The sequence below is a fragment of the Phyllostomus hastatus genome, unplaced genomic scaffold, assembly GCF_019186645.2.
Source record: "Phyllostomus hastatus isolate PE091 unplaced genomic scaffold, TTU_PhHast_1.1 phas_contig_210, whole genome shotgun sequence".
Classification (NCBI taxonomy): domain Eukaryota; kingdom Metazoa; phylum Chordata; class Mammalia; order Chiroptera; family Phyllostomidae; genus Phyllostomus; species Phyllostomus hastatus.
In genome coordinates, this window is record NW_025333737.1 from 11,912,127 (window position 1) to 11,973,074 (window position 60,948).

A 60,948-nucleotide genomic window follows, 5' to 3' on the forward strand; every position below is an offset into this window, starting at 1 on the left:
GTGGCTCCTGGCCTGGAGGGTGTAGTTGAATGGAAGCATGGGCCCGGGACTTCCTGACCTCCTTTGATGGTGGCTGTGAAACTGACATCCCCCAGCCCCCAGCTGCTCTTCCCCGAAGCTACTGAAGTTATTATCCTGCTAAGTAAACTTGCTTGTTTTGCAAACACAGCTTCAAAACCAACCCTGCAGACTTTCCTTCCCCCAGAAGGACGCCTGCCTCTGAGTTCTTCCCAAGGGAAAATCGGGAGCCACCCCATACATGGAAAAGTCTGCTTCCCTATAGAGAGAAAACAACCGCAAAATCACAATGACAAAAAACGTAGGCATTAAAAAAAATCAAATTAAAGCACCTTAATTATTAACAGAGGCTATCTTTGGTGGGTGAGGCAAAGGCTAATTATTCTTCTCTCTCCTTTTCTTCAACTTCTAACTGTGCTATGATGCCTACATGGCCGTTTTATGCTAAAAAATATGAACTAAAAATTTAAAGGCACAATAGCCCCAAGAAGAGAGCTAATTCTACTGTTTTCCATAAGGACCTAGTGGGCTCTCACGTTCGGACAGGGTTCTAGAGGCAAGTCTTGCCCTCAGGGAGGGTCGTGCCTGTATTATTTAGAGCCTTGGGTGGACACCTCAGCTGTGGGCCCCTCCACTGCTTCTTTAAAGAGCTTCTTGATCCCATAAGAGACAGGGTCATGTGGGAAAAGCCGAGACCCATTACCCTCCAGCTCAGCTAAATGATCAGAAAATACACACTGGTCTAGGCACCCCACGCTCTATTTCAAAGCCTGAACAAGCACTTCTGAGTTGTTTTCTGGCTCGCCAGCCCCCCAGCCTCCTTCTCCTTACCAGGTAGAAAGTATCCACAGCCTAAAAACAAACACCTCTCAGGACAGCACAGGTGCAGCAGAGAGTGTTAACCTCCAGTGCCCCGCACAACCTCCAACGTTCGTGTCTTTAACACACACAGAGCTACCATATGACCCAGCAATTCCACTCCTAGTTACATACAGGTTCCCCCCACTACCCGAGGTAGAGCCTTTTACTGAATTTATTGGGGTGACAATGGTTAGTAAAATTATATAGGTTTCAGGTGTACAGTTCTATAATACATCACTTATATATTGTATTGTGTTCACCACCCAAGTCAAGTCTCCTTCCATCACCATTTATCCCGCTTTCTCTCACCATTCTGTTGTCTGTCTACGAGGGTTTTTGTTTGTTTGTTTGTTTAATCCCTTCGACTTTTTTCTCCCAGCCCCCTACCTCCTCCCCTCTGACAGCTGTCGGTCTGTTCTCTGTGTCTGTGAGCCTGTTTCTATTTTGTTCGTTAGTTTATTTTGAAGTAGAGCCTTTCTGTGAAAACTTTCATGAGCTGCAATGGTGTGAAGTGAATAAACAATTACCACTGATTCGTGTGGAAAAATTCTCGTGTGTTCTCAGACCCAAAATTCAATGCATGCACAATGTCTTTATTTCCTTCACCGCAATCGAAATGCTTAATTACACCCAGTTTTACACTAAGTTTAACACCCTCACAAGCTCTCCTGGGCTTTTCTGACACCTTAGGACCCATTCTGCTGATGGGTGCACAGATAAATGAAGGTAAAGCACAGACGCTCACAGACACGGCTCAGAGCTATGGTGCTCGCTGCGGAGAAGCCGAGTGCGGTTCCCCGGGAAGGAGTGGGCGGGGCCTCCATCTCAGCGTGCGGTGCTCACTGCCTCTCTTAAGACTTGCTGCAAAATAAACGCTAAATGCTATGTTTAATTTTTGTAAAAGTGAAAATACTCTTTGGATTTCTTTCAGTTAGCAAAAAGCAGGAACTATTGTAGGTCTTTTGTGAATGTGAAGTGGCATAAGGCGAACTTTGAAAGGTGGGGGATACCTGTACCTGAGAGAATCGAAAACGGATGTCTGCACAAAAGTTTGTACATGAATGTGTATAGCACCGTTAGTCGCAAGAGTAAAAAGGTGAAAACAACCTAAATGCCCACCCGTTGATGAATGGCTAACCAAATGTGGTCTATCCATACAATGGAATATCATTCAGCCATAAAAAAGAGTAACGTTCTGATACATGCTGTGACACGGATGAAACTTGGAACCACGAAGCTACGTGAAAGAAGCCAGACACAAAAGGCCATGTGACACGAAATGTTCAGAATGGGGAAACCTGCGGAGCCGGAGAGCGGGCTAGGAGTTGCCAGAGGCTGGGGGTTAGGAAGAGGATAGCTCAAGGGCACATGGTTTCTTTCTGAGGTGATAAAAATGTTCTCGAATGAACTGCAGCGATATTTGCACTAGTGTGAATAAACTGAACATCATAAATTGCACACTTTAAACGACTGAATTGTATAGTATACGAATATCTCAAGAAAAGCTGTTTTTAAAGCATCAGTTTTCATTCATAAATAAATCAATGCATCACACTCGGACACACTCACACGCAGGCTGGGCAGCAGCTCTGAGCTGGGACAAAGGAGGATGTTGAGGGTGAAGCCGGCTGCCAGGCAGCTGGGCCCGCACTCCACGTGGAAAGCCAACATCCGGCTGAGGAGCGCAGGAGTCCCAAGGGGTGTGCCAAGAAGTGGGAGCTGGCAAGGCTCTGCTGACTTCAGCGACAACCACTCAGTCAGGTGCAGGAGGGAGGGGGTGGGAGAAGCAAACACTCAGAGCAGACCAGAGGTTGCCACGGGAGCTACGAGCTGGATTCCCTTCTCAGGAGAAAACAGACTTGCACCCTTGCATCCCCTGCCCTCTGCCCTGGCCAGGCTGGCCCACCGTTCCTCCCTGAACTCGCCTCACCCTGTGGCTGCCAACTCTGTGCCTTAGTTTCCTGGTGGCCCTGCTGGCTTCTCTTCCCCCTGGGCTGCTGACAGAGGAAGAAGGTGGAACCTTCTGGTCACCTGAACAGAGTTTTGTCAACTACATTTGCTTTATGGATGTTGAGTCCTATACTTCAAGACATTTTAGTCCGTGAACTAAATCATAAGCCAGGGACAGGAAGTCTTTTGTATCAGCAAGAAGCTGATCTTGACATGTCCTATATTCCATGAGAGAAAAGGAGGCAGAGAACACCTGGGTGGAGTCACTCCTGAAGAAAAACCCTACCTCTACACAGGTGGCTGCCACAGGCCAAACAATCCAAGAGTTAGAATAAAGGCAAAAACCACTAAGGTGTTCTTTATCAATATTAACCTGTTTGAGCATCCTAATCATCCCATGACCCTCAGTTTGCTCATCTGTATAGTGGAAACCAACCTCTAATTTTCAAATCGTTTGAAAAAGTTAGGCCAAGTAATACATGTATAAGTTTCCACAATGCTAATGCATCAGATACATCGGGTCTTACCATCATGACCCTTCTTTTGTTAGATATGTTAGATACTGTATGCATGTTCTCACTTGACCCTGGCCGGAAGGCATTATTGTGCCCATTTGAAAGATGAAAAAACTTAGGTCAAGTGGCTTTCCCACAACGGTACAGTAAATTACGAGATCGTGGGATTAGAACCTCCTCACCTAGTGTCTCCCCCATGACTAGGGGTGTCAGAGTCTGGTTGTAATGGAACCACCCAAGCACTTGTCAAAATCAGAGGCACAGGACCTACCCCAGGGCATGGGGTCACATCTCCCAGTGTGGGACCCAACCTTGTGCATCTTTAAGTCTCCTCCAGGTGGTTCAGGTGCACACCAGAGTGTGCCAGTATCTGCACTAAATCGAGAAGAACATGAAGGGGAAAAAAGTGCTTAAGGAAAAACAAAGAAGTAACTAGCAAAACTACAGGATTAAAAAAAAACCCTAGAAAATATGAAGTGCTTACTTTGTGCAGGGTACTGTGGTAAGTGCTTTTTTATACTTTATCCCTACTTATCTGAGTCTCAGAATCACCACATGGGAAGGGAGTATTATTTATATTCCCATTTTACAGGTGAGAGAATTGAGACGCAGAGTTTTAGTTGTCTGCCCGAGGCCATGCAGCTGGTAAAGAGAGCCAGGAGGGGGTCTGAACCGGGACAGTGGGAAAATAAAAAGGGCAAGAAAAGAGGCACTGTGGGAAATTAGCATGGAACAGGGCTGCACCGGGTCCCAGGTCCCACTCTGCATCCTGCCTGCGTGTGCTGGCCTCACAGACACCCATCTGGGGATTGGGCGAGTTTGAGAATGGGACCAGAGCACCTGCAGGGCAAGCTCGCAGCGTGTTTGTGGCAGAGCCAGCCCAAATGCTTCCCTGACACTTGAGAGGGCACCTAGCACTGGGTGCAATTGGTTCAATGGTGCACCTGCAAAAAACATATGCCCAAGCCCTAATCCCTGGAAACTTCAATATCACCTTATTTGGAAAAAGGGTCTTTGCAGGTGTAATTAAGTTAAGGATCTTTTTTTAACTATTTTTTAAGCTTATTTATTTATTTATTTATTTATTTATAGAGAGAGAAGGGAGGGAGATAGAGAGAGATAAACATTAATGTATGGTTGCTGGGGTTTATGGCCTGCAACCCAGGAATGTACCCTGACTGGGAATTGAACCTGTGACACTTCGGTTCACAGCCCACGCTCAATCCACTGAGCTACGCCAGCCAGGGCCCAAGTTAAGGATCTTGATTTGAGGTCATTCTGGGTCATCCAGGGAAACCCTATGTCCAGTAATGTGTCCTTATTGGAAGAGGAGGAGACACAGACAAGAGAAGAGAGCCATGTGGAGACAGAGGCAGAGACTGAAGTGAGCAGTCACAAGCCAAGGAACGCTGGCAGTCACCAAAAGCTGGATGAGGCAAGAAAAGGAATATCCCTTAGGAATTCGAAGGAAGTGTGGCCTTGCCGATACCTTATTTTGAACTTTTGCCCTCCAGAGTTGTGAGAGAATAAGTTTTGCCATTTTATACCACCTGGTTTGTGGTAATTTGTTATGGCTATGCTAGGAAATCATATACTGGGGAACTGGCAACCGATTTAACACGTGTTGCTGTTTAGGTCTGCACAGCACCCCTTTTCCCTTTATTCCAGTTACACCCCCTCCCTTCCTGCAGAGACCTGCTCCCCCAGCTTCCTCCTCTGTGCTTTCTGTGGCCCGTAGAAGGGCCTGCCACATGAGCTGGCTGGTCAAAGGCTACAGTGATGGTTCCAGGAGTGGCTCATGACACAAGCCTGCCCAATCAGAGTCCTTCCCTAGATTTTTGTATTACTGAGTAGGCAAGAGATATTCTTCTTCTTTCCTCTGGGACTATTAAATTTATGCGCAAAGAATCCAGGCCACTGGGGTAGGTGATCCTGCCCCGTGGAAGAAGCCCATGTGCGGGAGGTAGGAATGAGGCCAATGTAGGAAAGGAAATAGAATCGAGAGGCCAAGTGTGAGAGTGAGGGGCATCCCCACAGTGTTTAAATTTCTGGATCCAGGTGAACTTGGAGCCAGCTCCACCATTCCAATGTTCTGTTATGTGAAACGATGTTCCTGCTCAGGCTCGCTGAAGTTGGGTTGTGGCCCTTGCAACTGGTAGAGCTTGGACTAATACAATAGATCGAGAGCACCTGCCCTTCCCCGCAGGCAGAACATACGCTTGGCTTGCGTCACTTCCCTTTTGGGGAAAGCTTGAGGACAAAGTCAAGGACTAGTGGTATTACATGTTGAAGAAAAGAAGAAACATACTTGAGAAAATGGTCTCCTTGTTCTCCATGGCATCCACTGGAATGCCCAGAAGACTCAGTGGAGACCATTTCCAAGCAGGAGGACGTCCTTCCTGTTGCTCAAGGCCTGGAGAAAGGGAGAAGCAGAGCTTCAGGGCAGGGAGTGGCGTCAGAGCAGGCACAGAGGCCCTGACCCCCATTCACAAGCACACGAAGCCACCCATCCATCCAGCACTGGCTCTAGGATCACCATAACATCTGAAACTTCTTTCAAGCATTTCCTTCCCTTTCAGGTCTCTTTGGGTTCCTCAGCCCATATGTTGCTAATTTTTCATCCTTTCAAAGCTCGCCATTGCATTTAAAGTCAGAATGCATCCTATTCATCACTTCTGAATTCGAGGGGGAGGAAATCACAGAGGTCAGCAGGCCTTTTGCTACAGAAAGTAAATGAGCGAAGCTGTGCCCGAATGTGCGAGTGCGTGTGAGCCCACGCTTAGCCTGTTATTTCCTGCTTTAATCCACTTTTCAGCTCCACTGTGCAAGATCACAGGACAGACTTGGGCAGTACCTCTTAGAACAGGTTCCTCACATCTCCTTCAAGAAAGAAGTTCTTCCCCAAAGTCGCCTTTGTAGTTCACTGGGTCTGCTGCGCAGACCTGGGCCAAGCTAATTACTGGTCAGCAAGTGGCCACTTTGAACTGGTCACACACCAGAGGCCCTCTGAGGATTTTGTTTGCTAGGCAACTGTTCTTATATGTTGCCTATTATGTTTACTCGTGGCAAAGGGCTCCTTCCCTCTCACGTGAGACAGAGCAGAGCGGGACCCTTCTGATTAAAGCAGCGACAAAGACGCGGGGCACATGTTGTTCTGATGAGGTTCCACAGCAAGTGGGCTCATGTAGAAGCTAAATTTGGTTGCTTTTACTTACCCAAAGAACAAAGGGATTTAGAGAAAGAGCGAGCATGCGGAAGGAGGGTGAGCCACGGGTGTTCTTCCAGCGTAACCACTGAATCTCCTACCTGCTCACGGTCACCTGCAGCGTTCCCAGTGGAGGCTTGGGAATACACACGGGTCCCACCGAATAAAGGTAGCTTAGAATGGGTGTTAGGAGAACAGAAGGTAGCAAAGGGTATTTATTTCCCTAAGAGGGCTTCTTTTAAAAAGTAATAGAACGAAAAACAAAGAAAATAATAAAGACCAAGAGTTGGTGGTACTCGTCTCCAGGCTAACACATTCATCATAAATGATTTTCATTTCAGACCCAGAAGTGGGGCAAGTGGTGTTAAGACTAGGAGTCTCTGTAGAAGCTGTGCAGCAGAATGTCTTCAGTTTGACTGTCCCAGAAATTATCCTGCGGTAATTCCCAACTGGGGGCAATTTTGTGCCCCTAGGGGAAGTTGACAATGGAGATATTTTTTCTATTGCCATGACTCGTGGGGAGGGAGGGCGGGTGGAGGTGGGAGGGAGAGTGTGGTACTGACATCTATTGGTTGGAGGCCAGGGATACCGTTAAACAACTATTATATGAAGCACAGAGCAGACTCCACACACAAAGGATTATTCACTCTAAGTGTGAATAGGTCCACTGTTGAGGAACCCCGAATATAGGTTCTATAATTGGCACACCCGTCAGGACCATCCCAGGCTACTTTTGCCCATAGGCGGTATATTCCCCTTCCCTGAATTGTGATTATATTTCTCACTAATGACTGGGGGCACCTCCTCTCTTAATAGTCATAGGTCCCCCTACAGACTCTCCTCTCTGAAAGAACATTTCAATCATGATTCATCTCCACCCCAGCTACATCTTATCAGGCCAGAGGTAGACAACTGACCCAAGCCAGGCCACTCAGAATCTTCTCCTAATAATTAAATAGGAAACAGCCTATTAGTCAGGAAAGGATAGGATGTGCCGCAGTAATAAATAACTCTAACATCTTAGTGGATTAAAACAAAGTTTATTCTTTTGCTCATGGTTCATTCCTGGCATTACATGGCAGTGTGGGTTTTGGGGAGGGGGTGGGGCAGAGAGTTCTCTGCTCCACAGAATCATTCCTCAGGCCCCGGGTTGACAGAGGTTCACCGTCATCTTCCAAGGGAGGCTTCAGTGTTCACCAGGCAGAAGAGGAAACCCCAGGAGGGGCTTACGTGGCTTTCAAGTGCTTTGACTGGAAGGTGACACCTGCTCCCTTCCTCTCACAGCCCATTGGCCAGAACAGTCACATGGCCCTACCTGACTGCTGTAGTGTAGGGATGTGCCATCTTTCCGAGAGCCCAGAAGAAGAGGAGAACTGGAGATGTGTGTGCCCCTAGAAACATCACAGCCAATGAGCTGCTGGAAGTGGGGCTGCAAGACCATGGGTATCAGGGCTCCAGTGAGCTCTGGAAGGAGTCTGAACTGAAGTTATGGGTCAGCAGATCTCACGAGAAAACAAAGGAGGTCAGAAAAGGAGAATGAGCCAGAGGGGCGGAAAGAAGCCAAGGGCAGGAGGCTCCTGGAGGATGCAGAAAGTAGGCACCTAGGTCTTGGGTAGCTTCCTACTCCCAGGTGGCCTTGCTGTGTCCTGTTTTCATGAGAACTCTAGGTCAGTACCCCAAAGCCTTGCTATGGGCTGGAGTGAACAGATTTCTGTTCCCCACCATCCAAAAGAGCTGTGACTCATGCTTGCTGGTGGTACTTCTTGAATACGTAATTCCCATGAAGGCTGTGGAAGGAAGCTGGATTCTCAAACAAGTGGAGCTGCCCCAAAGATGACAAGTCTCCTAGGGTGAGCTTTTCAGAAGAGCCCAACTCTCTACCAGCCCTGACCTCACTCAGCTGATGACACAGGCTCAGACTGGACGGGCTGAGGCATTGACGTGACTTCGGAGGCTCAGAAGGACCATCCCTGTGTGTGCAGGTCACCCAGTGATGAGGACACAGGAGCTCGGAACTGCTTTTGTGCCATGGAGTCCTTCTCGGAGTTATGCTTTTAAAGGCTTTGAAGATTTTTAAGCACAGAAAGTAAAATTCATAGGGTTACAAAGGAAACCAATTACAGTGAAAAACAGTTACCAAAACACTTTTACATCAAGATGTAGGACTCTGTGTACTTATTAGTATTACATTAAAAATCTCTAGTCACAAGCTTAACACTTACCATAATTTTAGAGTAGTGATGAACATAAATTGCTCTGAAAGGTATTTGCAATGACTATAACATGATATAAAAATATCTACTCACTTTGTAGGTAACAAAGGAACAGACGCCCCTAATACTATCATGGTTTGTCGCCTCCACTGATAGCTGACGGATGTGCCAAATTTCCATTAGAAGTTTGTGAAAAGAAAAATACATCTTATTGCTTAGTCAAAATAAATACATGCTGTATTGTTAGTGGAAGTAAAAGCCTGTTTTTTCCCCAGCCATGTTCATGGACCGTTTGAATTCCATGACCTCTTGGTGGTTCGTGGACCACAGACTGAGAGCCTCCGACCACAAAGGCCCCAGACAGAACCCAAACAGGTTTTCCGAGCAGGAAAACAGCCAGTGAAGATGAAACAAAAATATTTTATTATTCTAAGGCTAACCAATGACCAATGATTAATACCCAAGGCAAACTGGCTTCCCAGCTGAGTTCTCCTTACCCAGCATCACCCTGCGCGTACACGTTTTGATGGAGGACTTTTAGTCTGAAGAGGATGCTGAGTCAGGAATCAGGAGGTTTGGCCCATTGAGTGGGAGAGCCAGTGTCTGAGAGAGGAAGGAGTTGGCCTCAGGAGCAGGGACACATGGCAAGTGCTGTCCAAAGTGGTGGGAAAGAATTAAACTGGGGACTGAGAAGAAAGGACATGGGGGTCAGGAAGTGGGGATGGAATTCAACTCATGGAACAACATTTGGGGGTTGGGCTGCAGTCAATACCTCTGTCACTGAAACCCAAGGCCCAGATCTTTCTCTGTGGCTGCATGTGCCTGAGAAAACAAAGGTTGTCCGTGTTTGGAGAAGAACCAACATGGTCTGAACACGCTACGGTGCTAAGAATGGGGAAGCCTGGGTTCTCATCTCCATTTTGCCTGTCTAATCAGCTGGGTCACCCAAGCTAAGTGGTTTGAGCTCTCTAGGCCTCAGTTTTCTTGTCTCATCATAAAAGAGAGGAATTGGACTTGATCAGCTAATAGGCAAACATTTTACAATGTCAAGATTAGCCATGAGTATGCCAACACTGTGATTCCCAATCCTGGCTGCCCAGAGAAATCTCCTGAGAAGCTTAAAAAAAACCGCTGATGCCTGGGTTCTACCGCAGAGTTCTGATTTAATTGGTCTGCTGTGGCCTGAGCAGTCCAATTTTTAAGAGCTCCCCAAATGATTCTAATAGGCAACCAAGATGGAGAACCATTCTTCTGACATAAATTAAGTTGCCTGATCGATAATCTGGGTAGAAGACAAAGGTTGGACACTTGGGAGAGAGAAAAGAATATCAGGTTCAATAGGACCCAAGGACGAAAATTAAAAGAGCCACATCAGGACATGGGAGGACCCAGGGAAGGCTGAGGACAGGGGGTAGGGGTGAGCAGGGAGCCAGGTAGTTCGGCTTGGAGCACAAGGACCAGTCTGTCCTATTAGCTGGGTGGACTCGGGCCAGTTACTTCCCCTGCCTGAACCTCAGCTTTCTCATCTGTAAAATGAGCCCCGTGTAAATGAAAGGGAAAGAAAACTGTGTGTATTGAATACTCCTTAGATGGCAGTCCTGCACTGGGATCCGTACACACCTTATCTAACTCCTCTTCCCACTGTACTTGGCAGTGGAGGACAGTGCCGTTAGAGAGGTTAACCAAGCTCTTTCTCTGCCTCATGGAGTTCCTGCAGGGCCAAAACGAGACCATGTGTCTGAGAGAGGGCTGGCTACCAGCTTTAGCAGATCTAAAATACAGAATGCCCAGTCAAATTCAAATTTTAGATGGTAAATACTTTTTTAGTGTAAATATTCCCCAAATATTGTTTAGACTGACAGTCCATGTTTCAAACAATCAACCAGGAGCTTGATACACATGCACCGTTTCATTGGGTTGTTTGGCTTCTTATTCATAAGTGTTCTTTATTAGGAATATTAATCCTCTGACATGTGTCCTAAATATTTTTCCTATTTGTGTTTTATTTTTTACTTTGTTTATGGTGTTTTTCATGCAGAAGTTTTTAATTTTTATGCTGTCACATGTTCCAATCTTTTTTTCTTATTGTTTATAGCATTTGTGCCATGCCTGGAAGTTTCCATCCAAAGATTATACAAATATTCATCCATGCTTTTTTCTAGGATTTTTATGTTTTATTTTTTACATTTAAGCATTTGGAATTTATTTGGGGGGGGGATGTTTTTTTTTCCAGTTGGCTAGCTAGTTGTCCCAAGAGCATTCAATAAATTCTTGTTTTTCCTCACTGATTTGAGAATACCCTTTATCATATACTGACTTCTGAGATGTATATGTATATCTTTCTGGAACCTCTAACCTGTTCCACTCATCTGTCTTTCCTTTTCCTAGTATGGCATGGTTTAAGTCACTAATTTTAGAACATGCTTCATTTTCTGTGTGGGCTGGTCCCCCTTGTTTTCCTTCTTTTTAAGGGTTTCCTAGTCATTCTCACTTTTATGTTCTTTCTAATGAATTTTGAAATTATTTTTATCAACTGCCTCTTATTAAAATTTTAGCATTGGATTAGGTTTTCAGAAAAATTGAGGGAGAAAGGGCACCTTTGTGTTGTATCTGCTCATCCGAGAACAAAGGACACGTCTCCATTTCGTTGTCCTCCTCCTGTTCTTCGGTAGAGGGTGCATGCTCCTTCACATATTTCTATGTGATCCTTATTACATCTATTCTTAGCATTTTATATTCCATTGATACTCATTACATGTTCCATTGGATTGTTGTTTGTACATGTATGAGGTGTTTTAGTAAAAGGGAAGAAGACAGGAGTAGCAGAGGAGGAAGGAGAGATAGAGATGCATTTGATCGATGTCATAGTTTTCCCTGAGTCTGTCTTCCAAAGAGATACCAGAAAAGCTTCAATTCTTTATAATGCTGCCCTTAAAGGAAATAGCGTATGTCCAGGGATGCCAATTTCAAGACTGGAGTCAGGAGAACCAGATACAATTCTCCCCACTACCATAACTGACTTGCAGGTAATGAGGCCTGAGGCAAAAGGACCCCTGCCCTGTCCTTCATCTTTGCCCTGGCACAACCGGGCATCCCATTGGCTCTCAGGTCAAGCCCCGCCCCTTCCAGCAGAGGCTCCCACTTCCATTGTGAGGAGCCCATGCAGCTGGGAAATTCTCCTTTTTCTTCTTTGGGTGTCTTTCATGATGATCTGATCCCTTGAAGAGAGTCTGCAGTCTCCTTGACACACACATTTGCTTAAAGATTTACATTTTCGATTTCCTTGCCCATTTTCTGACGGCATACATAAAAGAGAATTGTAAATGTTTAGGAAAATCAAAGTTCTTTGCAGACACCTGCAGTTCCACCAAGTTCGTGTTCACTAATTCAGGCAAAGAAGACGCTGACGAAAGGAGGTGGAAATACCTGGTCATTTTCTTGCTGAAGTCTTCCAAACTCTATTTCCTCTCACTTGGAGGAGCTTCAAGTTCTCAGGGCAATTTGGAAGCTTGTCAGGCCCTGCTTCCTGCTTTTCTTGGGCTGGGACAGTGAGGGAGCCCACTGCGGACTCGCATCCTAGAGGTAAGCGTTAGACAAGAAAGGGCGGGGACAGCAGCCACTGCTGAGGCTAAGGAGGGCATTGGTCCGGCCTCTTCCAGAGCCAGGTGCCGGGCAGTTAACTGGACACTGCATGCCTCCCAGCCCACCCCAGCACAGAAGAAGGCCCAGCACAGGCCCTCTGGTAAGACCCTACCTCTATTCTGCCATCATTTTCTGCTTTCTTTTGTCTGGAACCTACAGGTTCTAACCTGTTGCCCCGGGTTCCAGCCCACCGCTCTGCATAGTGCATTCAGGGCGGAGGAGGCTTCCAACTCTTGACAAATAGCAAACGTTTGAGAGTTAATTCACACTCAAAAAAGCATCAGCTGCATTCTCATTTCCAACTTTTTCAGATGGGAAAAAGCAAACGCAAGGAATCTCAGAACTACCCTTAAAATAAGATATGGAAGCTGAATGCACTTAATGATCACAAGTAGGGTCAGTCCTAGACTTATGCCCTTGGCTCTTTAGAAGGGGCGCTTGTTGAGTGGCACATGAAGTCTAAGACTTCTAAGCTGAGGGATGCTTGTCCATGGTCCTCTGGGGATTAAAAGCCATAGATTCACATTAGCTGACTGCACAATTTTCTACGAGTTCTTCAGCCACTGACTTTCAAAGTACGCCAAGACAAACTGCTAGGACAGTGGCATTATTAGGTTTCAAGTTCATATCACTAAACTGAAAGAGACCCATGCTGGTCCCATTACCACATCTACTAGTTGCCATTGAAAATGGAAAACTTCATTCCACAGAACAGATTTCTTCTTTCAAATGCTCTACCAGGACTTTTTCAGAGAAGCAAAAATGTAACAAATCCAATTTTTCCATGCCTCCCACCTTCCAATTACAACGGAGCGGGCCACATTGTAATTTCCTCAGAGCTTCTGACATACTTCTACTTATTTGCCTTCTATTTCAAACCCACTTTGGCCATCTGAATCCTGTGGGCAGGGACAGAAGTAAAGACCGTCCTCTCCAATTCTTTTCCTTGATGATGAAGCCTTGTTTGAATCTTACAAAGATCATGTGTACCAAAACACCTTTCCAAGGACTGAATTCAAACCCCGATCGCACACATTCTAAGAGACTGCTGGTATTCCCCACTGTGCTCTTCTCTCAACCATGCTCTGGGAGACAACTAGCAAGAGTTGAGGGCTGTTTTGATTGCATGAGAATTGGGTTGGTCAGTCTGGGATCCAGCAAGATCTCACGAGGACTGCAAGTTTGGAAACAGGAAGGTTAAAGAGAAGGAAATTCTGGACAAAGAGCCAGCTATCATCCCTGGGACAATTCACAATGCCCTTCCTTTTTTTGGCTCGCTTATACTCCATTCATGGATCTCAATTAAGTGCAAGCTTTTTACCCTTCGACAGAGCCTATAAAAACGAGAACATCTGGGAATTCCAAGGCAGGGTGGCAGGGGAAACGACTTCATGGGCCCTCTCCCTCTCCCAACCCCGTAACCTTTTATTGTTTTGCAGTTCATTGTCTCACTCTTCCTCCACCTCCCACCACCAGCTTTTTGCTCACACAGGTCCTGTGGGAAACATCATCTGGGGAAGGATCCATGTTCTCTTGGAATGGCTGCCGGACAAAGATGGTCTCAATGAAATGCCTGGCCCTGAGTATCATTGCCCCCTCCCCTGTCCCTGCCCCCTTTAACATTTCCTCCTCTGGCTCATATGGAGCAGTTTCAAGTCTCGCCACAGCGAGGGCTTGGGGGTCTTTCCTTGATTTCTGCTTCTCATCTATTGTAAATTCCCTGGAACAATCTGGGGATGGGAGCCAGGTAGCAACAACACAGCAAGACTCAAGACCAAAAGATAATTGAAAAACCCCAGGAAGTCCATTCCCTTTGGCCCCAAGTTCACATATGGTCAGCACATTAGAGACCTTGTCCAAAAGACCAGCTTGGGACATGAGGTGGAAGTGATTTCTGTCACTAAATGCAGACTACCTTCCCCAAATGATCAGGCAATCGGGACTCTGTGAACCTCAGGTCTGTTGCAGGTTTGACCATGTTACTGGTTTTAACCCAACCTGCTGTCCCTTCTAGAACGGTCCCCACTTTAGGAGATAAAGTAGCTGTCTTCATGAGTGATTGCTTCCAGACCCCACGAAAAGAAACTCATGTGTTTGAAATGCCTGCCATTCTTCTCCATTTCACCATAAAGTAGCCAATTTAATTTTGCACAATACTGTTTGATAACAACCATGTGTGTGTCTTCTGTATTTATATACTCAGGAAAGGACCTACTTGGTCATTGTGAGATAATTTCACAAGAAAAATGGAACCAGATGTGACTTCTTTTTATTTGGCTCTTCAAGCTCAAGCAATCTAATTCCCAGGGTCAGCCTTTCCTTGGGTTTTCAGTTACCTTCCAGAAGAGGATCCTTTTACACTACACTGTTTGCTTTTCCAAAGTACCTGACAAGCAGGAGTGGGCAAAAGATTTTAGGGAGTTGGTTCTCAGCTTAGCACTTTCCAACATTTCCACGCTGGAGATTCAGTGGAATAGAAGTTTCCTCTTTTGGAATGGAACATGTCTGTCCAGTAGTAGGCTTATCCACTTCAATTAAACCATTCTTCCAACTACCCAGAAAACACAAGCACTTTGGGCCTGAGACACAAGGTCAAATTGTGCTAAGATGAGGCATTCAAAACTCCAAAGCAAAGTAGTTGGGCAGGGCTGACATCAGAGAAGGGCAGACTTTTCTTTCTTTTTATCTTATTTCCTCTTTTGATTTCCATCCCAGCTTGGGCCGGTAAGCCTGCCATGAACAGTGGACCAGTTTGTGCACTTTACCAAAGAGCTCAGCCAAGGGAGCAAGTCGGGGCTGAAATCCAGTCCATGGCTTCTTATAAGCCAAGTACCTCAGCGTGGAGTACAGCTACCCAGAGGAAGAGACACCTTTTTTCCCCCACTAACTGCTCACCCAGCTGGCATCCCAGCTGGGACTGCATCTGCCCAAAAGAGGTGCCTTTTTCTAAGAAGCTGTATGTGCTACCGGCACCCTTGGCCCCCGATGATAGACTAAGCTATAAATATGAAAATACCATAGTATGTGACCTGCATACTTTTCAATAGGCCACATTCTATGTGCATTTGGTGGTTCTGTGGTAGAATTCTCAATAGACCACATTCCTATATAGTCTGCCCTGACTGGAAGGCCCCGAGGTAAGTCATGAGGAGAGGCTTTAGACCCAAGATAGTAGCTACATTGCGTTTGTACCATTGCTCTTCCTGTTACAGGCATCACTAATAGGTTTCAGAATTCTTCCACACTGAGTCCAAATTAACCTCATGATCCTTCTCCACCCAGTGGAGCACTCTTCTCACTCTCTACCAATTGAATAGAGTTGAAATACAAGAGGAAGCCCTGGCTGGAGTATCTCAGTGGATTGAGTGCGGGCTGCGAACCAAAGTGTCGCAGGTTCGATTCCCAGCCAGGGTACATGCCTGGGTTGCAGGCCATGACCCCCAGCAACCGCACATTGATGTTTCTCTCTCTCTCTCTTTCTCCCTCCCTTCCCTCTCTAAAAATAAATAAATAAAATATTTAAAAAGAAAAAAAAAGAAATACAAGAGGAAACCTATCTGCATCTGCCTCCGTTAATATTGCCACAATAATGCTATATAATAAACCATCCCAAAAGTCAATGGCTTAAACTAAGAATGTTCTATTCTATTGACCCATCCTGGAGGCAGCTGGGGCTTGGCTGACTAGGGTGGATCAGGTCAGGAATGCTCTGCTTCGAGCTGTGGTCCAGCTGGGCTCAGCTTCTCACTGTGGGTTGAGCTCAGGTCTGCTCAATGTGTGTCCATTCTAGGGCCCGTGATGAGGGTCAGTAGCTAGCCAGAGGTTAGATACTCTTCTCATGTCAAGAGCAGGGACACAAAAGGGCTTGTCTTGCCCTTTTGTATCTCTGCTTATGTGACATCCACTAACATTTCACTGGCCAAAGCAAGTGATGTGGCCAAACCCAAATCAAGGGGCAGGAAGTATGCCAATCCCACTTTAAGACCAAGGCAAAGGTGAAGACTTGTGAGAAAATACTGGGGCTACCACACCATCTCTGTCCTAAGAAAATGGGCAGGGATACTGTCAAACCACATTTGGTGTGATATCCCCTACTTGGCTGGCGCCCCTTTAAACCCACATTCCCTAGTGTGACAATCCAGCTCTCGGCCCAGGTGCGTGAATAACAGCGTGCTGAACTGCAGAGCCCAACATGCAGGGATAGGGTGGCTCCTTATGTAGCCCAGCTGGGGAACCTGGTGATTACTGATAATGAACCTGGATCTGAGACAGTGCTTGCTCTAGGAAATGGGTTCACATCCATGAGTGAGAGGGTCAGGTGGGTTGAGGGAGCCATGGATTCAAGGTGTGTGCCTTGGAAGAAATGAGAGTGAAGTAGGAAGAGCAGAGGGGGTGGCAGCTTAGAACAGAGGCACCCCGACTGGAAGTGAACACAGGCCGTGGAAACCCCTGCTGACCCTCTGAAGGCTTTTCATCTTCACTCATCAAAATCAAAGCATCCCTTTAGGCCATGCCATCTTATCACCATCATCAAAGGTTAACCCAGAAAATTATAGAGCCAAGGTGCTGTCCTCCAGGAGTTCACCATCCGAGACACACAGAAAAGCACTCTAGGGAGTAAAATATAAACAAAGGACCAAGACGTGTAATGCAGACAGGTGGAAAAGGAGGTTCCAATTATACATAAAAGAAAGGAGGAACCAACCCAGGCAGGCTTCCTGGAGGAATGAGCACTCAGATACTCTCTATGGAAGGGAGTGCTGTGATCCAAGGACAATCCATGACTCAATGGAGGCCATGGAAGGAGAACTTGGGTGTGGGGAGAGAGGGCATTGACTGTGTGTACACGGAGGGAGGGGATACATGGAAAGGTCTATGAGCAGTCTCACACACCTCAACTGAAGGGCTTGTAAGGGTTTCTCTTTAGAAAAGTCTAGCTTCTTTGTAACTTTCAAAGGTGAACATAAAAGGAAAAGGGTGAGGGAAAGACTTGTGACCTCCCAGTCAGATATCTCAGTAAATGGAATTAGGAAGAGGGGCCCTGGCTGGCATAGCTCAGTGGACTGAGCACGGGCTGCGAACCAAAGCATCTCAGGTTCGAAGGTTCGATTCCCAGTCAGGGCACATGCCTGAGTTGCAGGCATGGTCCTCAGCAACTGCACATTGATGTTTCTCTCTCTCTCTCTCTTTTTCTCCCTCCCTTCCCTCTTTAAAAATAAATAAATAAAATCTTTTTAAAAAATTAGGAAGAGGAGTGGCCACCAGGTCCATACACACCCCTCTCACACCGAACCAAATGTAAGTTGCCTAACCCTCCTGGGTCTGCAGTCGTAGGGATAGAGCCCCTATCAGGCTCTATGATAAGCACCTCACCTATGACAGCAAACCTGTGAAGCAAGGATCATTATTATCCCCTTTCACAGATGAGAACACTGAGTCCTCCTGAAGATAAATTCTTTGCTCAGTGTCACATGGTTAGGGAATGACAGTGCTAGGAATCAAACCCAGGCCCTCTGAATTAAGAACCCACACCCCTAACACTACAGGATACTATTTCTAAGAGGGGTCACCTGATTTAAAGACAATGAGGATGCCATGTTACTTTACTCAGGCCCTGCCGGCAACTCTAGGATTCATTGCCAGTCAGGCTGTGAAGGTTTCACCCACCCAGAAAATTGACGTGACCTCATTTCCACACTGTACCTGAGAGCGTGTGTCCTGAACCCAGGGGATCGCCAAGTGCCCTGCGTGCTGAGAAGTCCTGCTTGGTTTCCCTCGGAGTGTCAAGTGGGTAAGCCCTTTCAAGCCAGGTTAACCGAGTGTGGCTCGTAGGCAGGTCAGTCATTGATTTTCCTCTTTTCTCCTGACTCCTGAGAACAGCACTGCGGACATGGATAAAAGCTGAGGAAGAAAGACAGAATTGAATGGTCCAGGTTGAAAGGAAACTTTTGAAACAGGTGAGAAGACTCCAGTCGGGGGTTGGCTTGTAGGGCAAAGCATCTGCTGCCTGACAACATGGTCAGCATTGTTTAGATGTTGTTGGGAGGGAGGGGGAGGCTGTGTAATTATCATTCCTTCTGAAAGCTGAAAGGAAACCACTCGCTTTTGTATTCCCTTTCTTTGTTTCTTGCCGCCTGTACTTGCTGTTCTGCAAGTTTGACTTTGAGCTTGGATTTTTCTGAAAGCATTTATGGTTTTGCTTCTTTGACGTCAAGTTCAACACAACCCACACACTCAAGTTTTATTGATGCTAAGGCTCTATCTAGGCTTGCAAAGAACTGGCTCAAAATCACCACAGAGGGCCTGTCAATAGTAAGATAGGTTGATGGGGAAAAAAGGCTGTATTATCAGAACGTGTGGCCAAGCACACCTTGCTGGGCACTCCCAGTAGAGATCAGTCCAAAGCTTCATGGAGGGGAAGTCAATTTTTGGGAAAAAAAAAGAGGAAAATGGTAGAACTGCAAAATCAGAAACAACCATTCACATCCACAAACACTCTTAGAGTGCCAGGAAGCATGCTACATAATGCAAAGAACCGTATCCATTTTAGCTGCTTTCCATGAGGCTCTCAAGAACTAATCTCAGCAGAAAGACAAAAACAAATGGGCACATTGTGCTCTCTTTTCAGGCCAAAGGACTGAAAGGCTTTGAATGGGATCAGTCAGGAGCAAGAGAATTTTATGTGAACGCATCCGTGTAGCCCCCTGTGACTGCTGGAACAGACTTTCACTTAGCTGTAATAGTCAAGGTAAAGATCATCCTTGGACCCACCATCAACAGGGCAGAGAACAGAAGGTGATCTCCCAGTGTGGGAACAGAGTTTATTGAATCACTCACGCTACTCTGTCCAGTCTGTCTCGTGATGAACACCTACGGGCAAGGTGGGAGATCAGGGTTAAAGATTTGGTCAGAGCAAAACTATTTGGTCCCTCTGGGCCAAGACAACCCCTCTATTTTGGCTTCATTAACACTGTTCTCACTTGTTAACCAGCCCAGGTGCTAGTTAGCTCACTGTGGTTTTTTTCCTTCTTCTAGATTTCTTACCACACAAAAGGACTTTCACTTCCAGTTCTTTCTCACTAAGCTCTGCTGTGATCCTCTTGGAAAATAACCACTACTCTTCAGCCCTAACTTAGCTGGAGACACCCAGAGATCTGTAATAAGTCACAAAGGTCCCTTGAGCTCAGCTGTCAAGGCCAACTCACAGGTCAAGCCAAGTTTGGGGAGTAAGTGAAAATGAGGGCGACATGTGCAGCCAAATGTGTGGGGGTTAGGGCTCTGAGACACACAAGGGTACTCAGGGCCATCTGCCTGGTGTGGAAGGAAAGCCATCTGTGCTCTGCAGATGGTCTGTCCCCATCTCAAGAGCACGATATTGTTTTTGCACTTTTCACCTGTGGCAGAGGCTGCTAATAGCCCTTCTTGCCTGTATTTTGAGGAAGAGGGTCCTCTCTCCATTCCCTTTTTAAACTGAGCATGTGGCCGGAAACTACATTGACCATCCTCCCTTGCAGCCAGCTAAGCCCTAGTTAATAAAGTATAGAATGTGGTATGTGCTAATGCTGTGGACATTCTCAACGGAAGGAAGTATACTCGTATCCCTCCCCTTTCCTCCTTCCTACAGGCTGGAATGCAGACACAATGGCCAAGACTAGAGCAACATTTTTGGTCCATGAGGACAAAGGCTATAACCATAGGGTAGCGGTCCTTAAACTTTTTGGTTCCAGGACCTCCTGTATACTCTTAAACATTCTTGAAGATTACCAAGAATCTTTTACTTGTGTGAGTTGTATTTATTGATATTTCTAGTATCCAAAATTAAAATAGAAATATTTAAAACACAAGCATACACAAGCATATGTTCCATGAGAGCTCAGAGCCGCACCATCTCATATCACAGAACCTAGGACCCTGCACTGTATGCTCACCCTTCAGAGAGAGAGAGTAAAGAGGCAGCTAGCGTCTTCGCATTATATAAAAGCACTTTGGCTCTTACGGATCTCCTCAAAGGGTCTTGGGGACCCCAAGTTCCCTGAGGAATAGTGCAGCAGTGACCTAGATGGTGTCTAAGTCTTGGGGAAATTTGCAGAGCGACTAAACACTGTGTCCAAGTCAAACTCCAGGCATGTCACGTGAGAAAAATGAAACTAAGCTTCTCTGCTGCTGAAGATGCTGCTATTTGGGGTTTCTTGTCTGCAGTGGAGACATGTAGTCCTCAATGACACACTCTCCTTGGGGGTTTAGAGGGATGCACCCTGGGATGGTGGCCCCTATGCCTCTGGTTTTTCTCTCACAGGCACTAAAAATAGCACATGCATTCTCATGCAATTGGAGAAATTTTTTTAAAACACAAAAATTTTCAGAAAGACATTCCTCCTTTGTCAGTTCTTAAGCAAAAACATCATCTCGCTTTAACTTACACAGTGAGGCGGGGCATAAAGGAGAAGTCCGAACCATGATTCATCTTGGTTTGTAGTCGCCTTGCATGGTAAATGTTGCCCCTGAATATAAAAGCACAAACAGGCCAGAGTTAACCTTTACCTTCCCAACACCCGAGCGACACATGTGTCATTATCCCCATTGTGCAGATGACGAAACTGGAAAGTGAAGGAGCTGGCCAATTATTATATTGCAGTGTTTTCCGTTGTCAAAGCATCCCTACTCATTAATTGGCACATCCACTCAATAAGCCTGTAAGGTAGGTAAGTGCCCTTTGTACTCACATGCAAGTAACCCTGCATTCCTGATGGATCCTGAACTCATTAATATTCTCCCTACAGCCCCTGGAGCTTGTCACATATGTAGAAGAGAGAGGAGGAGGCATGTGGAGAAGGAAGACAGCTTCCTCAAATTAGAATGTCCAGCTGGGACCCTTTTCTCCACTCCTCCTGGGAACTCCCCTCTCTGAGTCTGATACCAATTATCCTCAGGGTGGAATCCACTGCAGCGCTGTCCTCCAGGATGTGACTTACACAAAGACCCTCGAAGCACAGCTGCCAGGCCCAGCAAGCTTCCAGCATTGTCCTGTGTCCCCGTGGAATCTCTTTTTGAAGAAGGACTAAGACCATTCAATGGCCCCTCAGCTCTCAGAAGGTATTTTCACTAGGTTTGAACTGGACTTAAGAGCAGGAAGAATTAGTAAACTATTTACACTTCCCTAATACTGTAGGTGGTTGGGAAAATGCTCTAGATGGTTGGGGATTGTGACAAAAGAGTGTCCAGAAATGTTCAGTGGCTGGCGATAGGGTGCCCACTGCCGTCCTCCACACCCCGTCCTCAGCTCCCTCTTTTGCCTCCGTCTTCTCTAATAGCCAAGTTGGAACCAAACATCCAAGAGAAAAATATTCTAAACCACACAGTTCAAGGACAATATGTCTGTAATTAAGAGAAGATTTTTGATCCTTAAACTGAAAACCCAACACATGTTAAATGCATGTAGAAACACAAAAGAAAGCTGAAAGCTTGAAACAGTTCATTTTGAAAAGTATGCAGATTTTGAAGAAAATGTCCCTGCTGTGGATATCTTAAATATTTGCTTAATATTCACTGACAGTCGTGCTAGAGTGAGAAAAATGGTCAGAGGGGCTTTTCTTTGGCCAGAACGTTCCATGCTGCTTTGTTCTTTAATACTTTTCAGTCATCATGAAAGAACAGTGGAGTGTCTCTTAGCATTGAATCCTAAAGAAAAGAATCAAAATTCACCAATTGTCTTACAGGCACCTGTTTGGATCCAGTTCTGCCTAGAGAAGGAGGTGACCCAGAAGATAGTGGTGCAGCTTCCTCCCAACCTTAAACTCCAAGAATAATGCACTTGAATTTAAGGATAAGTCCACTGATTCAGAGAGGTGTAATTAAATTGTTTTTCCTAAATGTCCTTAATCTTAAGCTTGAGTTAAGATTTGCCAAAGCCCTTCTCTTGAATAATTTACCAATATGCAGTCCGGGACTTTCTTTCCCTCCCCTCTCGTCCTTTCCCTTCTATCTTTTCTTTCTTCCTTTCCTTTTTACTACTTCCTTTCTTTTCTTTTTTTCCCTTCCCCCACTCCATTCCTTCCTTCCTTTCTTTCTCTCACTATTGTCTTTCTTCCTCCCACTCTTCCCTGTGTTTATCTTTCTTTCCTTTGTCTTTCTTTGCTTCCTGCTTTCCCATGGTTCCGCCTTTCCTCAGTTCTGTGCCTTTCTCCTTTCTTCTCTTTGCCTTCTTCTGTCCTTTTTCCTTTCTCTGTCTCTCTCCTTCCTGCCTTCCCATTTTTAAATCTTTCTCACTTTCCTTCGTTTTTCTCTTTGTTTCTATGACTTCTTTCTCCTTCTGCCTAATTTTCTCTTTCCTTCTCTTTTCTTACTTAGTTTTACTTTAAAAATTGCTAGGTATGTGGGCAAAATTCTTGTCACAAATTGGCTTAATGTAGTACTTATTCATTAACTCTAAGCTCAGAAAACAAAAAGCTTACCATCATTTCTTATTTCCAACACAATAAAATGTCTTGATAGAACATAACTTAAGTAAAAATGTTAAACTTACCCCCTACTAGTGCTTTCCTTGAAAAAAACTGTTCTATGCAAGTTTGCTTCAAAAATCTCAGAAGCGTAAAATCCTCATTAATAAAAGCTCAGTGTATTTATGGTGTCAAAATATGTTTTAAAAAAGCCAAAAGCAACTGTTACACAAGTTGCCTCATTATCATTAATCTAGCATCATGCCTTTTAGGTGTCATTTCTTTACACAATATACTATCATTGATGACTTTCAGCAAATACATTATGGCAAAGGACTCCTCTCATCAGAGGCAGGCTTTGAAAAGGATATGCTAATTTCCAGGGAGCAAGAAAACATCAAAACAGTGCCAGCAAATAGCCAAGGGACTTTAAGTTCTTAATATCCTTCAGAAGTGCTTTATCTCCTAGTGCAATGTGTATCATAGTATAAACAGGAAATAAACCAGCCAGAGCATCAAAGAAGCACCGGCCATGGCTGTAATTTCAGGTCGGGCTTAATAAAGGTTATCTACAGTAAGCTAGTCAAACAAAAGGGTGCATGTTTGAGACAGCCATTTGTTAATGCCCATTCACGGCACCCTATCAAAGAGATCCCAACAATGTCTCGGGACCCCGCCACAGCTCTGCCCCAGTGCAGCTCCCTTCCCCGTCTGTGGGGCTGTTTGGATGCCCTCATTTTGGGGGGATTCTAACTTTGAGGTGGTCTGCTTATCTGAAGTTGGCCTACTTTTATGCAAATATATATGTGTGACTATCAAAAATGGAAAAGAGTCTGGGAAAAAAAAAAACAAAAAACAGACCCAGGCATTCTACCCAGATCCATGGCCAAGCAAAGGCAAGTTTCCGTAAAAATGCTTGGTGCCTCCAATAGTGTAAAAGCCCCAGCTAAGTCCAGGGTGGTTCCATTCATGGCTTTGTACCAGAGCGTGAACTTGGGAGCAACCACAAGAAATAGTCTTTCCTCTGCTTATTAGTAAGTAGTACAGTCTTTTGAGGTTCTAGTTTAGGTGCCAAAATGGCTCTTGGTATTCCCGAGTCGGCAGATGAACAGGAGAAGGAATCCAATCTGCTCTCTGCTCCGTGCTAAACAGAAATGCTTTTTGACAGTCACAAGCCAGGAGGTGCACAGACAGGGAACAGAAGGCAGATGCTTCAGGGCAGACTCAGGCCTGTCCTGGGAGCCATTCTGCCAACTCAGGTGACACCCTGGCCCAACTGACCACTCGCCACACCTCCACCCAGCCCTGACTCCTCCTCACACCCCTCACTTCCCATCTGGGAGGGGAACGCTCAGTGTTTGCAAGTCAAATATGCCATTTCAGCTCCTCCCAGTGGTGACCACGCAGGTGCCAGAGGACAGATGGGCACCTGCAAGCAGTCCCTGCCGCTTCTCGCCAGGGCAGGGCGGGTCAGGGAGGTAAAGGGTCACACGCTCCTCTGGAGCCCAAGTGAGTCACTGTGATTATTCCTCCCTTCCAGGCATTTCCAACAAAATTTGATATTCTGTGGGCAGTTTCTCAGTTTAGTCAGCTCCATGAGGGAGTGGGGAAGGCGGGGAGAGGAGTAGGAGAGACTATGCCTGGGGACACCCAGAGCTTTGGCTGGTTCTCCCCACCCCGAAATGTCCCATTTTCCCAGCTCTCATCCCCTCCGGTGAGGAATTCCTGCTTTTCCCCAGGCCTGACCCCAGCTCCTGTGCAGACCCCAGGGAGGAGGGAGGGGCCCCTCTGGCCCACCGCCTGCAACCCATCCATCTCAGCCCGTCAGGCAAGGCCAGGGCTGCATCTCCCCCCCTACACCCCCCCCTGGCCCCCAGCTGTTGCCATGACAGGCCTCCGTGCAGTGGGGGTGCAGGCAAGCCAGACGCTGCTGGCCAGGGCACGGAGGGTCAGCGCCATGGCTGGGGCGATGCCATATGCCAAGGCCCACAGCTCAGGGCTGAATCAGCCAACAGTTGCCCATCGAGACCCCGCCAGCTCATTGTTGGAGCAGCTGGGGGGCGGAGGGCGTTTCGTGCTTTGTTGAGAGATATTCTGTCTTTTTCATCTCTTCTCTAGTCCTCCGGCCCCCAACAGAGGCCTAACTATGCCCAGCCCTAGCACACCACATGGCTGGGAGCCGGGACTACGTGAGAGCCATGTCGATGGGCTGGAGTCGCAGAGCTGAGTCTCCGGCTCCCACGACGGTTCACACCTGCCCCCCTCCTAGACTCAGAATCTAGCCCCCACTGGCAAAACTCAAACTTGACAAATTCCCACAACACAAGCAACCCAACCCATCCGAATTCCACACCCGCCCTGTAATCTCTCCACCCTTATATTCTGCCTGTAGGAATCTGATAAAACAAAAAAGCAATCACTCCCACAAACAATGAGGGCTGCACCATCCATTCAGGGTAACAGATCAAAGCACCAAGGACAGACAGAGCCATAAACATCAATCTCAAACCCCCAAGACATTTATCCCTCGATCTTAGCCCCACCCATTACCAGCCAGTTCGTACAGAAGTGTGGAGGCGCTGGGATGCCTTTGAGGACAAGTGTAATTCCTATCTGTGAAAGCCAGCCATGGGAAAAGTTCAAGGCAAAACAACCTTGTCAAAGTCAATTTTTAAAGGCTTGCTTGTAACTGGAGTCAAGCTTTTAGGTTTTTTTTTTTCCTTTCTTGTAACTTAACTTTCAGCCAGTAGGGAGGCTTCCCTGGCCAACAGGCAAGTTTGTGAGGGTTGAAGCCACAGGCAAACGCCTAATACCATTATTTTAAATTTCACTCACTCAGCGAGTGTTTATGGACAGATTTCTTTCTGCATGTGTGCAAACCCCACCCTGGTTTACATTCAGGGAATATTCTACCCCTCAAAGGGTTTTAATGGCAATTGGTCATTCTCTATGCTTATATCACAATGTTGTTCTCTTGGGGGACAAAAAATGACCCTTGAGAACTTGGATAGACCAGGGTTTTGGTCCAGCTCTGCCATTTATTAGCTGTGGGAGGCTGGATTTCCTGTTCTCTAAACCTCATAGGATTGCTCTGATGATGAAGTTGTCAAGGATTATAATGGGAAGTTCCTTCACTCCTTAGTACGGACCAGGCATGGTGGTAGGCACAAACTTTTCTTGTTTTATCCTCTCAACTACACTATAAGGTAAGTGCTGTCATTATTTACATTTTATAATACAAATGATGAAACTAAGGCACAGAGAGGCCAAGTAGCTGCCCAAGGCCACACAGCTACCTAATGGTGCAATTGAGATTTGAACCCAGACAAACAGGCATACTGTAATCTGCTGTGTATAATGCACACCCACATTTTAGTACTAATTCCCGTGCATAATTTGTATTATGCACGGGAATTAGGGCTACCCATGTATAATGTGCACCCTTCCTTTTCCCTCAAAAATTTGGGTAAAAAAGCATGCGTTATATGCAGTGAAATATGGTAAAGATCAAATCACATGAAAGGGAAAGTTAAAAAACTCTGAACTTGTGCTGTCCGGTGCAGCGGCCACAAGCCACACAGAGACAGAATATTCCCACCATTGCAGAAACTTCTCCTGGACAGTGCAGAGCAAACAGCAGTTGTCAAACATTTGTAACGGCGGAACTTTTTTTTCCTAATAAATCTGATATGAAAGCTTGGTGTGTGAAATAAACAAAAATGCCATTTTATTGAAATTAGTATCAATATATTTAATATAGTCAAATTCATAACATTTGCTGGTTACACAGTGAGAACCATAATGTTTTATATGTCATTTACTTTCAAACATTTTCACTGTGAAATATTGCATATGCACACACAAAATGCACAGGACAGAAATGTACAGTTTAACAAATAACGATTAAGTTAGACGCCCATGTAACCACCAACCACCCAGGTCAAGAAATTGAACTTGCCAGGAGTTGAGACACCCCCGCCCTGGCCACATCTTGCCACTGACATCCACTGCCACCTCCCAGAGCTCACCAACCACCATGAGGCTGTCTCTGCTGCTGGAAACAATGCTAGGTTGAGGGTTCTAGAGGTGAGATAAGCTCAAGAAGAACAGTATTTCATAGTACGTGAAAACGTATGAAATTCAAATGTCAGGGGCCACAAATAAAGCTTTATTAAAACAAAGCCATGTTCCTTCTTTTACACATTTTCTGCTGCTGCTTCTGTGCTACAAGGCGAAGTCAAGTAACCTTGAGACTGAGACTGTATGCCCCACAAACCCAGAAAGATTTACTATCCGGCCTCTACAGAAGAAACGTTTGCTCAGCCCTGTTCTCGGTGACGATCCATTCTTAAACCAGCCTCGACGCCCAGTGCGTACATTCTTCCCATATTTTCATTTTGGTGGTAAAGCCGCGTGAAACTTCTGATTCACACAACGAAGAGGATTCACACAGCGAAGAGGTGGACAGTGGTTTGGTTTTTACTGGACTCTCGCTGCCATTTTGAAACACCCTGTAATGAAACTGATCTGAAGACTCAAGAGTCCAGTCTCAACTTTATTTTCAAGTTGAAACACAGTATCTAACCTTGGTTTCCGTTCATTTTTATTTTATTTTATTTGTTGATTACAGTTTGCACTCAACACCATTTTGTATCAGCTCCAGGGGTGCAGCCCAGAGGACAGACATTCGTGGAGGTGACGCAGCGTTCCCTCCGATTACCCCAGGGCCCACCCGCACCTGTCACACCTACCGCAGATTTGGCTCACGTGGTTTATCGCAGGCACAGAAGTGAGAGGAGAAACACTCCCGAACTGGAACGAGTGCAGAAAAAAAACCCACACTGTAATACAATAGTATTAGGATGACATGTAAGTTCACGTGTTACCGTGCCACCGGAAGCGAGGCCACGCCGAGAGCAAGGCCCGCCTGCGTGAGCCGCGGCAGTGCGCAGTTCCCTGCGAGCGCCTTGCCCAGCCTGGTTTGGGAAAAGACCGCTCGTCCCCTCCAGTCAATGAACACATTGCCACGAGGTTCCAGTGTAAGCCCAGAGACGACGAGTTAAGACACGGGTGCTTTCTGCTACACTACAGTTCAGGGGGTAACACCCTCAAGTAAAGCTGTTGGTTTTAAGCACGGTTGTTTAAACGGTCTTAATTGTTTTTTAACTGAAGTTGAATTAAATGATTGGGGGATCCCTAGCCACTGAAGTGTTTCTATGATTAGGGAAGGAACTGGAATTTTTTGTTTATGATTCTTAGGTAGTACTTCTCAAAAAGTACGAAGGTGGAGGTGGGCTTGCGTATCAGAACTGGGGCGAGAGACAATTAAATACACTCTTAGCATGCCCGGCACAGAGTCGGGTCCGACAAGGGCTTGGCCGCTGGGCTGTGCTTGAGGAAGGCTGAGAAGCTCTGCTTTGGCGTTGAGCCGGGTCGCCTTTCCCTCAGCATCTTCTAAAGCAGGGTGTCAAACTCAGTTTCACGGGGGCCCACAGCAGCCTCGCGGTTGCCTTCAAAGGGCTGAAATAATTTTAGGACTGTGTAAATGTAACTACTCCTTAACTGTTAAGGAGTTGAAATTACATTCAGCCCTTTGAAGGCAACAGCAAGGCTGATGTGGCCCTTGCTGAAAATGAGTTTCACTGAGGGGGGGGCGGGGGCTGGGATGGGAGTAAAAGACAGAAAACTGTTCTTGAACAACAATTAAAATAAAATCTAAAAAAACCTGAAAAAAAAAAAAGAAAATGAGTTTGCCACCCTGTTCTAGAGTATCTCCGAACACTCCCCAGCCTCCTCTTTCCCAGTCTCCCTCCCCACAACCTGCTCTCCTGTGGACCCCATCTTTCTTGACCTCCTCTGCTCTTCCTCCAGCCCCCTCCCAGTGCCAGGCCCCAGCACTCCCTCTGCTGCATTCTGGGGGGCCCTCCTTGTACCAGGTAAGAACTAACAGCTAACTCTGGCCTGCAACATGTGTTCTCACACTCTCCCGCTCCAAGTCTCCCGTTTCCGTGGACTTCTCAGGAGGCAAGGCAGCCCCATTCAAGAGGCATCCTTGTAGATACCACCTTCACAATTTTTGCCCTGTACAGGACTCAAGGATCCTACTCAAATATTTATTTTTATTGTAGTCATTATTAAAGTTATTGAAATGTTTGCTTTTAAAAGGAAACTTGATCTCAGTACCTGGAACAGAAAACAAGCAAGACTTGCCATGCATAGATGGTAACTCAAAGATACACGCAATGGGAACAAAGTAGCATTGCATGAGATTCTACCCGGGCACTGTTTCAGCTGAGGGTTCTGACCCCGAGTTCTGTTCTCTCTGCTGTTTAAAGGGAGCGGTGAGCAGGTTAGAGAGCTGTTAAGGCTGCACTCACCCCAGGGCTGAGCCTTCCTCCTTGCCAGGAGTTAGAGGATTGAAAGCGATTGAAAGAGATTTGCAAGGAGGAATCACTGCCCCTGACTGAGACTCAGTATTATTTAGCCTGTGATCCTTTACAATCGAAAATCATCTCCCTCCCAGGGAGTCACACGTCTATACTGAGAAACAGTGTAGTCCCAGATTCCAGGACTTCCACTGCTACTGATCAGCTCTGTACATTATGTCAGCTAGGCCTCACAATTGCTATGCCTTCCACCCTTCTGTACAAGGTCACGAACAGCCCTTACTTTGGAGGGGTGTTGTGAGGATTCAATGGGATACTTACATGCAAAGTTCTCAGCACAGCTCCCGCCATACAGTAAATGCTCAAGAAATGCATCCATTTATCCAACAAATATCTATCGACCACCTAAAACAGGCCGGGCACTGCTCTGGGCCCCAGGAACTCGCCTATTAGCAAAGACAGACTTCCCTGACCTCAGAGGCTTATGTTCTGGGTTGGCCATGACTGCTACAAGGGTTCTGAGGGAGAGGCCTTGCATCATTCCTGGTCTTCAGAAGGACACCATGGTGGTCAGGAAGAAACTTGGGCCATACCTGTGGTCTTGCAACAGGTGTGTCTTCCATGCCATTGGCTTAGTGTCATTCATCTTGTCACTGAGCTCACATCCTTGGTGCCTCAACTGGAGGCTTCATGGTAGGAAGCTCTGCTCTTGAGGATGAAATCAAAGACTCCAGGTAACCAAGGCAACCAGGAGAGGGACTCTGGGATGCTGCCTCCCCCTATGACTCATCTTTGGCTGGAGCTGAGCTGTGTGGTACATGTTTTCCAAGTGGGGCCGGAATGCTTGGAAGAACACACAGAACCCCCATTTCCCCACTTGTGAGAACAGGAGGACTTTCTAATCCTAATAAAGCTTAAGCTTCAAGGCCTCTCACTCTTTTTTGGTGGGTGTCCCTGAGTGCTGGCAGGTAGGGGTTCTAGAATATTCTAGTGGGGAGGAGAAGCCAGGTTGCAATTGGGAAGCAGTTCTGATAAAAACTGTGTTTTTAAAATAATTTTGTATTCTTTCTCTTAAACAGGAACCCACCTCCCCAAATCTTGTAAGCTTCAGGCCCCATAAAACCAGGGTTTGACCCTAACTGGGGGTCTCTAGAGAGAGGTGGACATGCTCCCCAGAAGAAGCTGGTCAAGGGGAAGGTCAAGACCATGACACCATCAAGCTCTAGCTACAATTCTTGCCACAGGTGGTTGGGGTGAATATGGGTGAGTCCCTTTGTCTCTATGGTCGATCATTGGTCTTTAAAGGGGGCGGCTGCGCTGGCTGATCTAAGGTCCTCACCTCTCAGGTTAGAATCACTCTTCTCTGCTCTAGCTGACCCTGCCCCCTGCCCCAGGGGAATTGGAGGGAGAGGGGAGAATGGCCTCTTCACACCACTGTGAACCCCAGAGAGGTGTGGCCGCTCCTCCCGCACCACCTCACTAAACAGGCCACCCCCCAGTCCACTGTGAGGTTTCTGCACACTCAATTTCCACAGCACTGTCTCCAAATCAGCACACTCCATCACAGCTCTTGATAACTGCCTGGTATTTTATTTATTAGATGATGAATTAAAATGCATATCTTTATAATGGAGCATATGAGTGAAGGTTGCTGATGTCCACCAAGAAGCTCCTGTGGAACTTTCTAGATACATAACATCTCAGCTGAACAAGCTCAAGGTCATTTTAGTTAGGTAACCTAAGAATTTTTCACATGCAAAAGGTGGTGTTGGCCCTGAAGATTGCAAGCATTAGTTCATTAGTCTAGAATTTAATGCAAAAAAAATCATACATTTAGATAAAAAGGTAGATAAATTCCTGTAAAACAGAAATAATGTTTTAGGATATAAATGACAAAACTCATATCAGCCAGTCTAAACCCCAAGTGAATTTATTTGTTGTTATAATGAAAAGTGCAAAAAAGCTTCAGGAGTGGTTTGATCCAGATGTTCAGAATGCATAAGGACTGCATTGCTTTTGTCTCATATGCACTCTCTCTGCCCTTCTAATGTGTTTCTGTGTTAGTTTGAGTACCCTGAGAAGCAGACCCTGAAACCAGAATCCTAGTGCAAATGGTGTGTTTGGGAGGTGATTCCAAGAACCCCTAGTAGAAGGGCAGTGAAGTGAGACAGAGGAGGGAAGGCAGGTAGGTACTGCAGGTGTGTCATAGAGCACATGGCCACCAAGGGCAACTGGAGCTTCATCCCACTGAAGAACTCTGGGAGGCAGTGCAGGGCTTGCATCTTCAAATCACCCTGCCCCAGAGGCAAGGGAGGAGAGTCTGTGTCCACCCATTCTTGTCAGCAGTTGCCATGGTCTAAATGTCTGTGCTCCGCCCCCTGCCCCCAAATTCATATGTTGAAATCCCAACCCTGATGTGATGGTGTTATATCCTTTGGGTGCAATTAGGTCATGAGAGCGGGCCCCTCATGAATGGGATCGGTGCTCTTACAAAAGGGACCCCAGAGAGCTCTCCAGCCCTTTTTCCCTTATGTGCGGCCAAGACAAGAAGTTGGCTGCCAGCAACACAGCAGAGGACATCACCTGAACTGATAATGCTGGCTGCCTGATCTCAGGCTTCCCGCCTGCAGAGCAGGAAGGAACAAATTTCCATTGCTTAGAAGTCACCCAGTCTGTGGTAATTTGTGATAGCAGACCCCAGCTGACTAAGACAGGAACCACTGGTGATGGGTAGGTTTCCTCATAATAAGAAAAATTCAACAGCAGCCAAAAGCCTCACATTCAACCCTTCCTGGCCTTCAAGAAAGGGTACACCTTTGCCTAGCACCCCAGCCACTCCCGAGCATCACTCTGATGTACCGAGGAACTCACACACCCAGCCCTGGACCAGGTTTGAGGCTTAGAGGCTGGGATGGGCTAACGTGTCCATCCCAGGGCAGTGCCAATTCCCTCCACCCTGTGAGGATTTCAAACAGAGACCGAGGGCTTTGGGGAAGGCACAGTAATGACATAATGGTCTGGACTAATTAGCAAACACTAGATTATTAAGCTCAAAGACACCGGAAGTCCCCTACAGGGGTCACGAGTAAACATGCCTGGGTGCTGGGCAATAATGTCGAAGGTGGCAGGGGGCCAGCAGGAGGCTGCTGTGTTCCTAGGGTCGCCACCCCGCCAAGCCACCAGACCTCGCTCTCAGCCCTGGGAAAGGGCTGCCACGAGAAAGTGTGGGCCCAGGGGCATCAGATTTTCTAATTTTTTAAGAATAGCCAAAAATCTGGATTTTTTAATATGAAATCTTCCTATCTGAAATGTTGGAAACAAATTCAAAATGCTTTGGATACTACGCAGGCCAAATAACACACATCTGTGGGCCAGACGCAACCCCGGAGTGCTGGTTTGCAACCTCTGGTGCAGATCCATCTCCTAATCTTAGAGAAGGGGAATGATCTCTTCCAGAGATGGTCAGTAACTCACCCAGGGTAACACAGCTGGCCAGGAGCAGAGCTGGGACTGGAACCCAGCCTTGCCATTATAGTCTGTTCTATTTTCCAACTGACTGCACTCAGGAAAACTTCACTCAGTGCCCAAGCCACAGATGGCAGACTATGGCCCATGGGCCAAATCTGGCCCACTATCTATTTGTATAAATAAAGTTTTATTGGAACACAGCCTCATGCATTTGTTTACTTATTGCCTATGGCTATAATCCAACTACAATGGCAGAACTGAGTAGCTGGGACAGAGACCACATGGCCCTCACAGCTGAAAAGATTTACTGTCTGATCTTTTACCAAAAGAGTTGGCTGATCCCTGCTCTAGACCCTGGACATTTTCAGATGTCTTATTTCTTGCTACAGCTACTCATGGGATATCTCAGTGGTCCGAAGACTATTACTTAGGAACTCCTCTGAATCCTACGTGCAGTGCGGCAGGTCCCAGGGTGCAGGGACGAGGGGCGGGGGTGAGAGAGCCCAGCCACAGAAGTGACCGCATCCTGTGTGAGTCGTTCCCAGAGATGACGGAACAGGCTGACTGTCACCTCCAGCAGCACCCTGCCACCTACAGGGTGTGACTGTACTTGGAGACAGGGTCTGTGCAGAGGTAATTAAGTTTTTTAAAAAGTCCTAATCCACCATGACTGGTGCCCTTTTAACAAGAGGAAATTTGGATACAGACACGAACACAGGGTAGACAATGTGAAGACACAGGGAAAAAGTTACATACATGATGAACTCTGGTGAATACTGCTGAGCAACCCTCAAGTTAAACTGAAAAATCGGAAAAAGCTATACACAGTTTATGTTTTCAATTTTGTGTGCCCATGGATATAAACATAATTATAGATATTTCCAAACAGAAATGAAGGCACGCATAAGTATATCATAGAAGGAAATTGATCAGAAGGGTAACCATATATTTTTTCTTCTTGTCTAATGTTTATAATTAACATAGCTTACTTATGGAATATAGAAACATAACAGTTGTTACAATGTTAATAGAGGTCATTCAGGGCAATGGGATTATCAGTGACTCCTGTTTTATATTACACTGGGTTTTGTATTGTCTGATTTTTCTACAGTAGGTGTAAGTCATTTTTATAACCAGAGGAAGGAAAAGTTCCCAATACTGAAAGAAGAAAAGCCTGGAAGGAAATGCAGAAACATGCTGTTGTCATTGATCTCTGAGTGCTCACACCACGGAAATTGGAAAATGCTGCCTGCCACGGCTGGATTTATTGCTCTCCGACTGTCTAGACTTAAGGAAGTGATGGAAATTATGTTCCTAATGCAGGTTAGAGTCAAAAGTGTGTCATTTCTGTAACGATTCCATTATGAAGAGCATGCACACAAAATTTAGATTTAGGATTATTGTTGCCTTTAATTTAATTATCTGCATTTTCCACATAAAATACAGCAACCGTGTATTACTATCATGATGGAAATGAAGGGAAGAAAGATTTTTCTAAGAAATTAGTAGGAAAGCTGTAAGTTCTAGAGTGAGTGGCAAATAGCATATTTCACCAATGGCTGACATAAGACAATTGTACAACACACTGTTACATTATGTACCAGTCAAAGCAAAAAAAAAAAAACCACTTCTAATTGAATTACAACGCTTCCATCAGTTGCAAGATGCATACAGATTTCAGGGGTGTCAAATGTGAAAAATACTGCACCTTAGCACTGACGACCTTGAGCTGGTAGCATCACACACACTAATACAGAAGCAAAGTGGGTTCAAAGGCGTGACCTGTGCAGGCGACCACCCCAAAGGAGAGGACCACGGGCTGGGAGAGTGAAGGCATGGCCCAAGAGGCAGGTGGCAGCTAAAAGATCTGGAATGCCAGCTCCCACCCCGGATCCTGGTGGCCAAGGTGTCCTCTCTAGAGGACACTCACTCACTGGGCAAGGAACCGTGACGTTTAATTGGAGAACACTTTGAAGATGAAAAGTACCAGGTGGGTATCATGGACATACACTTCTTAGGATGATACATAGAATAATAATAAAGCTCTCCCCACTGGGCCTTTCATCCGTGGATTTCAAAGCACTTAGCGAGCCTTAATTAACTCTCCCAGCACCTCTATGAAGTAGGCATTAATAGCCTCTTGCCTCAGATGGAGGCACAGAGGAGGGTAAGTGACTGGCCCCGGCCCTTGGAGAGGCAGAGACCAGTCATTCTGAAAGCGTTCCTTCATTAGGCAGATGCGTGTTTGCCGCCTCCCCTGTGTCGGGCCTCGTGCTGAGTGAGTGTGGGGGCCTTCCCAGCTGAAACTGGCCAGTACCCGCTTGCAAGGGCCCGTTGCTCCACTTTGGGGAATTTGGCAAGCCACTTGTGAAACAAGGCCAATATTTAACATTGAATTATACAAACTTATCATTGCATAAATTAATTTGAAAACAAAGGTAGGAAAAATTCACAACACATCACTCATTATTTTACTCCATTTTACTGTTTCTGTGCTCTTGAGGTCATTTGCATCGTCCGTATCTGTAAGGTGGGAATAGCCCACAATGATGTGCTGCTGGCCTTTGTTCCCCAGTGATGTTCCCACTAGTCACTGGAATCTGCTGCGGAGGGAAGGATTCACACCATGGAAATTAACAGGCACTACAGACTGAAGCTTGATTTATTGTTTTCTTAACTATCTAGACTTAAAGTGAGGAAGGGAATGTTAATGATGCAGGTCAAAGGTAATTGGGTGTCATTTCTGTAACTCTTCCAGATTTTTGAGGCTTCTCTAAGGACATCTGGGCTACATGTCCTCTGTCATTCCCACCCCCACTACCTTCCTTTAACCCGTTCCAGCTAGCTCTGTTCCTTCTCACACGGATCTTGTCTGAAGGATGACTTTCCTACAACAGCCTGAAGCCAGAGTCTAGGACTCCCTCCCCTCAGGGACACCCAGCTCCAGTCCGCTCTACAAAATTCTCTGTCCTCTGCAGGCTGGCGTTGCTACTGGGGCTTTGTCAATGCGATGCAACCAGTATTTCCTCTCCATTGCTCTTGGAGCATCCTTTGGAAAGTGCCCAGACCTGACAGCAGCCAGCATTCATGGCATTCCTGGAAAGTACGTCCTGCCAGGCAGGAAGAAGGGGAAGCTTTGTGCGGCAGCTGGGTTCCCAGCTCCCAGCACCCCACCAATGGCCCAAGCCCAGTTCAGACCCTGGTCATGCCTGCCGGAAACAGGGGGCCTGCGTTCTGCCTCGGTGTCTGAGATCGGAGCCTGGAGGGCGGGCGGCGGGCTGCAGTTCTACGCCCTCTCTCCCTGTATCCCACCATCTGCTCCTCGGGGCTTGTTACTGCTAATTTTTTTTTTTAAGTTCAAGAGGAAAAAACAAAGCAAACTGGTGAGAAATAATGTGAAGGGTTGGAACAATTTGTATTTAGAGGTGAATTTTGGAAAAGTATAATTTTACCACCTTTAGCTCTGTGGCCCTATGTTTTTCATCAAACTCTGAAAAAGAGAACAACAAAAATTAGGTCATACGCTTAGTGTACTCAAGGCACTCTAAGGGTTCCCTGTCCAATCCCTCCTTGCCTTCCTGACAGTATCCCAGGCCCCACCCTGGCTCCTCCCAAGCTGGAAGCTTCCTGAATGGACGGTAGCCTTGTTTTGTAGCCACCACATACTCTTCGAGCACATGCCCTATGTTTGGGTTATTCCCTCCTTAGTGGTTTGCATTTCTCCGAGATAGAAGCCAGAAACTTACTTTCCCATCCTCCCCAGCAGCAAGGGCATGGTCATGTGACTTGGCTCTGCCGCAACCGTTGTCTTGCTGGGACAAGGATTCAGGAGGGACTCCAAGAATCGGGCGTGGCACAGCACCCATCCAGCAGGCGTGGGGGTGGGAACACCCAGCTTCCAGAGGCAGAGGCTGTATCCCCAGCGGGGCCCAGGCTGTGCTCCTCGCTGTCCTGAGGGGTTGGCCAGGGTAGCCCCTGCAGCAGGGCTGACGGCATTGGGCTTTGTTTCAGGTTGCAGAGCCTCTGAGAGGTGGGTTCCCTAGACCTCTCTGGGTTTTATGAGTGATTTTTAGTAAATTCCCTTTTGGCTTAACTCTGCCAAAGTGAGTTTTATTGTTTGCAGTTAGGAATATTAACCAATATGGTAACTAACACAGTGATCCTGCCATCCGAAATGCATGTTTCTCCTTACATTGCAAGCTTCGAAACAAAGAGAAGGATGTGTTTCCTGTTCTCTCCTATTCTGGTCTGGCTCAGGGAAGCATCTGAGTTTGGAGGCTTTGGAACTTGACTGAGAGACGCATGCATTCATTCAAAAAATATTACTTGAGTACGTCACAGGAAATATAGTCAATAATATTGTAATAACTATACACAGTGTTGGATACTAGACTTATTGGGGGAATCACTTCATAAAATATAACTTTGTCTAACCATCTGCTATGTTTGGCATTGGATGTGACAGGTCCCCACTCTCACTGGGCTCACAATAGAGTCGAGGGGACAGATTATAACCAATCATATGAATGTAAAACTGTAGCTGTAACAAGTACTATGAAGGAGATAAAAACTGAGTAAACACAGAGATTTGACCCCGTGAGGGAGTTAACAAACGGTTTACTTCAGGAAACGACACATGAGGTAGAATCAACGTTATGGGGTGATCAGACACATTTTCCTGTCTGGTACATAAGAAGACTACAGTTCCCAGCCTTTCTTGCATCCAGGTGTGCCCATGTGACTAGCTTCTGGCTAATGGAATGAAGGCAGATATGAGGTAAGGCTTTCCCATACCTGGCCATCAAACATTGCCCATGCAAACTTCTACACTCTCACTTCCCCAAATCCAAGATGGCAAAGCCAGACAATGGGAAGATCCCAGGTCCCTAAGTGAATGCTTCGAGAGTGACTGGGGAGAGCCCAAGGAAACACTTTAATGACAGTGGGAAACAGACTTTTATTGTGTTAAGCCATTGAGATTTTGAGGGCTATTTGTTACTGCAGCTTAGCTCATTCTACCCTAACTAATACACAGTTGGGTAGGGAGCTGAAGGATGAATAGGGGTTAAATATATAAAGAGAAAGAAGGTGAGAGCATTCTAGGCAGAGAGAACAGGCCTAAGCAAAGGTTTTGTGGTGAGTGGGAGAAGGACAAGAAGAGGGAATTGTAAAAGGCCCATGAGGGCAGATGGAGTGAGAGGCAGCGGGGTCAAGACAAGGCTGTGGAGGCTGGCAGGGGCTAGACTGTGAGAGCCAAACCTCAGCCAAGGGAAGGAGTTACAGCTGCAAGATTCATGCTCGCTCACATTCCCACTGCCCAGAGACTCTGGCTGGGGTCCTGTCCATTTGTTTTCTAGCCAGAGACCCTGGAGTTCCTCACTGTCCGCCTCCTTCACTCCCAGATGCTGAGGGCCTTGAGAAGAAGCTGTACTTTTCCATTCTACAGTAAGCTGCCCACATCAAAGCCCAAGAAGCCACAGGCATCTGGGGAGTCGTGGGTCAGATATTTAATTATTCTAATCTAGAAGTCTATTCTCCCCACACTGCCAAGAACACAAAGTTCCTTTTTGAAAAATAGGGTAGTTCATTGGAAGGATTGACTCTCGCCCTTGATCTACAAAGCGCTCAGACTCACCTCGAGACCCCCGCAGTCTGAGAACACAGACACCTTCCCTCACCACAATAGCGAGCAAAGCAGGAGGTCTCCAGCATCTGCCGCAGAGGGAGGTGAGGGTGATGTGCGCTACTTTTATTTGTTCTGAAGAAAAGCCACCTTTCAAACGAGGAGATGCAAGTGGACGTAGATTTCTAAACAACAACTTTGTTGATCTGATAACATCAGATAAGGAAGTGGCCATAAAAATATTGCCTCATCTACAAAGCTCAGGACATATTTTTCCCTTTTGCTCTTTTTTTTTTTTTATCTTTGAGAAAGATAATGAAAGAGGAAGCCTGAAACCCCATTTCTATTGATGTTCGAATACACAACTGCTGGATTTAAGAACCAGAGGAGATCAAAGGCAACGGGTCCCATTTCGATAAAATTATAGCAGCGCTGGCAGAGGGCGTGGGGCCCGTTTAGGAAAGTCAGAAGCAAGGAGTTGTTACCACACCTTCATCTGAGCCGAGGACAGAAGGAAAAATGCCTGACATTCCGAGGGATTAATTAGGAATAAGGTTAATAACATTATAGCAGCTGCACACACATTCAAACTGATGTCTTTCCCTCAGCAAAAGCTTCAGGCCCCCCATACCCGTCCCATCCAAAGGAGGAATGAGTGGTGGTAACTGGAGTCTACTTCCAAAGGAGAGTTCTCCGGCCCCGAAAATCCAGCTGGCCTAGGGTCACCTGGTCCGTTCTTACTGGGGTCTGGGATGAGAGCTCAGGATAAACAGTGTTGGAAATACAGTGACAGGTAGGGAGCCACACGTTTCAGAGTAGCTTTGACCAAATCTCCGATTGCTCCTCTGGATATGACAGAGGATTTCCGTCCTCCCACCACCCCCCAGTTCAGGTGGGGGTTCCTTGCCCGACACCCGGCTATCCAGGGACAAGGCTGTGGGGCAGGTGCAGCAAAGCACGCGGAGACCTCTGGGGAAGCCCGCCTGAGTGGTCCCTGTAAATACAGTCAATGGCTACAAAAATCTAGTGCTGATATCAACAACTGATTATCTTTATTAAATAGTCTGTACATGCCCTGGCCGGTGTGGCTCAGTGGATTGAGCCTTGGCCTGCAAACCAAGAGGTCGCGGGTTCAATGCCCAGTCAGGGCACAGGCCTGGGTTGCAGGCCGATGTTTCTCTCCTTCTTCCTCCCTCCCTTCCCTTTTCTCTAAAAATAAATAAATAAAATCTTTAAAAAATATAGCCCCTACATGAATATTCTAGCTGTCCTAACCCTTTACATGGAAGTCCATGCCAACTCAGAGGGCAGGACATTGAAAGGTCTTACCTACCCTTTTGAATCCTAAACTGGTCTTTGCTGACGAAAATAAACACCCGCAGATGCAACTTCAGACAACCATGGGGGGTGGCTTTCCACACACATCGAATGATTTTACCATTAGCTTCATTCAAATGGGACCAGGGAGTAGAACTGATTTCAAAAAAACTAGAAACATGTTTTAAAGCCTAACTCACCCCTGTTTCTCCCCCACCTCTTTAGCAGAGATGGCAACCATATTGTTCACAGCTTGGACGTGCTCGACTACACAAAAGTCCAGCATAGACTGCATGCTCTAGGCACAGTAGGCCTTTCAAATCTTGCAACAGCCTGGTGAAGAAAGTATTTTATCATCCCTGTTTACAGATGAGGAAACTGACACTCCTGGAGGCCAAATAATTGTGCACAGTTGCTTGGCCAGTGAGTGACAGAGCTAAAATTTGAACCACTTTTCTACCCCCTCCCCCCATCTATACTCCGATTGGCTGCCCACCCTGCCCTTCAGGGATGTTATGTTATCTGCACCAATAAAAATACCTTTCTTCTATTGATGTCATTGTTCCCCTTCCTTTCTCATAAGCACCCGTCGCCTTTGTGTCCTAATCAGAACATTGTTTGGGCTTCTGCCTGAATCAGTGTTCTGAACAGCTATGCTTTGATCTCAAATAAATGCTTGTTGCCTCTCACTTTGAAAGGCCTTTTATTTTTAAGTTAACAGGAGGTAATCTAGTTTCCAATAACAGAGATGCTAGTGATCCATCAGCTGAAGGGGGGTGTGTAGCAGAATTGGCAGATGATTCTAGAGTGTAACCAGATTCAAACCTTGAAAATGACACTTCACTTTTTTTAAAAAGCCAGCTTGCCCTCATACTTAGGCAGTCTCCCTACAGTAGAGTGAGTCAGTGAGGAACACATCATTTCTAACACAGCAGAAAATAAAAGTCCAGACTAGAGGCAAAACAGGCATTCTCTCCTGGTGTTCTTCACAGCTTGGAAAAGCATGAATAGTAAACCCTGGTGTTATTTAGTGCAATGTACTAATAACACGCTCAGTGAAGTGATAGTCACAGAACTGAGCATTTTACGTATGTCATCTCATCTAACCCTCACAACAGCCCCATGAGGTGTATACTTTCATCCCATTTTTCACATAAAGAAATTAAGAATAAAAAATGTGAAGTAGCTTTCAGAGTTTATACAACTTCTCCGTGGTAGAGTTGGGATTTGAACCCACAACATTCTATGTTCACACTCCACGTTCTATGTTGTGTTTCCCCTTCACACAGCAGCAGCTGAATTCCCACAGTGGCTACCCCGAGGGCTCCACCTCCAGTCCCGGTCTTGCGCCCAGCACCACCGTCCAGGCATCCTGCCCAGAGACCTGAGTGTCGTGTCTTCTCTGTGGGGCCCACCCACATCCTATCCATCCCCAAACCTGACTGAGTACAGTTCCGTCATCTATTAGACGAGTGCCCTGCCCTCTCCCCACGATGCCTGTGCTTGGATCTTCTACTCACAGACTAGAGGAATATAAAAGATATCTCCTATGAGTCACTGGAGGTATTAAAATAACATCTGTAAGTGAAAAGCACTCAAAGTGTAGCCAGGGATTGCCACAGGTTTAGAATCCCCAGTTACAGGCAGGAAGAAAAAAAAAGGACAACTAAGAAATTCTGTTTTGAAAATTTTAAGTCTCGCTCCCATCCCCATGAAAACATACTCATACACTTCTTATGACTATGAAAATTGATACAACCATTTTGGGAAATAATTTGGCCACATATATCAAGAGCCATAAAAACGTTCATCTCCTTTGACCAAGTAATCCCAACTCCGGGAATTTACCCAAGGGAAATAATTCAAAATAAGAAGAAAAAAGTGGGGCTAGTTGTATGCAGATGTTTATTACCTCTTTGTAATAACAAGAATCTAAAAGCAAAAGAAATGTCAAATTACACTGGAATTGGGAAGTAAATTTCAGTGTAATTAACTCAATGGTATATTAGGCAGTTGCAAAAATAATAAATATGAGCATTAGGTAGGATCTTGGAAAAATATACAGGAAATAATGCTGGATGAAATATATATGCTCCCCAATTACAACTACATTAAAGAAGTATATTTTTACAGATGAAAAATGAAAGGGGCATTGGAGAAATGTAAATAACGTGTACGATTGATGAGTGGGATTGCGGATATGGCTTCTTTGATGCTTTTGAGTTGGACGAAAATGTGTTCAAGACCCTTTGAAGCATCTTAATGAAGGGAGTGGCTGTGAGTCCGAGTGGGGGACTCTGGGCCCAGACTTGCTGGGGGAAAGGTTCCTGCAGCCCTCTGTCCTGCGCTAGGGAAGTCAGCCATCTCCTCCTACAGGGCCTCAGCTGTCCTATGTCAGGGACAGCTGGCAAGACCCTCGAAGGCCTCCTCGTCCTGGAGAGAGAACCAAGTCCTTCTTGCCCTTAGGCATGTAGACCTGGGCTCTGGTCACTGGAAGCCACCAGGTCAGGGATTGGGTCCTGACCCTCTTCTTAAAATTGATCTTGTCCAAGGTCTAAGCAGCAAGTGAAGGTTGCTGGGCAAGGAGAAGAACTCAGGTCAGGGTCCAGGTGAGGGCAGTGGAGGGTTAGAGAGATGTATCAGCGCTCCCCAAGACGGGATGCAAACCACAGAGGCCATGGAGCTTGGCCTCGCTGCCTGTCTGGAGCTGGCCAAGGGGCATTACCAAGCCTACATGCCCAGCCAGTCTGCTCCTGAGCTGAGCCCGCTGAACCATCCTGCATGCATGGCCCCGTTCTCTCTCTTGCACCCCTCTCTGCTGTTTTCTTCCCGCCCTTGGCCCCAGGCCTGTCAGTGACACCTAAGGGCACAGTTTCATCCCTTCGTGGGACCCAGTGCTAACTGATGGTTGACTTGTTGGGATGAGTCCTTCCAGAGGCTGCATTGGACTCGGCAGCTGTGGCCCCAGGAAGCAACTCCAGATCTGGCCGTTTGCTGGAGGCGGGGGCGAGGCTCTCCACAGTGCCACCCTGTGAGCAAACGCTACTTTGTCACACTCAGGATGCCCGGCCTTGGCTTTCATCCCGCTGTGCACAGGAGGGACGAGGAGCCGGGGCTTTGGCTGATCAGAACACTGCGGGTGGGAAGCCAGCCAGGCCTCCACTGTCCCTCTCGACCATCTAGGACTTCCCTTCCAAGCAGCTGCCTTCGGATTTTCAAAGGGCATTTGTTCGGGGGACGCCGGTTTTTGCCAAGGCTGGCGCTGCTCTCAAAGGGGTTTGCAGTTGAGTGGCTCAGAATCACAATGGTGCCTCTTCGGTTTTCCTCGGTTGGCTGGTGCCTTCTGTGTCTGCAAGAACACGGACAAGCCCCACCTGCACAGAGAAGAGGCCTGCTTTAAGCAGTAAGTAGATGTGGCTATGAACAACATTTTCTTAAGAAATGCACTTGATACTTTTGAGCCCAAAGGTAAATCCAATAAGGTTAACCCAGGATAGACTAGTAAGAATCTGCTTCAAGAAAGATGGAAATAGTGTGTGCATTATCAGCGGGTCCACCTAAATTCCTGGGGGTTTTTAGATGCTGAAAAGTGACTTTAGTCCTGTTTTGCCCTTCTCCTTGGTTGCAGCATCTTGTTGTTGCTACTGCCATTGCTATTGATTTAGGGGAGGGTGACTCAGCCTGGGCACTAGCGGCATTTGAGGTAGCTTGTTTTTTTGCTGTTGGGGGCTGTTCTGTGCATCGTAGGATGCTGAGCAGCATCCTCGGCCTCTACCCACCAGATGCCAGTGCCTACCCCTGGTTGTGACAACCAAAAAGATCTCCAGATATTGCCAAATGTCCCAGAAAGTGGGGCAAGACTGCCACCCAACCTGTGAGAGTCTCGGGTTTAGGGAGAAGGGGAAATGGAGGAGGAGGAGGAGGAGGTGGGTGTCTATTAATTTGAAGTAAAATCCAACCCAGCACAGACGATCGCTTCCTCACGAAGACACGTCTTCACGAGTGGGATATTGCGGTGCTTCATGCTGGAACGTAACTAAAGATCAGGTTCCTCGTGCTACAACATCCAGAAAGGAGAAGGCACTGGGAAGGGAGTGCTGTTACAGCCGGTCACTCGGCACATCCGAAGTGTCCCTGCTTTCAACACGGCCCTCCAGTGAGCAGGGGTCCTTATGCCCTGACAAAGTCAGGGCAGTTTGTCTTTTCAGAGAAAAGATTCGTCTCAGGGGTCCTTGAGATGAAGCCCCTGGGAACATTGCCAGTTGTGTTTGGTGTGAGAGACTGAGCAGACTGTCTGGGCCGCTCAGAGGCTTAGCAGATTAATCAGAAATGAAGAAAGCATTTCTGAAATTCTTACGCATGTCACTTTTGTGTAAAGTGATACCTGCCCTGACTGTTTCGCTGGGACTTTTTCAGCTACACCTCTCGGAGAAAATGAGGCTCCTGAAACAGTGGTGATGAACAGTCTGGATTCCTCCCCCAGGGAATGTGGGATTTTGAATGAGGGCTACAAGCCTACATTTACCATCGCTTCAGGTCAAGCCCTCTTTACTTAACAAATATGTCTGTATTAAAAATGTGTGCTGTGTACCAAGCACTGCCCTCAGTGGTTCATAAGTATTAATTCACTTAATGCTCAGTTCTATAAAGCGAATACTATCGCTGCCCCGCATTTTACAGGTGGGAACACAGAAGCACAGAGAAGTTAAGTAACTTGCCCAAGAACACATAGCATGTAGGGGCAGGGCTGTGACATCACCTTGCTTTAGAGGGTTTTAAAAAATAAAGGAACTAGTAAAAAACAAAACAAAACTGGAATCAGGCTTCCTGTTCCATCTCTGTCACTTCACTTTCGATTTGTCCCCGTAAAGGGCATTCCTTTGCTGGGCCCGGTTTCCTCAGTTGTGAAAAGGGGAAGTTAGATCCGTGTTTCCCACAGGGTGGAGCAACTACTGGTGGAAAAAGAGATGATTCTGGGTAATACATGAATAAAGGTTTTCTTCATAGTTACACATTTATTCTCATGTATATTAGACACATAAATACATGATGGGTGGATAGATAGACAGACAGGTAGATAGATAATTGCCCCGAACCTGCAGTATCACAGACACTATTGATGCTTGGGATGGAACCAAAGAGGGCAGTCGCACCACAGTTTGGAACTGAGTCCAGGAAACAGAATCCTGAAGCTGACAAGGTAGGTCCCTGACACTCCCATGTCCCCACCCTGCCTGAGTCAGCGTGGGTGGGGTGGACCTGACTCTGCCTCCCCCACACCGAGGTGGACTTACGGCCCAGGCCTGGCCATGCTGATCGTCCTGCAAATGGGCACAGGATCTGAGAGAGCCAGCACGGCCTCCCTGGGGCTCTGCTGTAACAAGGGACAGCCCGGGCACTGCCAGGGTCATCTTGCTGCCACCTCAAGGGGATGGAGAAAGGACAGAGACACGGGGCCAGGGACTTCAGACAGAGGGCCTCGCAGTCCCCTCCGAGCTCAGAGCCACCTGGGCGGACGCCACATCGCCCTCCGGGCCTTCCCACACCCTGAGGTGCGCGCCTCGCTCTCCTTTGGATGCGGCGTCTGCCCCTCACTGGAGTTTCAGTGATCTCAGGTGTGAGATGTGGTCCCAGGACTCAGTGAGCTGCTGCTCTTCCCTGGTACCAGGTGGTGACAGCATTGTCTAAAAAGCCACAGCGACTTCGTGGGGAGGAAGGGGAGATAACAGTCACAGCCAGAGGCACGTCTCAGCTGAGTGTAGCGCTGAGTGGGGAAGAGAAGAGAGATGAACCTTGGGATTGACTTCCCTGGATACCTCCTCTGTCATACGGGCGTGACAATGCCTCCTTGGGAAGGCTGTCCTGGGGGAAGTGGCCCAGCACAAGACACCTGTCTGATGAAGTGTCCTGACAACTGCGGCAGTTCCTGCAGTGTGCTGGTGTTTTATGTAAGTCATTATACTGAACAGGATCCTCACAACCATGCTCTGCTTTAAAGTCATCATCCCTGTTTTGCAGAGAAACTGGGATTCAGAGAGGCTAGGTGCTTGGGTGCCTTGAAGGAACCTTCCGAGATCTGGAAGTATGATCCCAAAGAGGCTGTCGTCAGAGGCACAGGGGTGGGAAGACCACAGCAGCGGCAAAGAAGTAAGCCAAGACAGCAGAGTAAATTCCCCCAGAGATCTTCCTATATCCTGCCCACCCTGGAAAGTTCCTTGTGAAATCCTGGGGCCAAGGCTTGGAGGAGAATCAGCTTCAGGGAACAAAGGTGTAGAATAATCCAGCAAAGCACCTAGTCCCGATGCATCAGGAGGAGCTGACATTAATACACGACCACAGATCCCAGATGTTGTTATGGTTGGATTACATGGACTTGGAAAGTTCGGGCATGAAATGCCTGAACGATAACAATAGAAAACAGATCAAAAGGCCCAAGAAAGAAATCAGGAGAAATGAAAAACAGAAGGAACTGCAGGGGAAGATGAAAGCGGAGAATTACAATTTGACACCAAAGTGGGGCCGGTGTTTAAGGTTTGGCTGGCAGCTGACCCATATCCAGATGAGACTTTTTGCAGCATTATTGGAGGTATGAAATTACTATCTTTGAGCTGTTTTGTAGACTTCTGAGACCTCAGGGTCAAAGGAGTTGCCTGACAGTCTCCTAGACTCACTCTCCCCTTGAAATCATCTTAGAGGTGATCTGTGCCTAAATCTGCACAGACCCTGTCACAGTCGGCTTCCCCACCAAGACTAGGATGTCTGCAAGGTATAAAGTGGGTTGAAGATACAATCCCTCCGGCCACAGTCTCCTAGGAGTCTCACTGGTCCATGAATCACAACACTCTCAGTCTCCCAGTTCAGATCCTAGAGAACCCAATTCACACAGACTTAAGCAAGAGAAGAAATACATTGGCTCAGATAACTGAAAAGTTGCAAGTATCTTCCTTCAGGTATGGTTTGATTCAGGAGTTCAAAAGATGTCATCGGGATTCAGTCTCCCTGTTCCACTCCACATTTGCTTTGTTCTCAGGCTTCATGGGGACACATGATGGCAAATTTCAAGTCTATAGCCTCCCAGGTTTGAGCCCAACAAAGCTCTCTCTGAAAAAGTCTCCCTACCAAAAAGTCCCAGCAAAAGACTCTTCAGGACCCACTGGCTCTAGTCAGGTCATGTGCTCCTCGCAGTGGCAAGAGGAATATGATGCTCTGAGTGGCCAGGCCTGAGTCACATGCCCACGCCTAGAGCGGGTAGTAAAGTCAACATCATCCCCTAGGCTGAGAACTGAGACAAATGCTCCCCCTGAAAAAGTGGGGCCCCATCATCAGGAGAAGGTAAATGGGTGCTGGAAATCAAAACCAGTGGGTGTCAATGATTCCCCTTCCCAGCTCTGTCCCTTGCCTATGTCTCCCTGCTGCCACTTTCTCCACTCATGACAGAACAGGAAATACCAGCATTATTACCTGGTCCCTAAATATCAATGCCATATGTAGCCCACATAAGAACCACTCATTAATCCCTACTTTGGTCATGCAGGGTCCTAGGCCCTGGGGGACACAGAGGGTACCCACGACCTGTTTCTTTTCACCAAGAAATCCCCTCTAGTAAGGTTTAGGAGAACGTTGGACTGAAGGGAGAAATACCAATCTAAAATTTCCCATGAAACATTTTGGTTTTTTAATGAAGTCTCCTTGAGAAGAGACCTGCCTTACCCCCATCTCATACCCCAATTTTTAACCAATGACTGGACAGTTATTAACACACATTTGCATTTATTTTTGCCTTTGACTCGCAATATCTCTAGGAGCTATCCTTATCTGGCATTTTATGGATAAAGGAGAAAAACTCAGAGAGGCTGGCCAGCTTACATGGGGTCATGTAGCTAACAGGTGATCATGCCCCGATAGCCAGCCTGCTCCTTCACCCCGTCCCAAGCTACACGAACCCACCAGATGTCAAAAATTTTGTCCCTCATGCTGGACACACAGGAGGCTGGAGGTCTGATGCCAGGTTGTGCCAGGACAGAAGAGCCAGGAGGCGCTGAGGCCCATGTTGTGCTCTGTACACTCAAGCCACGTGTGAAGGCAGAAGGGCACAGCCATCGGCAATGCCGTGTGATAAAGGCCAGGTTTAAGAAGTCACGACCAGCTCTGGAGGCTGGGAGGCAAACACCTGGAAGGCTCTCAGGAAGAGGAGGCCCAGGAGAGAGAATGTGGGGACTGTTTTGTACCTGGGTTGGGAATGGCAAACATGTTTGAGTTAGCTAATGAGAGCTGACATTTACTGAAGGGGTCTCTCATCTGACACGGGTCTAAAGGCTTTACACGGGCGACCTCAGGTGGTCCAGACAACAGCTTGCGACATGGCGGCTCCTGTTACCGTCTCTGTTTCGGAGAGGACGCAGAGACACACTGAGGAGAAGTAACCTGCCCCAGGTAGCACCGCCAACAAGGGGCAGAGCCAGGCCGGAAGCCCAGAGTTGTCTGCCTCAAGGCCAGCGCTTTAAACCGCATGTAACACTTTATTGCCATAAAGGTAATAACTCATTTCCATCTATTAACACATTTTTTCAGTGTTCCCGATCACCTGTTTACGCCTCTGTTTTTCAGATTCTCCTTTGAACAGGCCGTAACAGCCTACCGGAGCTCCCTCGTTTGTGAGTTAGGGAAACCCTCCGACATGTCTGTGCCACCTTCGCTCGACCATCACAGTGTTACCCTCTGGAGACTCACCTTTTAAGAGCTGGCATGGAAAGATGTTTATGCCACAGATCAAGGATCAGCAAGCTATGGACTGCGGGCCAAATCTGGCCTGCGGCCTGTTTTTATAAATAAAGTTTTATTGGAACATAGGCACAGTCATGGCAGAGTTGAGTAGTTGCAACAGAAACCGTAGCGTGTGCAAAGCAAAATATGTTTACTGTTGGGGCCTTTCACAGAAAAAGTTTACTCTGACCCCTGGTATACGTGAGAAATAAAATCACCTGAAATAGGGTTCCAAAAATGTATTTTATGTGCATGTACCTATGAAAGTCTGGGAGGACACACAACAGAATGTGACCGAGGAACCATTCTTGATCTGAACATCTTGTCTTCATATCCTGTCACCAGTCATGGCAAAAGTTCTCTTTAGTATTAAGGGGAAGTCCAACCCCGGAAAGGATTGTTATAAGACATTTCATATAAAATTATTCATTCAAAAATATTCAGGAAAGCTACATGGGATGGTGGGCTGTGAATGTAGTGTCCAGTTTCTGCTGGCTTACCCAGGACCTCCCCAGTGTTAAAACTGGAAGCCCCACACCACACAACCCACTCAGTCCCAGGCAAACCGGGACGACTGGTCACCCGAACCGGAAATCCCATTATCCTGGCTTGGAACTTAGCTCTGCTACTCACCGGCCATGTGGGCACCCAGGAGAGGACCATTTACCCTCTTTAAGCCTCTCTTAGCTTCCCTGCAAACATACACAACCCCCTGTTCTGCAGATCCCATTATAAAGATGAAGGGAGGTTAGCATATGAGCTTGTGCTTAGTAAACCACGGCAGTCAACACAAAGGGTTAATATCACCTTGTCCCCACAACAGCATTACCCATCGGCTAGGCTTTGTGTGACAATAAAGAACCTAAAGAGGAGGAGAGAACGGTGATCTGGCAGGTGGTCCTATAATTCTAAGGTGACTATATGATTTGTTGTCCAAATCAGGATAGTGTTGACTGTGAAACTCAGTCACGCTGGGAAAACAACAGGACAGTTCCAGGTGATCCAGGACTAAGGCTCACCTGGTCATGGACCACAAAATGACTTGGGAGCAGGGCTGGCTTCATGGATGTGCACCTTGTACCATCACACAGGGTTCAACGATCTTGCTGTCACTGTCTTGAAATTCTTAATAGCCTTTAAACAAGGGACTCCGCGCTCTCATGCCGCACTAACCCTGTACTTCATGCAACTGGTCTTGGGAAAATCCTACCGTGCAGCCAGGAGAGATGGTGGGACCAATGAAACCCCTCCCAGGACAAGGACCCCCTAGGACAAAGTCTGGGTTTCCACCCCAGCAGGTTCAAATCCCCCGGACTTAAAAATAGCAGCACGTAACAGGGTAAAGGGTGGAGCCCGGGGTCCCTGAGCTGCCAAGTTACGCCGCTCTGCCCGCTCCGAGCAGGTGGTGACCTGCAGCGAGAAGCCAGCCAGCACAAGCTCGGAGGTGTTCCCCAGGAATGACCTCACTCCTTTTTGAACTCTGGTTATGTCCTTGGCCAACAGCCTGGCAGAGGCTTGGGCAACAGAGCAGCTGGATAGAACCCCTAGAGGGCATTTGAGTGTTAGTCATCCTGCGCAGTTAAACCTACTGATCTGGCAACCCCCAGCCCTGCTAATGGTTGCGAATGCCATTTACGGGGCTTTCAAGGGCAATAACTGTAAAATCCAGTTCTCTGTCGTAACAAACCAGAACAAAGCCGGGCGGCCCGGCCAGAGGACTGCAGCTGCTCGAACAGTGAATAAGAAGTGGATCCAAGACTCTGGGGTGAAAAGACGGCAGAGAGCCAACCTGAGGACAAACTCCTCCAGCCTGATTTTGGACAGAGGCTGGGTGGGGGCAGTGGAGACCCCTGTTGCCAGGTCATGCCTCCCAGGGCCCCGCCGTTCCCATTACTCACAACTGCATTTTTCCACCTCGGCGCCATTGACATTGGGGGCTGGATGATTCTTTGTCGTGGGGGTCTGTCCTGTGCATTGTAGGGTGTTTACCGTCATCCCTGACCTCTCTCCACCAGATGCCACCAGCACCCCTCCCCTCACAGCTGTGACAATGCCACAATGTGCCCGGACCTTACCAAATGTCTCCTGGGGAAGCAAAACTGACTCTTTTTGAGAACCTCTGGTTTATGGCATTGAGAGGAGCCACATTAAAGGGTGCCTGTGAGGGTCTTATGAGTTTAGTTTGTAATTGTTAATGAACTTAGAACACTGCCTGGCAGTGGAAGCACTCTGTAAGTGTTAAATAGAGAGAATGCCGTAGCCCTGCTCCGACACCTCCCTGCCCGGTGACGGTGTCTATCACACTGCAGGCAATCACACTGCATGCTCTGGGGCCTGTGTGGCCCCCACCTCGACCTATGGTTCACACCTCCACTCGAGACTCCGTCACTTGCTACAGAGCAAGTGTCTTCACCTTTCTGTGCATCAGTGTTCCCAGATGAAAAGTGAGGGTAGCCACTGCGCTCCTCTCACGGGTTGTTCTGAAGATTACCTGTGGGCATGTGGAAAAGGCCCTTGCCACAGGGGCCGGCCCAGGACCATTAGGGGCTGTTATCACTGCCCAACAGCGCCACGGGCATTAAACACACATATGGATGTGTGTGCTTAAGACTGCCCACTGGCCTCCAAAAACCAATCAGGGATTTTTCTTTTTCTTTTCTCTCCTCTCTCTCTTTTTTAAAAATAGGGATAGTGAGAGAATGGTAGGCTGGATCCTACTATGAAATGCCCACCTTATCTTATTCTAGATATTGCAAAGGTAACCTTGTGTTTCTAGAAGCCCCTGCTGCTCCTTCATGGAAGTGGGCGTAGGGGTCGGGGGGTGGGGGATAGGCCGCTCCTGTCCTCTGAATTTGATGGGGGTGCCCAAAAGTAGGGGGAGGCAAATGCCCAGGTTTGCCCAGGACTGAAGAGGCTCCTGGGAGGCTAAAATCCAGAAGCCCTGGGCCAATCAGGATGAGCCAGTGGCACTGGCCGGCAGTTTGGGATTCCAAGGAAGCTCCTGCTGGAAGGGCAGCCCCACCAGCTCAAGTGATTCTTCATTGTCTGAAACCCTGTTTCCAGAAGGAGACGTGAAATGGGGGGCAGAGAGACCCCTGTCCCACTGTGTCCCCACTCTGCTGAAAGCAAGGCCCTGGTCCCCAACTCAGCCCCCACTGCTGCAGGGGTATGGGCACCACGCCCGGATCCTGTCTCGCTCTCACTCTGCCCCTTCTTTGTGTCCCTGGGTCTGGCAGTGACACTACCCCCTGGGTGGGCCCAGAGCCTGTCGTCAAGGGGACACTGCCCTAGCCCGGGCCCCAGCCACCCCTTCTTGTCCCGCCTGCACCAGGGCCCCCTGCGCTTGTGCCCATAGGCAGTGCTTCCACCTGTGTGGTCCCCAACACTGTCTCTCTCTTCTTGAAAGGAATTGCTGAAACCAAGCCTCAGTGACTTCCCAGGATTCTTGCACCTCCTCCCAAACCGTGCAGAGAACACACCTGTGGGCGAGGGCAGCAATTCCTGTCACCGTCCCTAAAGGATCAGAACTGAAACCCAGTGGCTATTGTGAACCCTGAGGGCCATTGCCACTTCAAACATGTGGGGTCTGACTCACCCCCCTGGTCCGGAGGGGATGGCACTTGGATTCACGGGAAATCAAATAGCTCCAAATGGGCCACAGGGAACCAACCTGGGGCAAAGACACCGGTGGGACGGATTCCAAGCAGCCCCCACAGAGGCAAGGGAGGAAATCGTACTGAGCCCAGAATTTTGAATCATGCCATAGATGCGGGGCCACCAAGGAAAAGGAAAGACAGGCCAAGCCACCCCTCCCCTCCTGCCAGTCAGCCAGGTAATATGATCTGGGAAGGAAACCGAGCAGAGGTGGAAAGGCTGCCCGGAAACGTGGGCTTTTGTCAGCGTGAATTTGTTGGCACGTGAATGCAGTGTGGATGGAAAGCAAGTCTGTCTGTTCCAAGAAGGGGTCCCCACAGCAGCCAGTTCCCAAATGCAGATACCTCTGCAGATGGACCCCAGTCTCAGCGCGGCTCTCCCGCAGAGCAGCTCTAACACCACGGTGCCAAACCCTTCACAGGGACTGGGTGCTTAATAATGGCTCATTAGGCTTTTCCTGGAGGTAATTTGCATCTTGTCTGAGCCTCTGCTTTTCAGGCATTTTTCTGCTGTGGCTCTAGGCTTTTTTTTTTTTAATGAAACCTGTTTAATACTCATCCTTATTCTCCAACATGCCTTAGATCAGTACCTAAAACTTGAAGCTAGTTTTCTCCCCCAAAACAATGAAGAAATTACCTGGCCCCAGTCCCTACTGATCTTTCTTGCTCTCCTGCAGTTGAAAAGTGCCTTTTGTGGGAGAATTTTAAAAATAATTACCACCAAATACTTCAAGTGGAATTCAGATTGGAGCCCAGTGCACTTTTCATGCTTTCGTGACATTCTTGTTCAGGAATGAATCTTTTATGAAAGGTCTATTTTAAGTTGCACCTTCCTGAACCTTATTTTTGTCTCAGAAAGGAAAAGGCAGAGGCGGAAGCTGAAGTCTCCCAGTTCCCCGGAAGCTTCCCCTGGCTCTGGGCGGAGGCGGTGGGCTCCGCGCGGAGCAGGTGTTGGCTTTGCACTCAGGCCCCCTCTTCCCGCCAGCCACCGACCCCCACCCCGCCCCCACTGCCCAATCAGACTGTTTAGTTCAACTAAACACAACCCCCTGAGAATTTAAGCGTGTGCTTTCTCCCACTCGTCCCTGGAAGTGGAGAATCCTCTTTGATCTCAGGCGCCAGCTGCTGACCAGTCAAATCTCTCACCTTTGCCAGGGAACCCCGCCTTCTAATTCCCAAAGCCTCTCCGCCGGAGGCAGATTCCAGGACAGGGAGTTGTTTTTCCAGGTGTGGGGGAGGGTTCCCACCGAGCCTTTTTCTCCCCTCTCTCGTTCATTCCATAGATTTTATTTTTTTTTACTAAGACTTCTGTTAAGAAGCCCCCCCCCCCCCAAAACTTGGAAATAAGACAAGGAGATTGCTTCCTGTCCTTTCCAGGTCGCACTGGAGCCCTGTGGAACCAGCCGCCCCATCCCAGACTGGACACGTGGGGAAGGGTCAGTGGCGGGGCCGAGGAGGTACACCTGTGAGGTGCTGCGGAAGGAGGACTTGGGCAAGAGAGAAACTGGCTGGCAGAGGGGTCGCCTCGGAGACCTCGGCCTCAGAGAAAGCTCTGGAGCTGGGGTGGTCCTCAGCGTTGCCCCAGCTGGAGGCAAGCGGACCAGGCTCTGGAACACCTGGTCCAGACCACCCAGGGTGGCCACGGGCAGGTGAAAGCTTTGGGGAGGCAGTTCCTTCCATCTCAGGCAGTTCCCCACGAGGGACAGAGCTGATGGCCCAGCGGCCGGGGCACAGTGCTGGGCCCTGAAGGTGGAACGTGAGCAATACCAGAGGGTCATTGGATAGGAAGTCATTCTGGTTTCTTATTTATCATTGATTAAGACCCAGACTCGAGATGCTGACTTACAGGAAATTAATAAGTGGCCAAGGACGTTTGTTCTGTAGAGGTGTAAAGGACTCCCGTCTGGTAGAGAAGATAGCTGTGAAGGGGACAGTTGTATTGCTCTGTAGGACAACAACCAACCTTGAATCCAACTTGGCCAAGTCACTTCCATAGTTTTGCCTTCAGCGATGACATCTCCTGTATGTCACCATCCTGCGGGTCCCCTCGCTCAGGAATTAAATGCACCTTTGACCCACACAGGGCTGGGACTAAGGGGCAGTGGGAGGGGCTGCTAGTGAATGGCCTTTGCCCTAGTCCAGGTCCTACAGCCACGCCCACTATATTAGGCTGAGTCACGTTTTTACTTTTTAGAAAGTTAAACTCTGACACCTCTGAGCGCCTCCTATATGGATGGTGTTGATCCCACCACGTTCTGGTTATTTGATGGGTCTGTATCTCAGTCCAGAGTGGTCAGAAGCAAACAAGTGTCTACTGTGTCCAATGCAGTGTCTGAGACAAAACGGTAAAGCTGGGAGTCTGTATGGTGAGGCAGGGAGGATCTAGGGCCCTGGGTTCGAATCTGCTCCTTACTGGTAGTCATGTGCTCCTGGGCAAATGACTGAAACTCTCAAGCCTCCGCTCGCATGTCCTATAATGAGGCCAATAGCAGTAATTTCCTCGGGGAGGTAAGGCATGTAAGGTGCTCTGTCCAGGCACAGCCATGTAACAAGGGTTCAACAAACAGCAGATGTTATCACTGGCCGTTCTTTCTCCATTAAATGTTAGGTGAAACACCTAACATTTATCGGTTTGGCCATTTTTAAGGGTGCAGCTCAGTGGCATCTTGTGTATGCACACTGCTGTACTGCCACCACCACTACCCTTTTCCAGAGCCTTTTCATCCCTGCCCCTCTGTCCCCCTGGCCCCCCTAACTGAAACCTTGTCCCCATGAGACAGGAGCTTACATCCCCCTGCCCCAGGCCCTGGGAACCCCTGGGCTACTTCCTGTCCTCTGAATTTGACAGCTCTCAGGACCTCCCAGGGGTGGGATCCCACAGTACAGGGTGTGGCCAAGTAGGTTTACAGTCGTTCATATGGAAAACAATGCAATAATTAAGAAATAATACAAGGATAAACTCTGTTTTGTGTTCTCACAACTGTAAACCTACTGTTGCCATGCCCTGTATTTGCTCCTTGTGTCTGATTTATGTCACTTAGCATAATGTACTCAAGGTTCATCCACACTGCAGCGTGTGTCAATCTTATCCCTGTTAAGGCTGAATGTTAATGTCCCATTGGATGCACATACCATTTTTGTCCAGTTGGGCTGGTTCCACCTTTGGGCTATGGTGACTTACGCTGCTATATACACAGGTATAAATATCTGTTTGAGTCTTTGCTTTTCATGATTTTGGGAATGTACCCAGAAATGGAATTACTGGATCACGTGGTTATTCCATGTTTAATATTTGGAGGAACCGCCATACTGTTTTCCCAGAGTGGCGGCACCATTTTACGTTCCCACCAGCAGTGCATGCAAGTTCCAATTTCTCAACATCCTCATCGCCATCTGTCACCTTCTGTAACTGCCATTCTAATAGGTGTGATATAGTGTCTTCTTGTGGTTTTGATTTGCATTTTACTAATGATCAGTGAGGTTAACCATCTCTCTGTATTCTTACTGGCCACCTGTGTATCTTCTTTGGAGAAAATCTATTCAAGTCTTTTGCCTATTTTTTAAGCCTGGTTGTTTGTTTGGTTTTGTTGTTGAGTTGCGGGAGTACTAGCTATTCTTACGAAGAGGAAATCTAATCTGTGTCCTCCCAGCGCACACACACCCCAGGCCATGTGATAGAGTCAGGGCGATGGGACAGATCTGAAACTCGAAGCAAACAAGTGCCACAGCAGCGCACAGACTCTCCTGGAAAACAGCCACTTGGGTCAGGAGTGCTGGCTGCACTCGCAGGCAGGACACTCCGACCAGTCCCCAGCACACAGGACACTGGCTTCTTGAGTGTACAACACTCTAACCCTGTGTGATAAGTAGCCACAGATGAAGCAATTCAAATACCAAGACAACTCGGCTCACCGCCCACCCACCAGGAGAGGTCTTGGTCTTTGCACTCCGGCCTCCACTGGGCTCATTGATCTCATCTGGCAGAGGAGCTGAGCTAACTGGGGCCTGTCCTTCTCACCCTACCCAATGCCAAGGCGATGAAGGAGCCAGCGACCAGGAATGTCTGAGCTTAAAATAGAGAGGCCCGGTGCCAAGACCTAGGCTTTCCTTTGTGTTAAGTATAGCACCCTGAGTTCTTCTAAGTCTAGTCGGGTTTCTTTGGGCTGTGCATGTAGCTCAGTGCCTGGAACATTCAAAGGGATTCACAAAAAGTTGGGTGGAACCTGATGGCCCTAGGTAAGACCTGGGAACAGCCCAGAGGAAAGGGCCTGGTCCCTTTACAGGAAAAGTCAAAGTACCCCCTTTCTGAATCTGACACACTTTCACACACATCTGAAATAATATCTATGATGAAGCAGTGGACCAAACATTGCATCTGTATTCGTTTGCTAGGGCTGCCATAACAAATTACCATAGACTGGGTGGCTTGCACACCAATAATTTATTGTTCTGGAGACCAGAAAGCCAAGGTCAAGGTGTTAACATGGCCAGTTGCTTTCATGAAGAAATCTATTTCATGTCTCCCCCATTCTGGTGATTGGCTGGCAACCTCTGGCATTCCTTGGCTTCTGTGGCATCACCATGATCTCTGCCTTCATCCTCACATGGTGTTCCCCCCATACCTCTGTGTCTTTACATGGCCATCTTCTTTTAAGGGCACCAGTCATATAAACCTAAGGGCTATTTCTTAACCCAGTATGACATCATCCCCACTTCACTAGTCACATCTGCAGGACCCTATTCCCAAATAAGATCACATTCTGAAGTAGCAGGGGTTAGAACATCAACATATGAATCTGGAGGCAACATAGTCAACCCATAATAGCATCTGAAATCTTTATTAGTCACCTCCTTTTATTCTGAAAAGCTACAAAATAGCGGTGGTATCATTTCTTAAATAATGCTGGGGAGAGAAGCTGTCCTATCATCTGGACCATCTTCGACCCTGAGCACCAGCCTTATAGAAAAGGTAGCAGCACAGGTCTGAGAGTCAGACTGGCCTTTCCTTGAAGCCAAGCTTTATAATTTCCTTTCTGGGTGACCTAGAACTTATTATGTAATCTTTCTGATGATTGGTTTTCTCATTTTTATAAAGGGGATGAAGTGAGTCCAATGGCTGAGTTGTTGAGACAAAGAAGGTAAAATATAGTGTCTAATCTATTATAAAAGCTTATACATATCAGTGCTGTATAATGCTAATGGCCACCTTTTTTCATAGTACTAGAGATCCCAGTTTTCAGCTGGGCTTGTAGCCACCCAGCTTCCCCTTGCTGCTAAGAGTGGGTCCTGTGACCAAACTTGGCCCATGGCATCTAGGCAGAAGTATCATCACTAAGAGAATGCTGGTGTACACTCAGCCTTTCTTCTTCATCTCATCCATTTTCCTGCTGCTCACAGACATGACGGCTGGAGCTGGCACCTCAGACCACCAGGTGACATTGGGACTGGAGAGCATACTTGGTGCACCAATAGGATTGAAGGGGCCTAAATCCACCAGGGCTTCCTAGAGCAGAGCCCCCAGATCAAGCCTGGACCATCTGCCTCTGGACTTTTATGGAAGAGAGGAAATAAATGGCATCTTGTTTAAGTTACTGCTACTTGAGGTCTCTTTACTTGCAGCTGAACCTACTCCTAACTGATACAGTTGGAATTTCCTGGCTCAGAATAAGGAACCATTACATATTTGTTGGACTGAATTACGTCGGTGCTGATGCCGGGTGCCCTAAGGCATTCATTCATATTCACAAGCATTCATTGCTAGACTCTTCCTAGCCTTTGGGGTTGCATGTTTTACTGCTGGACAGGAGATGGGCAGGCACTTCATTCCTTTGACCCCATGTCCCTGTGTAGATAGTGGCATGTCTGTAACTCAGAATAAAACCCTTGCTACCGTCTGTGCACAGCAGAGCATATTACTGAAGACACATGGGGTAGTTTGTTGCATCTGTAGCACACTGAGGGTGGGTGAGAAGTGTGGAGGGAAAGGAGGAGAAAAAAGCAAAGTGGTTTCCTGAGCCCCTGCTCATTTTGCTTTCTCTTCCGCTCTCCCAGGAACAACAGGGCTACCATTCTTGAGCACAGTTGATTTACGTGATTAGCAACCCTGCAAGCCAGGGAACACTTCTCCCATTGGGCAGATGGTGTCTGACAGTTTGCTCAAGGCTCACAGCTGTGCCACCACAGAACCAGGATCTGAGTCTGCTGGGTTCCAAAGCCTGAGCTCTCCCCCAAACCATATCCAACTGCCCACATCCCTGCGTTAACCTTGCTGCTGCAAAAACAGTACAATCCCAGGCCTACATCAAGTTGTTCCTGAGTGCTGTGCATGTGAGAGCCCACCACAATCCAGTGCACGGGAGTGTCGGGGAGATCGAGGTACAAATTGCTGCTCCCCCTCTCAGTGGCTCTGTGACCTTGGGTAGATTCCTTGGCCTCTTGATATTCATTTCCTCCTTTGCAAACAGTAGAAACCCCCATCTCAAGTGTTTCCCAAGAAGACTAAATTGGAGCCAATGTGATAACTTATATAAAGTGTCCAGCAGAAGAAGGAGCTCAATAAATACAAATAGTAGCTCTCTTCCCTTTAGCTTTATCTAGAAATCCTATCTAGTAAAATAGGGAGGAAGGGTGGGGGGGGCCTGGCTGGTGTGGCTCAGTGCATTGAGTGCTGGCCTGCAAACCAAAGCATTGCTGGTTTGATTCCGTCAGGGCACATGCCTGGGTTACAGGCCAGGTCCCCAGGATGGGGCACATGAGAGGCAACCACACATTGATGCTTACCTCTCTCTCTTTCTCCTTCCCTTCCCCTCTCTCTAAAAATAAGTAAATAAAATCTTTTTTTAAATGTGGGGGAAAAATCTAAACTCTCCTTCTAAATCCCAAGCCCTCCCACCTCTCACCTGGAAAACTGATAGAATTGATGGAGATGAGGTAGAAAATCAGAAGACTAGGAACCAAGCCTGTCTCAGCCAGTTACTCAGGGTGACCTCGGGCAAGACACATAACCTCTCTGAACACCCAATGCGATTGCTCACATGAAAGAATTTTATGAATTATAAAGCTAGGCAAACAAAGATGGCGGCACAATGCTCAGAGGCAGTCCAGAGACAGAAGCCATCACTGCACATGTTTTCTTTTCAGAGGGCTGTTGGACAAAGGCCTCCCTTCCACAAAAGACTGGGGACGGCAGTTTGGTTAATGGTCCTTCACCCAGAGGCCAAAAGGTGAAAGGTCACCTTGAGGCCTTGTCTACCAGGGGGACTCCCGCTGAGGGGTCTGGGGGCTGGCTGCCCCTGTGAGGCCCAGAGCAACTGGCTCTCTAACCAAAGAAAGGGACACTTTGTTTTCAAGATTCTAGGGAAGCTGAGAGAGGAGGAGGGTACAAGGCTGAAGCTGCCAGGATTTTCTCCGGCTTCCTGACCAAACGCTGGACACTCAGTTGCTCCCTCAGTGATGTCTGCTATTACTACTCCCAGGTAACATGGACTGAGCACTGTGCAAGTCCCAGCAGCGTGCTGAGAAAGCACTGTCTCTCCGAACCCTCACAACAATCCGGGGTAAGGCTGAACTACCTTAACACCCCTATTCAGCTGACCTGGTGACTGAGGTTGGAGGTGTGACCCTGCATGACCCAGAGTTACTTTGTCTGAGGATCACAAATGTGAACCCCGGACTGCCGAGCTCCAGAGGTCATGCCTGTACCCACCACGCCACAGCCGAGGGTGATTTCCATAGTGGACAAAGGAAGGGTATTCTGGGTAGAGGGGTATCGTCCCACGCACCGTGCCCTGCCCACCACCCCACCTCAGGGGAGTCCAGCTGTCAGGGGAGGAATGAGACACACAGGTACATGCTGGATGTGAAGCCAAACCACACTGGTGGCAGCTGGCTGACCTCCTCACTCCTTACCTGCTGAGGATATTTTAGGAGGAAGCTGGTATTCGTCTCATTTGGAAGCCCCCATCTCGGGCCTGCGGCCACGGGAACACTCAGCCTTCAGAGATCCCTCCAAGCCCAGGAACTGCCCAGGAGGCCAAACACTACCATCCAGATGTGCCCATCAATGCCAAAGGCTGCCACCTTTGTCCAGCTAGAGCCACCCAGGCCGGGCCCAGCTGCCTCTGGAAGGAACTCTGCTGGGGGAAGCGAGAGACACGTTCCTGCCACTCTGCCCCAGGGAACCTGGAATTCAGCCTCTTTCCACTCTGCTGCCCTCTGCTCGGCAGGGTACATGCTTCCTCCAGGAAGGGCCTGGAAACCCCAGAGCCAAACTCTCCTAGCTCCCTCCCTCCTGAGCCAGTCAGCATTCTGGACCGTGCAGGGTCGCCAAAGTGCCCTGGCTCGCTTTTGAAAGTGCCTGGGGAGCTTTTGATCCCTGCCAAAAAAAGGGCATTTATTATCAGAGACTGTTTGTTCCAGGTTTTAGTGTCCTCAGGAGACAGAGTGAATTCTCTCTGCAGATGAAGGAGCTTCAAAATAGAAAAATCAGAGGGTGGGGTTAGGTGCTGGGCAGAAAGTGACATGTGTCACCCAGAAGAGAAGGGACTTTGAAACTCGTGGTGGCTGCAGGGGACCTGGAGGCCTGTACAGCCTGGCTGACCAGCTCACGCCAACCAGCAGGTGAGGACAGGAACAGCAGAGCCCAGTGGGCACTGCAGCCCCCCTCCCTCAGTGTGGTGACCACAGTTTGTCTGTCCGTGGTCTGCCGTCCTCACTCCTCTCCTCTCTGCTCTGTCATCCATAAAGACCTTCTCTTAGCATTCGCTGGGGGACAGGACCACAAGGGGACATCACTGACGCCTGTGCACCCACCCTACCACCCCCCAGAGAAATCCCTGAGGCTGATTTTAGAACCCAGCCACCTTCCCCTGGTAGAAGGCATTGCTTGTTTTCCCCTCG

At 47.6% G+C, this 60,948-nt stretch overlaps 1 long non-coding RNA gene across 1 annotated transcript; it reads right to left on the reverse strand.

Annotated features, from left to right (window-relative positions):
* Positions 1-7,573: 7,573 nt before the first annotated feature.
* Positions 7,574-60,322, reverse strand: LOC123817367. The gene is made up of 4 exons (XR_006785406.1): positions 59,959-60,322; positions 20,825-20,905; positions 18,108-18,305; positions 7,574-8,610 (listed from the first exon to the last, which is right to left on the reverse strand). It is a non-coding gene; the product is annotated as an uncharacterized LOC123817367 (long non-coding RNA).
* Between the last annotated feature and the right edge of the window lie 626 nt (positions 60,323-60,948).